The 72089-nt window shown below is 42.6% G+C and overlaps 3 protein-coding genes across 7 annotated transcripts in view; all 3 read right to left on the bottom strand.

Moving 5' to 3' along the window:
• Positions 1-7711, bottom strand: part of LOC121301938 (116 kDa U5 small nuclear ribonucleoprotein component) — a 23973-nt gene extending 16262 nt beyond the window's left edge. Inside the window, exons 1-10 of one of the 2 annotated variants that reach the window (XM_041231664.1) lie at positions 7542-7711; positions 6732-6844; positions 5710-5872; positions 5301-5379; positions 3427-3502; positions 2753-2818; positions 2306-2341; positions 1475-1565; positions 1276-1358; positions 7-173 (exon numbers count right to left, since the gene is read on the bottom strand). In XM_041231664.1, the coding sequence (XP_041087598.1) occupies positions 7-173; positions 1276-1358; positions 1475-1565; positions 2306-2341; positions 2753-2818; positions 3427-3502; positions 5301-5379; positions 5710-5872; positions 6732-6833 (863 nt within the window). In that variant the 5' untranslated portion in view covers positions 6834-6844; positions 7542-7711. The remainder of the gene's footprint in view (positions 1-6; positions 174-1275; positions 1359-1474; positions 1566-2305; positions 2342-2752; positions 2819-3426; positions 3503-5300; positions 5380-5709; positions 5873-6731; positions 6845-7541) is intronic. The other variant, XM_041231663.1, reaches the window with a different exon arrangement.
• A 7111-nt stretch (positions 7712-14822) lies between these two features.
• On the bottom strand, positions 14823-19923 carry phospho1 (phosphoethanolamine/phosphocholine phosphatase 1). 4 transcript variants are annotated; one of them, XM_041231839.1, is made up of 2 exons: positions 19590-19923; positions 14823-15699 (listed from the first exon to the last, which is right to left on the bottom strand). In XM_041231839.1, exon 2 carries the CDS (start codon positions 15668-15670, stop codon positions 14846-14848), a length of 825 nt encoding a protein of 274 aa, XP_041087773.1. In that variant the 5' UTR covers positions 15671-15699; positions 19590-19923; the 3' UTR covers positions 14823-14845. The 4 variants fall into 4 exon arrangements, with proteins under 4 accessions (XP_041087773.1, XP_041087774.1, XP_041087775.1 ...); XM_041231840.1 differs by having other exon boundaries at positions 19599-19923; XM_041231841.1 differs by having other exon boundaries at positions 14823-15621; positions 19590-19922.
• A 13986-nt stretch (positions 19924-33909) lies between these two features.
• LOC121301916 (zinc finger protein 652-like) lies at positions 33910-70769 on the bottom strand. The gene is given in 7 exon segments (XM_041231635.1): positions 33910-35267; positions 35269-35518; positions 37707-37851; positions 38195-38310; positions 39226-39373; positions 46660-48104; positions 70132-70769. Coding segments are annotated over 6 exon segments (1962 nt in total). The 5' UTR covers positions 47731-48104; positions 70132-70769; the 3' UTR covers positions 33910-35035.
• Between the last annotated feature and the right edge of the window lie 1320 nt (positions 70770-72089).

The following is a 72089-nucleotide window of genomic DNA, read 5'->3' as shown; positions in this document are numbered from 1 at the left end:
GGGTACCTGAGCAGGCTGTTGACCTCGTCCACGATGTGCCGCAGTTTGTAGTAGGCGTCGGTAGGCGGCAGCTTCAGCTCCACCATGAGCCGGTCGATCTTGTTGATGCAGATGGTGACGGCCAGACGCTCCTGCACAGCGTGCTTAATCAGCCGCTCTGTGTTCAGCATCACCTGAAGCAGGGGAGGGGGAGGGGGAGGGAGGATAAATTCATCTGAGCATCATAGTTACCCCAACCATTACTTTAAACACAGTACAAAAACAAGGACACAAGGACGCATACTGGTAAAATAAACGGAGACAGACTTAGGACAGAGGGAAGGAGACACTTCACACAGAGAGTGGTGAGGGGATGGAATGGGCTGCCTAGTCATGTTGCTGAAGCAGACTCTTCTTCACACAAAGTGGGGAGGGGATGGAATGGGTTATCTAGTCATGGTGCTGAAGGACACTTCACACAGAGAGTGGTGGGGGGATGGAATGGGCTGCCTAGTCACGTTGCTGAAGGATACTTCTTCACACTGCACAGCGTTTAATACCAGACTCGAGAACTGGACTCCAAACCTCCTCAGGGGGCAGTCTCGAGTCCGGTTCTGTTAGATCGCATCAGGTAGTGTGGAAGCTGTAATGCCCAGCTACATTTTTTGTGTATCCTCCAATATCCAAAAATGCTCAGATACGTTTTGCCGCGTGGGCATTACAAATACAGGACTCCAGAGGGAGCTGAGAACGACTATCAATCCTGCTGTACCATACACATTTTCTGAGGCTTGTTGTGAAACGATGGATCGTGGAGTGATGTGATCAGATGCTGAGATCAAGGCACATTGATATCTGGAGCGATGAAATCAGTCAAGGAGAACTTCAGGAGTTCAAAACGAAACGCACGCGTACCGTGTGTTTTTAAAAAACAAAAGCATAACGCTCATGCTAAGAAGCGCCATGTCTTCGGTGGGCACAGGCTCTATATTTACAAAATCCAGTGCATGCTGGGATCATGTTATATTAAGTCCCACAGTCCATTGCGCTGCTAGCAACTGTAAGCGGACTATTTGAATAGTGTTTGGACACATTAAGCCTGACTAAACGTGAAATGGTACTTCAGTGTGGACGCTTTGAGCTGGATTCATTAAACCATTTTTTGAGCACAGGCAAATGTTCTGAGATCAATCAGCTACTAGGAACCGGACGAGCTTCTATGTGACGAATGGCCTCCTCGCGTTTGTAAATGTTCTTGTGCTCTTATGTAATGAGAAGGCTGCTGAGCAAACTCACCCCCTCGGCCGCATCAATAAAGAGCACGATGCCATCGGAGATCCTGATCCCTGAGGTCACCTCATCAGAGAAGTTCACATGGCCTGAAAACAAGCAAGAGAACAGTCACACACTGCACAGGGCACCAGGGCAAGAACACCAACCACAGCTGGAAAAGCCACTACCCACCACTCCCTCCCCCGTCAGCAGAAGGCAGTACCTGGCGTGTCCATGATGTTGAACAGGTAGGACTTGTCTCTGGAGTCCGGCAGCACCATTGTCACCGGGGTGCTCTTGATCCCAACACCCCTCTGAGGAGACATAACCACAGGGAACATACCTTCAGCACAGCTCCTAGCTTCCTCCTCACTTCTTAAGGAATCTAATGCTGCATTTCCCATGCCCAATGAAACCACACTCAGCTGTGTGCTCAGATTTTGCTGAGCGCTGCGCTCAGACTAGTTATCATTTGGAATTAATATGCAACACTGACGGGTCATAGCAAGTTGAAGTTTCTTCTTGGATGTGTGCAGACTCTGCTGCTCTCTCAAAAGCACTCGGCTTTTATTGACCTCCACGAGGAGCAGCTATCAGCATGTATTCAAGCAACTATCAGCACGTATTCAAGCAGCTGTTTCATCAATAGCTTTTTTTTTTCTCTTTTTGCCCAATCCATTGTATTTTTTTTTGTTTTCGTGCAAGACGCCTCACAAGAAAATATACTGAAAGACTGTTAACCAGACTGGTCCTACAAGGCTTTCAGCACACAGTTGCATGCTGGCAGACAGGACAGTGGCAGAGCCTGATTAAGTGGCTTTGGCAGTCCTTGCTTGAAATGACCTTACTGCTGTAAAGATACAGCAATAGATGCCAACAGTATTATTGCATGCATGTCCCTCAGGCAGCCTTGCTGAAATACATTTCAGGTCTTGCCTTCCCTCTAGTCCTGCTGCAATACAGGAGCATTTACTTTAGAAAGCCATGACGAATGGTTAGAAGCACCAAATGAGGATTCAATAAGCTGGAGATGAAGAGGTGTCTGTCTGCTTACCTCCTGCTCTGTGAAGAGAATGTCAGTGTAGCGGAGCTGCAACACACGAGAAAGATGTTAGCTGCTGTAACCTTCAGATCTCAACTGTTCATCCTTCATGACTGAAGGAGTAACTGTTCATACAGTCAACAAAAAATAATAATCTTGCCTACAAAATACAAGAGCTGAATCAATAGTAGCAACTTCGCACAAGACCATTATTCAGCAATTCTCTGCTTCTAGAACATGCTGCATTTTTAAAACATTTTGACTGTACATGCTGCTACTGAAAACTACAGCACCCATTGAAACCTTAATGGGACACTTGTGGAGATCCATCAGTCGGACAGTCCTCCTTTAAGGAATTCAATAGAATCATCCCTCTTCCCAACCCCCCTCATCCCCACACCTTCCCCCTTTATCTCCCCATCCCCTCCCCCTTCTTATCCCCACCCCTTCCCCACTCACATCCTGGTCGTCCCTCTTCCTGATTTCAGGGTGGGTCTGCTCGATCAGGCAATCCACGAAGCACGTCTGCACAGGGAACAATAGGAACAGTTCAAAACTGACCGGAGCCATGTGCAAAACCCCGGGGTTTCCAGAACATTACCTCACACCCTTTTACAAACTCTCGAAGCATCGCGGTGCCCTACACACTGGATACGTGTCACATCTACGCGCGTTATAATCCACAGCCTACATGAATGCCTACCCGCTTTCCTTGCAGCTGTCAGCAAAGACTGATGTTACAGTCAAGCCTTTATTTATGTTAGAGAAAAATACAACTAAAACCAGAGTTCATATTGAGATTGCCTGATTTTATAAACAGTGTGGTGTTCATACTTGAATGAATGCTACTAACACAAAGTATTATTGTTTGCTCTACCCCTCTGCTTTAAGCCTACCAGAGCAGCCTGTTTTACAGGAGGTGTTTAATGAAAGGGCTCAGTCAGGCACACAACGCACACGGTGTGCGAGAGACTGCACACTACAGTTCATACGCCAGGGGTTTAAGCAGCTGAAGAAAGATAGAGCAACGGACAACAGAGGAAAGTATTTCATCATTGAGATCAAATTTACATGATTAATAATGTAAAAGCAGCAGGCAGTCAGGAAGCCCGTGGACACATCTCCTCACTCACCTTGCCGTGGTGCAGGTGTCCACAGAGGGTGACGTTTCTGATCAGCTCCGGACTGTCCATCAGATCAGCCAGAAACCTGCAGGCCAACGAGGAAACAATCAGCGTGCAATCACACAGAGCCAGCTTCACTATCATACACACACACAGAGCCAGCTTCACTATCATACACACACACAGCCAGCTTCACTATCATACACACACACACACACATACACACAGAGCCAGCTTCACTATCATACACACACACACACAGCCAGCTTCACTATCATACACACACACAGCCAGCTTCACTATCATACACACACACAGCCAGCTTCACTATCATACACATACGCACACACACACAGCCAGCTTCACTATCACAAACACACACACAAACAGCCAGTTTCACTATTACACATATACACAGCCAGCTTCACTATCATACACATAGCCAGCTTCACTATCATACACACAGCCAGCTTCACTATTACAAACACACACAGCCAGCTTCACTATTACACACACACACAGCCAGCTTCACTATTACACACACACACACAGAGCCAGCTTCACTATTACACACACACACAGCCAGCTTCACTATTACACACACACACAGCCAGCTTCACTATTACACACACACACACAGCCAGCTTCACTATTACACACACACACAGAGCCAGCTTCACTATTACACACACACACACACACTCGGTCGAAGTGATAATGTGTGTGTGTGTGTCGGTCGGACAGCCAGCTTCACTATCATACACACACACACACACACACACACACCACACACACACACACACACACACCACACACAACACACACACACACACACACACACAGCCAGCTTCACTAACACACACACACACAGCCAGTTTCACTATTACACATATACACAGCCAGCTTCACTATTACACACACACACACATAGCCAGCTTCACTATTACACACACACACACAGCCAGCTTCACTATTACACACACACACAGCCAGCTTCACTATTATTACACACACACACAGCCAGCTTCACTATTACACACACACACAGCCAGCTTCACTATCATACACACACACAGAGCCAGCTTCACTAACACACACACACACAGAGCCAGCTTCACTATTACACACACACACAGAGCCAGCTTCACTATTACACACACACACAGAGCCAGCTTCACTATTACACACACACACAGAGCCAGCTTCACTATTACACACACACACACAGAGCCAGCTTCACTATTACACACACACACAGAGCCAGCTTCACTATCACACACACACACACAGCCAGCTTCACTATTACACACACACACAGAGCCAGCTTCACTATTACACACACACACAGAGCCAGCTTCACTATTACACACACACACACAGAGCCAGCTTCAGTGCACACACACACACACACACAGAGCCAGCTTCAGTGCACACACACACACAGAGCCAGCTTCACTATCACACACACACACAGAGCCAGCTTCAGTGCATACACACACACAGAGCCAGCTTCACTATTCACACACACACACAGAGCCAGCTTCAGTATTACACACACACACAGAGCCAGCTTCAGTGCATACACACACACAGAGCCAGCTTCACTATCACACACACACACACAGAGCCAGCTTCAGTGCATACACACACACAGAGCCAGCTTCACTATCACACACACACACAGAGCCAGCTTCAGTGCATACACACACAGCCAGCTTCACCGCTTGAAAATATGTATGGAAATGCATATCACTCAAAGGATAAAATGGTTACACCACAGCGCACACACACACAGCAGCCAGCTTCACCTCGCACCACACGCAAATATCTCAGCAATGCCGTTTAGCATTCTTGTCTTTTTTTTTTTTTAGTAGCTCACTCACTCCATGTCGTAGACAGTGCTGGGCAGCTCCTGCTCCATCAGTGTAAACTTCTTTGTCTTGACTGGTTTGATGATGGGCTCTGTGGAAGACAGTGCAGCAGGACACTGATCATGGCACTGCTATTAAAGAACACGCTGCTGAAACACACAGCGAAACAGACACAGGGAGGGAAGCCGGCTGCACTGCCCCCGCTACACACCCACGTGTGCAGAATAATAATACAGGACGACGTCCACTATCTGAAGAGAGAAATCTTCTATAGAGGGGGGCGAGTTTTAACGCTGGGACTTGAAGTACAAGAAAGGAAAATGCATTCCTTTGCAGGCAGTGATAGTGTTGCGGGTGCTGATAAGAGGCAGGAGATGCAGTTGAAAGCCCTGGCGAGCAGTGCTGTGCTGTGGGGAGGTACCTGTGAGAGGCTGGGTGTCCTCCTCCTGGACTATGGTCTCCACCTCTGGCCCGTACACCTCCTCCGCAGTGGGGTAGTACTTCTTATCCTCATGCAGCACCACCTCCATCCCAGGGTGCTCCTCATCTGGATCAGCCGGCTCCTCCTCATCATCCTCGTCCTCCTGCAGGGGGCGACAGACACCACCCATCAAACCTGCTGCACCCAGCCCCGGCAAGCAGGGGCAAATCAACCAGGACACACAGGCATAGACAGACAGACAGACAGAGACATTCAGAGACAGAGACACAGATAGAGAGACACAGACACAGAGAGAGAGAAAGACAGACAGACAGACACACACACACACAGACATAGCGAGAAACACAGATAGAAATAAGACTCCTATTACATAGCAGTTTCATCCATTCCTAGGTTTAACTACAAGCTTGCTTAGCCACAGTGTATCGGTAACAAGGCTAGGGGTATCTTATAACCCTATTTAGTAAAACCAACAGTGACTCAAATTGCTATACAATGGGAGCCTTATTTCCATCCCTGGACAGACACACACAAACACACATACAGACAGACAGACAGACAGACAGAGAAATGTCCTGGAACGAACTGAATGAGTCACCCGCGAGTACCACTAGCTTAGGCAATGGAAGAGATAACAACGACACAACACACTGAACTCAGCAGTCACCCTGGGACGCAAGGACTGGCAGTCACGCAGTCGAACTGCACAAACCGATCGCTCCGATCAAGCTCTCCACAGAGGGGGCGCTGGTGTGGATCGGGCTGATTTACCACTCAGAGTGAAGCAAGAAACAGCTGCTTGGGTTTGTGTGGATTGCTGTTCTCCATGGAGTCTCAGCAGCGATCCAGGCAAACCCAAGCAGCTGTTTTGTTTCACTTTGAATAGTACATTAACCCAGAGGAGAGCTCAACCTGCCACAGTCACTGTGCAGGTAGCCTTGACCTGCGAGTGGGCAGAGCCGGGTCCGGACCGGCGGTACCATAGCAGTCAGCCTTGTTACCTCGTCTACATCACGGGCGTCCCGGTCCAGGTCATCCTCCTCGTCCGAGTCCAGCTCCGGCCCGATGTAGTTCCCGAACTCGTCGTACAGATCTGTTTCCATGGCGGAGCGCTCTGAGGACAGAGTCGGGCTGGATTAGACTGGGACTCACAAATCTACATCCGCAGCACATTGAACTCACTTCACAGGGCGGCTGAGGGGCTGGATCTACTTCCCAAAAAAACGAGTTTTACATGGAAGACAATAAGAAACCTGTTGCATAGCAGCTCGGCCCATTTGATCAGATTTGTTTTTAGTATCATATAGAAAACTACAGAAGCCACTACACTAATTATCCAGGCGTTGTTTTTTTTAAACTCGTTGCTGTCTGACGGAGTTACACTGAGCGATTTGTTTTTCATGCACTACCCTAACCAGTTGACTATCACTGTGCAAAGCAGCATGTGCTATTTGCAACACGTGATTTTTGGCATATACTCTGTCCAGTGTTTTAAGGAAGAGTAACAGAGTCTGGAGGGCAAATCAGATGCTTAAAACAAAACTAGACATACGTGACAGCTGTTCCCAGTGAGCACCAGTTCAGCATCACCCGGATAGCGAGGTTAATAACACACTCCTTCCCAATTGATATTGCCTGGTTACGTCTCGGACAAGCCCCTAGCTTTACACACACATCAGCAAGACTCATACAGCACACTGCTACTGTTTTATCATCACCACTACCCGGCAATACCAGATTATCATGTGCAAAAACTATTCTGAGAAAGCTTAGTAGCCAGTACTGCATAACGATGCACACGCTAATGTTACCGGGTGTTTAAATTCTCTCGGCAGCGGTTTCTGCTTTCAAGTTGAATTGAGAGAGCCTCTCTCGGTGTGTGATGCTTTCTTGCACTTGTAGTTTTTTTGACTGTGTTTTCTCCGGTTAAACCGCCTGGCGCGACGCGCTCTCTCTCCGCACTCGATGAGCCAGCCCTGTGGACGGACCCCGCAGAAACGATTCAGACTGCTGGGCCGGTGCCTGCTTTAAAACACATCCCTACACACACACACACGCACGCATTATTCTTTCATTTCACGTTTGCGAGTTTTCAGCCCTGCTTTTAGACTGTTAAAGATGTGGTGTAAAAACAGCTTTAAAATCTTTTCATTCTATGCAGGCGAGATGGTAAAATACCCTCCCCCCCCCCCAAGGCCCTGTGTGTGTAATGCGGCGGTGTGGCCGCTAGGAGGCTGTACAGAGCTGCACGTTCGCACTGGCGTTGAAGTAGAAACAGTTTGATGCTGTAAAAATACTGCAATGTATAGAAAACATACCATTGCAAGGATTTACACACACACACACACACACAAAATCAAGTGTTGAAAATAGCGCATGCTGCTTGCTCAATTATACCCGTTGCAACTGGTTCATCAAAACCAACACTCATGTAACAGTCAGGCAGCACCGGAGTTAGAGAATAACTCCCCTTGATAGCTCGCCTGTCTGCCAGGGGACTGAACCCTACCCCCTTCTAAAAGTTTATCTTGGCGAGTGCTAATTCAGCCCCCACACCCCTGCTCTCCCCGTGTTTATGCTACGCACGGATCATAGTTTACCGTGGTTTGTCGTGGTATTTCATTTTCCAGACCGCTGGGCTCTCCAATGCACACCTTTGCTGTGTTTTCACTGTTGAATCAGAGCCTCGCTAATGTGTGGGGCGCTAGGACCCAGTCCGGCTCGACAGAGTGGCCTCTGTAATTGAGTATACAATGCTGAACATGGCGCTTACAAGCCTGTGGCTGTAACTAGGCGATGGGGCGGGATGCGCCTCAAGTTAGCCGATTCTAATAAAAAAAACTGGACGTTTTACAAAACAACCATGAACCTTGAACTTGCAGCTTATTATTATTCTACGACTTCCCAAGCCTCGTCTGAATGTGACCCGAGGCACGGCGCATTATTCACTGCGCAAATAATGCTTTTAAGGCCTTTCTTGAAGAGTGTTTTATAAACAAACAAAACAAAACAAATAAAAACTCTACAAATCAAATTAAGGACACCTTAAAAAAATGTTCCCCTGGTGGCTTGTAGTCTTCTTGGTTAAAGTGCGATATACTAGTAGCGTCGTTTGGACTCGCCGTGCAGTTACAGCCTGAACCCGTTAGATGTAAAGCCAGACCCTGTATCAGCACTCAAAGACACGTCAGCCCAGGTCGCGGAGAAAGGCAGCGCTGTCACGCCGTGTCGCTGAGTTTGAAGATGCAGAAGCCTGGGCAGGTAGATGTTCAGTCCTGTGAGTGTGAGCGGCAGGGCTGGGGTTACTGAGTTCACAGCGCTGGACCTCGCTGGCTCATCGGCCTGTCACACAGATCAGTGCTGAGGGCATCTACGAGTTTCTCATGCATTTTAAACGAAGTGTCCGATTGATCATTTTGAGGGTTGTGGGTGTATCACCGCGTCACTGCAGCACTGCGCACACAAGCGTTCAGATTGTGTTATTATTAACATTGTTATCATTTTTAAAGTAACAGACGGTTCCCAAACCCAAGTGTATCTGTCTGAAAAATAAGTTTATTATAAATAAAGTTCGAAGATAAGACTTGCAATCTCAGTCCACATCACTTCCTCCTCTCCTCTGTGCCAAACACTGTCTCCAGCACACATGTAATAACAAGGTAAGAACATGCAATATATTGTATAAGCGTATTGATTTGATAATATAATTCATTCTTCGTTGTTGAAGATCAGAAATCAGTGTGCTGATAATTATTGCATTTACATAAACTGTGGCGGAGCCCGACAGCTTCTCCATTCACCTTGTAATGTGTGGATTCACGGAAACCCGCAGACTGTTTGTGATATCCCAGTGTTCCCCGGAGCGCACTGGTGCGCCAGGCTTGAGCTTTCCAAGGTTAAGACACGTCCTTGTCTCTCCGCTAGTCTGCGTGTCTCCCGCAGGGTTATCAAAGCAACCCAAGGAGTTTGCCTTCTGTCAGCGCCTTATCAAAGTCTATTTATACACGGGGAACATGTCAAATCAATAGTCCCTTTTATACTGAACGCGTAGGAGACAGGTGAAATGGTAAACAGCCGATTTCGCAGAAACTTTGTTTTACTCTGCAGACTTGATCACTAGCCCTGCCCAGCAGCGATTTTAGGCTCACGCAGACCGTGGGCAGCAAGGGGGGGGTCTGCTGTCGTGGCTCAGCAACTAATCCCCCCCCACAAACAAACAAACAAAAAACCTTATATGCACCTCAAGTCTGCACCAGAATGAATGAACAGCCACTGTACCGTTATTTTTTAGTTTTTGTGTATCTATATGCCTCAAGTCATAAACAGAAAAAACACAATGGTAAGACAATTAATTGAAGGTTTGCTTCCCTCAGCTTGAAATTAACAAAACACTATTTACTTTCTACAGCGTCGCAGGAGCCTTTGACTGGCTGACCATCCTAAGAGGCAACAGAGGCTAAGCCTGCGTGTCATTTTGTAAAAGTGAAAAAAAAGCTTACCTTTGGCCATGCTTTCCGAGGTTCCAAGGTCACTGTATTACTGTTGGCTACAGCCTCAAAATGGGTGGGATTCGGTGTGTCTTCCACCTGCAATCAGCCTTTGTCTGTCAAGTTTTTACTGTATTAGTATTGGCTACACAGTGCAAGTTTTGAGGCTAGCCTCTACCACTCATAATTAGACTTAATCTTGACGTGTCTGTTGCCAGGTAGGTTATGGGTCACGTGTGGCTATTACGTTTCTATATGCCTGTACAGTGTGTAGTGTATTTTTTATAACCTTGTAGATTTAGTTTTTTAATTCATACGTTGAAAGCCTGAATTGGACCTTCTTCAACAGGGAGGTCCAAAACAAAATTGCCTTTTTAATTGCACAGGGTACCAATTTCGACCCAGGGGTCTTTTTTGACCTGAAAAAAGAAACAAGGACCAGGGGTCACAAATGGAGATTAGACAAAGGGGCATTCAGAACAGAAAATAGGAGGCACTTTTTCACACAGAGAATTGTGGGAGTCTGGAACCAACTCCCCAGTAATGTTGTTGAAGCTGACACCCTGGGATCCTTCAACAAGCTGCTTGATGAGATTCTGGGATCAATAAGCTAATGACAACCAAACGAGCAAGATGGGCCGAATGGCCTCCTCTTGTTTGTAACCTTTCTTATGTTCTTTGAAATAGAGGTCTTCAATTTATATAGTTTTTTTTTGAGACACTCTTCAAAACCTTAATTTAAAAAAATGAACAACAGGCAATGCTGTGGATGAGTTAGCTATGAGTATGCATCTCCTTATTCCTCATTTTTCTCTGCTTCTACCGAATAATAACATATCACGGGCTTGTGCTTTTTGTCATGTTTAAATACTCCCCTTTTAAAATGAGCCTAAGCACCGTTTAATACGCTGTGGTTTCTGAATTAAAACAGAAAATTAATTTGTAAAGGAGAGGCGTCTGTCTGTCTGTCTGTCTGTCTGTCTGTGTGTGTGTGTGTGTGGACACCGAGTGGACAGTTTCTTGGAGAAAAAAATCGAGATAGTCCGTTTTTATGTATTTATTTATTTTTAAAGAAAAAAACCCTTTCAAATGAACATTTAAAAAAAACGGTAAAGCAGCACAGATCTAAAGATCAGTCCATTCCACCCTGAAAAAACCTGCTGATACTGCCTCCCCTGTTCTTCCGCTTCCCACATACGGGGAGGCACCACTGGTTACACACCGGCTCTTCATCTTCCAGTGGAACTCTGTGGGCAACAGTAATTAAAAAAAAAAATCTTCCAGGAGCTGTGAAAAGGTTTTTTTTTTTTTGCTGCATTCCCCTCATAGGGCTGGAGTCGGAATCACAAGGGACTGCGCTACTGGCCTTCAGCCGTAAGAGCAGAATGAAAGAGCTTGTGCACTGGCATAGTGAGGACAGTCGTGCACTGGCATAGTGAGGTCAGCCATGCACTGGCATAGTGAGGACAGCCGTGGACTGGCATAGTAGGGAGAGCCGTGGACTGGCATAGTGGGGACAGTTGTGCACTGGCATAGTGAGGACAGCCGTGCACTGGCATAGTGAGGTCAGCCGTGCACTGGCATAGTGAGGACAGCCGTGGACTGGCATAGTGGGGACAGTCGTGGACTGGCATAGTGAGGACAGTCGTGCACTGGCATAGTGAGGACAGCCGTGCACTGGCATAGTGAGGACAGTCGTGGACTGGCATAGTGAGGACAGTCGTGCACTGGCATAGTGAGGGCAGCCGTGGACTGGCATAGTGAGGACAGCCGTGGAATGGCATAGTGGGGACAGCCGTGGACTGGCACAGTGGAGAGAGTTGTGGACTGGCATAGTGGGGACAGCCGTGGACTGGCATAGTGGGGACAGTCGTGGACTGGCATAGTGAGGACAGCCGTGGACTGGCATAGTGAGGACAGTCGTGGACTGGCATAGTGGGGACAGTCGTGGACTGGCATAGTGAGGACAGTCGTGCACTGGCATAGTGGGGACAGCCGTGGACTGGCATAGCGGAGAGTCGTGTGTTTACTTGCTTGACATTTTTATAAGCCATTATTAATACCAACCCTAAAAACACAAGAAGCTCTGCAGCTCCGCCAGGTCTTTGCATATTTTTCCACCACGCTTCATGCCCTCCTCGCTGTGTCTTTCTTCTCACTGTTAGCCAGAATATCAGAATATTAAAAGTGCCTTCCAGATGTGAGCGTACATCTGCATATAAACCTCTTCCATAACAGAGAGCTTTGTATTTCAAAATACATTATTCTACTCCTAGAACAATTTACAATACTTTTATTTAGAACTTTTTATTTAGTGTGCACATTTATTGGAATGCCATGTGTCATTGATATCCTTTATATACATACCCACCTGCATGAAAACCTCTGGGGGGGGGGGGGGGGAGAATTGCAATTTGCAGTCAGTAATCAGTGATACAATTGTGTGAGAATGTTAGACCACTTTGTGCTTTAATTAGGCATTTTAAACAACTTCTAAAAAGTCTCACGTATTTTGCCATTTGCGGCTCTGTTCCCCTTCTCTTACCATTTTAAATTAATTACATGTGTAGCCTATTAAAGTCATCCAATAAATACAGACAATCACTAATTTGCCTGTTTTGAAAATTTCCGAGATTTTCAGTTCCAGCAGTTTGATTTAATATGCACAACAAATTAACGCTACAGACACAATGAGGTGTTCTAACCCATGCACACCACTGTGACATGTATATTTATATATATATATATATATATATATATATATATATAGAATATATATACATTCAATACACACTTATATTATATATATATATATATATATATATATATATATATATATACTTCACGCCGAACTACATAATCTAATGTGTGTGTGTGTTAACTATATAATATACAAATATAATATATATTATATGATATTATACATATATATATATATGAACTGAAAAGTCACTATTTTAATAATTATAATATTGTTAATCTCTCTATATATATTGCAAGTTAAACCATGAGCAATAATGGAGGTACGCCAGACAGGCCAGCATTCAAGCAGTGCTTTCTCATCATGATGAAGTAGGTTGGAAGTTTTCAATGCATTGGTAGAATATATTAGATGAATGTTCACTTAGTAACCTTGGGGGCATGCATGGAGACACATGCTGAGGGCGGTTGTTATAATGTGTGCTATCATTTGTTCATCTTGAATTGCAATGCACACCTGGTTTATTCCTGTATATCAAGACTATAAAACAGGGACTGTAGTAATTTTGTGTAGTACAGCCCTGAGGAACCATTCACTCAAATGTAAAAGCTGCTCCTAAATCATACAACTCCTGCAGCACAGTTCAATCACGCCTTGTTTCCACCTGCCATGCTCCGGGACCGAATTGAAAGTGGTCTGAAACCAATCCTGCGCATTTCTATTGGCAGCCAGTAGGGTTAGGTCAACCCTCTTTGAACTGGGACTCCAGCAGTCAGTTCCAGGATTGCAGCCCTCTGACAGACTCCGACCTCTCCACTGAATTCTGAGATTTCACAATCCCACAAGGAGAGCCTGCTGTCTCTTCTAATCAACCAACTTTTCTTGGGAAAGACAAGCATTGAAAGAACGTGGGAAAACAGTCCAATACGGTTTAAGGACGCTTCATAAAACAAGGAAGAACACAGAGGCTTCATTTCGTGAGCAAAATGCCCCGTCTCTGTTCCCAGCTTTTAAACATGCTGAAGAGTGGCATTTCTTCGTAATATCTAGCAGACCCCAATATTCATGTGATACAGCGACCCGAAATTTTATTTACATCAGATGAAAATAACGTCCCATTAAAATGAGCTATATTGCTTTGTTCCTGTTTAACTATATATGATGAAGAATATAGCACACGATGCAGAGTAAGATACCGATTTTCACTCACTCGCGATCAGAGGCCAGTAAGTGCACTCTTTGCAAAGCCAGTCTGATCTCTCAGTAGTGGAGTGGGTATCACTGTGTATCACACTGCACCCTGTACCATATTACAGTTTTTAAAAACATTTCTATAGTGTTTAAATGGCACTGGTTGCATTTGTTGCTGGTCACTAGATGCCTTATGTTTGTTTGGACCTTTTTGAATCCCCCCCCCCCGTCAGGTTCACTAACTTCATTACCCCCCAACAGACAGCTGTAAGGCAGACCAATGATGATTTAACCCAGGGGTCCTGAATGTTGCTTCAGCCTCTGAGACTCTATATAGTGTGTGTTCGTTCTAACTACTCTACTAGTTTACAGGTTCAAATACAGATTCTATAAAAAAAGAGGTTTTGAGAAACCCCAGGTTAAAACAAAAGGACTGCTTCCCATTCAAGGTGACATGGTTTATCGTGCTTTTTAATGTGTCTCACCATGCTTTATTGCATTTTGCAATGGGGGGAATCTTTTATAAAGGGGCTGGAGTGAAACAAATGAAGGCTGTGTGTTTATAGGGGCGCCTCTCACAATAGAACGGTCTCTAAGATCACAGTGCTGGTTTCACTCCCTGTCACTAATGCCCTGTGCTAGTTCTCTTGAGCACAGCTCTCAGTTCTTGACTCCGGGGGGGGGGGGGGGGGGGGGGGGGGGGGGTTTGGGATGGGTGGGGGTGTTGTTGCTGCGGTTACCTGCCCAGCAGCTTCCTCAGATAGTGCAGGATGTCGTCTCCGCTGTGCCAGGGCACCACATTGGCTCCGTAGGCGGTGGGCGAGCTCTGTTGCATCTCCCTGACCAGCCGGTGCATGGGGTAGTCGTGGCGGGGGAAGGCCGTGTCCGCAGGACCCAGCAGCACCGAGGGGCAGAAATCATTGGCCCCATCGCCCGCGTAGAACAGCCTGTCGAAGGGCCGGCCGCCGCGCTCCTCCACCCGCTGTGCCAGGTACTCCCCCAGGAGCTTGCGCTTGCACATGTTGGCGGGGCAGCGCGGGCAGGCGTGCGAGTGGCAGGGCTGCAGGGAGAGGTAGCCGCGGGAGTTGAAGGAGGCGGGGTTGGTGAGGATGCAGTGGAACAGCGGGCGCAGCCCGGCCGCGCTCAGCCAGGTCTCGATCACGTAGGAGTTGGCGTCGGAGATCAAGACCATCTCAAACAGGTCCTGGTTGGCCTTCAGGAACTGGAAGAGGCTCATGATACCCGGGGAGGCGGGAATCTTCTCGATAACAGCGCGGAAACCTTCCTCCCGCACGCCCTGCTCCCCCATGTAGGTCAGCACGCGCCCCATGTACTCGGTGTAGTGCCCCTCACGCCGCGTCTCCCGCAGCCAGGCGGGCAGAGTCTGTCCTGGTGCCGCACGCACCACAGAGTCATCGCTATTCTCGTTCACGATGGTCTCGTCGAAGTCGAAGAAGAAGAGGTGCTTCTTCAGGGGGGCTTCCATGTTGGGGGGGGCACGCTCCTCGTCTCCTGAGGGAGGGGGGGGGACAAAACAGCACGTCAGCATGGAGTTCCGCATTGCCAGCGCCTCTCCAGAACACTCGGGACCTGTCAGGAGGGAAGAGAAAACAGAAGAGAGAGAGAGAGAGAGAGCAAGCAGGAAAAAAACAGGAGGAAAGGGGGAAAAACGAGAACGGGTGTAATTTACAACACAAATGATGACAAAGCAAAACAACAGAAAACAAAAACTAAAATGAATAAATAAAAAAAAAAAGCAAATCAATAAACAAATATAAATGTAATCAATAAAAAAGCATGGCCATGTTGTTGATAAAGGGTCAGGGAGTCCTGATGTTTCACTTTGTGTCCAGAGAGGGTTCAGGAGCATCCTGAATTCTAGGAATCTGCAGCAGCTTGCAGAGATGCTTGTGGGTTTTGTGCTTTATTTTATCATGACCTTTAGGTCTGGCCAGTGTCAGGGGATGGCTGACTGATCGGATGAACAGGAGTGACGTGTGGTAGTTTTTGGTGTTTCCACGTTTGGAGGATAGACAAACAAGTCATTGTCCTACACATAGATGTGGCATTCTAAAATATCTGCTTTAAATGTAACCCAGCAAGACTCACAGAGTGCTAAACCAGGGGTTCCAAACATTCTTACCTGCGGCACCACTGTCAGCACCCCTTGGGAAAATGGCAAATTAAAAACATTTGATATGTTTAAACCTGTAACATTATGAATAAACCTAATCTAAACTGCCCTTTATTCATTTGAATAAATATTTTCAATGATGGAATAGAATATGCACTAAGTGAAAATATATATATTTTTTAAACACTTTAATTTTAAGTAAATAAAATACATTGCAAAAACTAAAACAGACGTTTTTAATCTAACCTTTAAATAAGACACCTATGTATAATTACAATTTTGAAAAATGCAGTTTATTTTTCTTGCTCAAACAAGAATGAAGTGCATGTCTCTTATCATTACCATTCATAAATACCTGAACAGGAATCACTTTGCGTAAAACCAGTACAACGTGCACAAAAACCTAACTTAAATCCTAACTTCTGAACACTGTGTAACTAAATCGCCCACCCTTTACCTCTTACGCTGAACTGCCATGCACAAAAAAAAAAAAAACGAATGATGCAGAAGAAACGAGAGCCTTGCAAAAGTTACTTTTTTCGTCACTACTCTGTGCAACTAATTCAACTTGCAACATCACGTTTTTGTGTAAGTTGTGTTGAACGTTGTGACCACTTTAAACTTTGGGGGGGGTCGTCGGACATCTTTAAACTTTGAATCTTAATAATAATAATAATAATAATAATAATAATAATAATAATAATAATAACTTTATTATTATAATAATATTATTACTTATAAATTAATATTATTATTATTATTATTATTATTATTATTATTAATAATAATAATATTTACAAAACAATATTATTCTAGCGTTATTTTAAGACGACTGTGAACGATGCTAGTAATGCTCTAAACATTACAGTATATCCAAACCAGGTTTTAATATTACAAGTTCTTTATGACTTTTGATTAATAACTTGATTTAGTTACTATTGAATAAATGTTAATCACAAAAACGGGCATCAATTGCATTTTTAAATGAATGTTATCAAGTATAAACGTTGGTTTGAAAACGTTTCTACAAAAGAACAAACCCTTTCCAGCAGCTCAGAGCTGATGCACTGAAACTCCTGTAGCTGCCTGTCGTGTTCTTTATAGTTTGCAAACCCTATTCTTTCATAGCGGATTCGACATGTTGTAATTTTATATAATACTGAACACACTTTTCACATCTGCCAGCAGAGCGATCACATGACCTCAACACTGCCCTGCTGTCAGAGCCCTCGCTACATCCCGCCTCCAGGTAACCAATCTGTTAGCTCTGATTTGTGGATTTCTGCTTTGATTGACAGTCTGCCAACACTGTCTTGCTCCGCTTTATTTCTCTGCAGTTGCACCTGCTGCCGGCGCCTGCCTTTCACTATCAATACAAAATAATACATAGAATGGCATTGCACCTGCGATCCACCCGGGACTGTGTCGCGGTCCACCCGTGACTGTGTCGCGGTCCACCTGACTTGTCAGGGCACGGATGTCTGCTTCCCATTTCCACACTGTGATCCATCGCTTACTACCTACCCAGCTTCAAAAGCACGCTATTAATCAAGAGCAAATGAGCTAAGCGCTGCCGCTCGGACGCTGGTTAACCCAGATGGGTTTATCCCTGGGGTTTGTTTTTGACCAACTTCTTAAGATTACAACATACAAGAAAAAAAAACAAAAAAAAAACTGCAAGATGAGGTTTGCAGAAAATCCGGTTTATAAAGAAAGGTAAGGCGGTGGAATTGAGACCCGCTGGTGAGATTATTAAAATACACCCCATTGTGTAAGGGCTATTGCGATTGCACCGGAGCGCTGCAGAAAGCTCTCACCCTATTGCTTTGTTAACAATCTCTACAGGTGCTTTTAAAATCCATTCGTTTATTGTGCAGTCCCCGAAGCTTGCAGCTACATTAATGTTCATTTATGTTAGCGAAAGTTCAGAAAAGGGTTACCACTAGCCAGTGTAACTCCCCCACGCACAGTTAGCAATTAATACAGCGCGCACCGAGGAAGCAGGGAGTGTGCCGCGGGATGCTGTCACAGCTGAGCCCGCTGCGATTGCTACTCCACGGAGCCAAACATTTCTGGACCAGCATCCATACTGCCTGAACATGAACCGGTTCCGCGAACACGGACCTTTTTTTTTTAAGGAAGCACAAACGTTTTTATATTTCAATTTCCCCGAATTTAAGGACAGTGAAATACAGTTGTGCTCTAAGTACAAACCATTCCCAAACTACTTGCTTGGCTACTAATCTTAATCTAGCTGCTGCCCGAACTAGCCGTATAATTTTAATCTTGACCTCTAATGATTAAATGTTTGAAGAAAAACAAAACAAAACAAAACAAACCGCAGACGTGTATACAGTTTGATCGATGAATGCGGGTCTGGGTTTAATATCCACCCCGGTAAAAAGCTTGTTTGTGGCATGCGGTGTTACATCACCAGAGTCTAATACTGGAGATGCCTGCAGTGCTGCATCGCGCACACTGACTGCCGCGGCAACGCGTCCCACGGTGCAGCTCAGCGGGGTTGCTGTAGCCTGACCTTGGGAAATATGCATTGTATGAATGCAATGTACAAGAACAGCACTTAACACCCCCCCCCCCCCCACCCCACTCCCCACTCCCACTCCCACTCCCACTCCCACGCCTCACCAAGAAACAAACAAGCTGCTGGGACAATACCGCCCAGATAGACACTGCGTGCCAGATCTCACCCGTCAATTTCTGACTGGACAGTACTGAGGTATCTCACTTTCAACCCCTTCGCGATAGAAATAAATAAGTAAATACACAAATATGCCATTTGACGTTCTCCTTCAACACGAACGCGTACGCTTATAGGGGGAATCTAAATGGAACAACGGCGCCAGGCAGCATCACAGCCCGTTAAACTATCCGCAAAGCATTCGCGTAGCTTTGTCAGTTTCGCTCGCCGAACCAGATACATATTGTTTGCTACTCGGTCTGTATCTGAGAGGAAACGGAGAAGCTGCAGGGCAAGCGGCGTGTCAAGGACACTGCAGTTGGTTAAACGGGGACGCTGGCGAGCTAGCCATCAAAAAAGGATCCTGAAAGTCCGCAGTTCTCCAGCGCAGCCTTTCTGCAATGTAATTCATCCTCAGCCTTTCATTACACAGATAGGACTACAAATCAAATGCAAACTGCCATTGAAAATGTCAAGGACAAACAAGCGAAAGAGACCGACAGCATTACCCTGACACAGTATAACAAAGCGCTGAATGCTCTATGTAAGCGTTGCAATTTATTTCATTTTAATGTTCACCTGCACAAAATACAATAATAAATCAATAACGGTTGTTATTTCAATACAAATATTGTAGTTAGAGCCTACCGTGCTTGCCTAGGGTCTAAATGAAGTCCTGCCTTGTCACCTAATGATATGCTTTCAGACGGCAGAGCAGTGTCAGGACAGCGTATGAAGTCCGCAGAGACAGAATGAATCCTGTCCGGTCCTGTCCGGTCGCGTTCTGCCCTCAGGTTGCGGTTTTTGCCGACAGAATCCAGCCCTGCTTGCCCGCTGTTTTATTGTCGTGATTGTAAGGGTTGCTCCGGAGTCGTGTTCTCCCAGTGTCGGTCTCGCCATGCCACGGCACGGTTCTCCTCGATGCCCATTTAAAGGGCTGCCCGGCAGCTGTCAAGGAGAGAAGGCATCCTTGTGACGCCACACAGCCTTTTGCTACTGGGCACCGCCCATTTGCGGTCTCCAGTTTAAAGGGACCGCGGCAGATAATCGAGACAAATGATGACAGGGTAGCTTGCAGAAAACCGCACTTAACCTTTAATTTATTTTAAAAATTGGCAGACCCTGTACTTGTTTTAAATGGGTAAAGATCAAAACTGCTAGTTAAAATGCAACTACAGTACAGAGGGGGAGGGAGAGAGAGAGAGAGAGAGAGAGAGAGAGAGAGAGAGAGAGAGAGAGAGAGAGAGAGAGAGAGAGAGAGAGAGAGAGAGAAATAACATTTTAAATTGCAATTCTGTCCTATTTATAAATACACCCACTACCAAGTGTCCCCTCTACCTTGGGGCCCAACACCTTCAGCAGAGGCAACACAAAACCACTTTTTCAGGAACAGGGGCTTGAAACTTGTTTCCAGGAGACCACTGGGAGACCTAGTTTGAGGTCACCGTCTCTCCCCTGGAGTGCCACTCAGCAGCTTGAACCCACGTTCCAAGCACAAAGTAATAATAGTAACATGACAATCTTGAAATGACAAGTTAGGGAGATCCGTTTCTCCTGTCAGTACAATAAGCAATGCATTACAGGAGTCAGTGCCAAGCAAGAATATAGAGGACCTGCTTCCATCGTCTGCTGAATACAATCTTACAACACAGGCTGATTCGCTAGCTTTCCCATGAATTTTCAAATCTGGATTTGAATCTGGTTAAAGCCACAAGTCAAGCGAGTTGATCACAAAACCCCTGTGCATTTTGATGCAATTTGCTCACCTGTGCTTGAGAGAGGCCCAGGACTGAATGACAGACAGGGAGCGCTCAGTCAGTGCTTTGTGTGGGGTTTTGTGACGGGGGTTCTTTGGGAGCTATATCTTTGTTTGCTGCCACTAAACTTGTCATTTTATTAAAGATTTTTTTTATATATAAAAACACTTAAGCACATCACTGTTGGGACTAACTTTCCAAAAGAAGCTCAGAGGTAGCCCTTATTGGGTCTTCTTATTGACTTGGGCAAACGTTGCTGGCAAAAGAGTTTTAGCAGGTTCCTAAAATGTTTTTTTTTTTTTTTTTTTAACTGCTTTCCATCCCAAAGTTCACAGCGAGTTCACTGCCATCTTGAGAACGCATCATTTAATATGCTTCACTTTGCCTACCTAATGCCACCTAGGTCTTAAATACCAATTACCACCAATTTCCATTAAACTGCTCAGTCATTTGTTCTTTACTTTACTGTTCTGTACATTCTGTTGATATATCATGGTCATCGTCTTTCATCACACTGATAGCTCCAATTCTGTATCTGCAGCCTCCAAACTCACATCCCCAAATGCAATACAAGCATGGTGGATAGAGCTTGTATGAGAGCAAAGGTGGTTTTGATATAGAGACCTGGTGTGTTTAGATCCTCATTAAAAAGGAGACAGAGTCTGAGAGTTGAAATGCTAGACACAACCCTCCAGCCTTGCAGGGGCTCGACCCTCAAACCCTGGAAGAGAATCAAAGACATGAGCTCAGTGTTTCTGTGTGGCTTTTCCACTGCAGGGCTCCTCGCCACTTCACTGTAATTAGAGACTGCGCACTGCTATTTCAAGCTAGCTGGCAATCAGCTGTGTGCATTTGAAGACATGGCACAGGCAGGGTAGCCCAGGCTTATTTTCCTCCCTGTATTTAAGCAGTAAAAATAGAGCCCTGTGTGATTATAGATAGACTGCCACTCCCAGCCTGCCCACCACAGAAGGGCTACTTTCAGGCTACGTGGCGGACAGGAGGAAGCCACGCTCTTCATTGCTGATTATGTGATGAACATCCCTCAATGTAAAAATATACCATGTGCTTCTACAACATCTGCTCTTACTCTTAGTCTGTCATCTTCACGGTTTACTTCATCCCAGCACGCACCACAAACCGACTGCAGCTGGTTCAGAATGCTGCTGCCAGGATTCTTACCAGATGTAAAAAATGTGATCAACCTCCCCCCCCAACCTGCTGAGCTGCTATGTCCCTGCCCACAAGCTGAGGTCCTCCGACTCTGACCTGATTCTTATCCCCAAGCAAAAGTGCACCACACTTGGACAACGCTCGTTTAGCTTCTTGGCTCTGACTCTTTGGAACTCTCTTCCAGCTTTGGTGCGTGATGCTCCCACTGTCGCTCGCTTTAAATCAACTCTCAAGACCCACCTGTTCTCTCTTGCTCTCCATGCTCTTTAAGCCTGATATCTGTTGTGTTGCTGTTACAATTTCATGGTTTATGCTACTATCATGTATTATGTATTGTCCACTGTATTTAACATATTATGTGTTTTTTTTTTACTGTATATCATGTATTATGCATTTCTCAGTATTTGAAGCATTATGGATTTTCTTGTATTTACTGCATCTTGTAAAGCGCTTTGTGATGGTGCTCCCCTATGAAAGGCGCTATAGAAAATAAAGATTGATTCCAGCGTGTGTTTGTTAGGTTTGCTAATATGATCCCCCTCCCCTCCTAGACTGAGAATTCATCTGTGAAGATGTCGAGGTCCATAAGGTAACAGCACTTGCTGGCAATCAGCAGGCATTGTGGTTGGAAACAAGCCAGCAGGACTATAAAAAGACTATAGCTGCGGTGGCCACCCCCAGTCCTGGAGGGCCATTCCACTCCGCGTTCAGAATGAACTATTTCAGAGGAACAATGACCAGGAATAGAAAGGACAACTCTGGCCACCTCGGCTCTCCAGCATGTCTTCAAACGAGTGAACTGAAAACCAGACCAGGCTTTTATCACAGTGATTCTGTTTCTGTCTCTGTGTCGCTGGAATATAATATGCTTGTGATTTATGGATTTTCTTCAGCACCAGGACTGTGGAACATGCAATGGTTTCACACATGGACTCCACTAGCTCTTGATCAGAGTAGTTGGATATGTGTTATCGCATCAGGAGTTCCCACACTTTTTTTTTTACCTGAGGCTTACCTGTTCAGCATCATTATGCACTGTGGCCCACTACTAACTCTCCTGCTCACCTTTTATATGTTTAAACCTGTAACATTATAAACAAACCTAATCTATTTTAATAAATATTGTGAATGGAAATCACATAGAATAAAACACTTTAATTTCAGTAAATAAAATTAATTGTAAAAGCTAAGCCTTTAAATTTGGCACCTTTGTGTAATTGAACATTTTAGAAATGCAGTTATTTTTCTTGGTCATCAAACAACAAGCGCATGTCTCTTATTATTCCCATTCCTAAATACCTGAACAGGAATCACTTTGAGTAAAACCAGTACAACGTGCACAAAAACATAACTTAAATTCTAATTTCTGAACACTGTGTAACTAAACCGTCCAGCCGTTACCTCTCACGCTGAACTACCATGCACAAAAAACAAACACAAAAAAACCAAAAAAACAAATGTGCACAATAGAGAAGGAAACGAGAGCCTTGCATAAGTTACTTTGCACCACTACTCCCTGCAACCAAGCATAACTTGCAAAATCACATTCAGATGGCTTGCAACATCCCCCACTTAACCAACAAAAATAAATCCATCTGCAGCGAAATCTGAATCAGTTAAAAAACACTTTTTTGTATTATTATTTTCCAATAAAACTTTAATCACCAATAATCAATAAAACAGCAGTATATCCAAACATTTTAATAAATCAAGTACTGGTATGTAACAAGATTTATGAGTTTGATTAATAACTTGATTTAGTTACTATTGAAACATATATCAAAGTACTCCATATTGTAAATTTTAATAGCTAATTAGTCACAAAAACGTATTCATCACGGGCATCAATTGCATTTTTAAATGAATGTTATCAAGTACAAAAGTTAGTAAGAAAATGTTTCTACAAAAGAACAAACCCTTTCCAGCAGCTCAGAGCTGATGCATTGAAACTCCTGTAGCTGCCTGTCGTGTTCTTTATACTTTGCAAAACCTATCATAGCGGATTCGACATGTTATAATTTTATAAAATACTGAACACACTTTTCACATCTGCCAGCAGAGCGATCACATGACCTCAACACTGCCCTGCTGTCAGAGCCCTCGCTCTACATCCCGCCTCCAGGTAACCAATCTGTTAGCTCTGATTTGTGGATTTCTGCTTTGATTGACAGTCTGCCAACACTGTCTTGCTCCACTTTATTTCTCTACAGTTACAGCTGCCGCCGGCGCCTGCCTTTCACTATCAATACAAAATGATCAGTCTTCAGCATCTGCACGAAAGTCTATTGTTTCCCATAGGGGGTACAGAATACAGGCAGCATTCTTATTTCCCCCACCCCCATGTGCATCAAATACTATGCAGGTCCCCTTGTCAATGTGAGCATATGTATCACATCCCACAGTGCTAACAGCATAGTGAAGCTGCTTGAAGAGATGTTTTTGCATAAAAATGGATGCAAAGCAGGAAAAATGAATACAAATGGCAGTAGAATCCAACACACATGGAATCCGAATACAGCATTGCACAAGGAACTTTCTACAGCTGATTCTAACTGCATATGTGTGAGAATGGTCTAACAGCACTGGGGAGAGCATGAGATTGTGTTATCACACACCAAATCCCCACGCAGCATTGTGTAAGACAAGCCACTGCAACTAAGAGCACACATGCACACAGTTATCCCCTAGGCAGGACTGCAGCTAGTCTATTACATCTGTATTGTTTTATTCAGAGCTGCTGGCTATTGGATACATATCTAAAAACAGTCTCAGGCCGACATACTTTACCCAACAATGAACAAAAAAGAATGACTCGTTTGGTTAGCGGAAGGCACTGTGGTTTTTAATTTGTTTGTCCTCTTAGAGAATCAGCATGTTTGTAGTTAATGGTGAATTTGCAATAGACTGCCAGGACAAAAAAAAAAACAGTAACACCCCATTCCTTCTCACAAACACACGCCATACAGACTAACTCCCTCAAGTTATTAACACATAAAAAAAAAAATAAAGATTTAAAAAAAAAAAGAAAAAAAACCTGTTTCAGAAGTGGACGTATGTGTGGTACCGACAGCTGACAAACTGGAGCCAAGTTGATATAACTGAGCCTTCAGTCTGATATAAAATAAAAATGGATTGATTGATTGATTGATCTGGGGCTCTGAGGTGACAGTCTATGCCAAGTCCCTCTAGTCTGATATGAAATAAAGATTGATTGATTGATCTGGGGCTCAGAGGTGAGATGGTACATATTTGACATGCTGTGTCAGGTGTCCTTGCCCGACCTCTGAATGTGTTTAATGGGTTTGATGCTGCTGCTGTGAGGCTGGCATCTTCACTGCCAACTCTGTCAGCAGCATTACAGCTATGAGCCAGGACTGAGTGGGACTGGAGTTCAGAGCTTCACTGAGGGATATCAGGGCCAGTTCAATTGCTGCTCCGGACTTAACTTAAGAAACATCATCACAGAATCAAACTATTTTTTGTAAGGGATTTGTTTTAAAGTGGATTCATTCATGTTTGACACCCCCACCCTCCCCCTCCTCATATGTGTGACATCAACAGTTCTATCCAGCTTGTTCTGGTATTATAAACATTTCTTAGAACAGGAAATGCATCACTGTCCTCATAACATGACGTGTGGATGTTGCTCCTGTCAGGTTCAGGACAGTGCTAGGAAATGCAACATTGCACATTCTCACGTTCCATCGTTGCAATCTGGGTTAACCCTTTATTGCTTGACTGCAAATTAAGTTTTAAGTTTTGATCTAAACAGTGGCGGATCTTAATTCTGACACCCTAATATGCAGTAATAAACGGGTCTATACATTGCAACTCTGCACCAACTTCCATTTATCTTTAATGGAGGGGTTTGTAATACTCGCCACCCTGTAGGGCTGTACCTTCGGAGAGGTTTTAAATGTTAAGAACATTTTGACCTTTAAACAATTTTGAAAGCTTAATTTAAATGTGAATGTGATTTAATGCAGGAAGGCTGAAGGTACGCAGTTGTAAAAAAAAATAAAAATGGATGAAAAAAGTGACGCATTAAAAAAAAGATAAAATAGGCACCAAATAAAGACAGCAAACAAGCGATCAGTATGGCTGATTCTTTTACTCTGAAAGTTAGCATAAAGTCTGTTAACGTACATTATCAAAAAAGGCCCAGCATTATTCCACCCCTGTCACATTATAAAGCCACAGTGTGTAGCAGACACTCACGAGAATAAAACGCACAACGCTACACTGAGTGGTTAAAAATACATAAAGTAGTGTAATCGTCTTTAACTAATAAAAATCTCCTTTCATCTAGCAACGATTTAGTAGAAAGTGCTTTCTAAATACCAATAGAAGAAATGAATGGTACATCAACTAAAAGGTGAGAGAGTGAGATCATAGTCAGAGAGAGAAATATATGCTGTGGTCCTCATTAAGAACAGAGTAATACCACAGAAGGGGGATGAACAGGGCAATAGGAAACTGTAATACACCTTTAGAACAGGTAGCGCAGGCAGGGTATACCCACCAACATTTCGTGTCCCATACATGTCACTGTTATGCTACAAAACCTGAACAAACAAAAGAACCTTCAAGACTGAAACACACAGAAAAAAGTGTAACATTTAAATGCTCTACTTCAGCTTGTTACTTTATTTTAAATAGCCCTTTAACCCATCGAATTAAATGTTTCTTTTTCAAATATAATCGTCTGCAACACCACTGTGTACAGTCACACCCAATTCTTTACCCCCCCCCCCCCTCCAGATTAACTTGATTCATTTTGGCTGACAGATTTATAAACAGGATCAAACACACAATTATAAAATGTAATACAAAACAAAACGAAACGAACAAAAAACAATCCAGGTTTATTCAGCTATCATAAAACATTATCATGGATAAATATACCTGAAGCTGGTTGCTTTCATTGCTCAAGCATGTGTGTACAGGGAGGTTGCTATGCTTTACAGGTTAACTGGGCTCCAAGTAACATTACTGAAATCTTCCCGTCGACGAGGCAAGATATTTGTGCTTGCAAGCAGTTCTGTTTTAACCACGGTTTGCATTGTGTTGCCTGAATTGTAGCGCAACCTGCTTTACAGTGGTCTTTCTCAGTATCAGTGTAAGGAACCTGCCAGAGGTTTGCTCCATGGAGCCAGCAAAGCAGTTTACCAGAGCGCGGAAAGGCAAGATCCTATTCTCTTTCTAACAGCTTTTGGCAAATAATCATCCAGGATGAGAGAGGGCTGAGAAAATGAAATTCAGTCACATCTGCTGTAACCAGGAGGAGCACTACCCTGATCAGGGGCAATCAGGTCACCTCCCTGGCTCGAGCAGGCCAGGTCAAGAGGTACAGCCAGGTCTGAACCCTCAGAGCACTCAAACCTGACATCTCACTGCCTGCTAGGTCGTCATGACTCGAGAACAACAAAGAGCAAACAAAGCATACCAGCTACAGCCATATACTCCACCACCACTGCATAACATGACATAGAAACAAAGTCTCATTGAAGACCACACACAAAATAACAAAACGTTTCTAAACTTTATTTGAGCAAGAACATGGCCATCCTTGTTAAACATTCACACCCCCGGGGCAAGATGAAAATCCCTCAACAGTGTTGAGAACCGGTCAGTAAGGTCCCTGCGAGGAAGTTTCTAGGAACGGGCAAAGTTACAAGTTTTAAAAGAAATTTCCGCAAGTTGTTTCCAATCGTGTATCAAACCCTTTAAATATGACCAAGTCGCCATAAGGAATCGAGGCTGAGTGCATTCCAAGCCTAGGGGTGTTAAGCAGAGGATGGCACAAAAACAAAACCACAAACCCAGCAAAAGAATAAAACTGGTCCGTAATAGGCTTAGTACAAGTATTGAATGTTTATTAAATATGTTTCTACATATTGAAAAAAAACAAACACACACACACACACACAACGTGGCTCGTATGTTCTCGTGTAGTTATTCTATCAATAAGTTTCTTCTCTCCAAGACCACCACTACTCCTTGGTGAGGTAAAGGTACCATTTCCTGATTTCTGCGGGGGGGGGGTGGGGTGGGGGGGGGGGCACAACTAAAGTGTTTTGGGTCCATTAATAATCCTTATCAAAGCTTTAAATATATTGTGAAGAAAAGTCACTTTCAATCAAGTAACAGCTTGGCTGTAGAGGGGAGGGGTGGGGGGCTTCAATACAAAGAAAAAAAAAACAAAATATGACTTCTGAGTTCCTGACCCTCGCTGTGCTTCAGGGCTTGGGGCTGGGGGGACGCGGGGGAGTTAAGCACACCTGGTACTTGTAATTCTGGGGTTGGGTGTCCTCTTAATTAAATGACACTGGAATATCAGAGGCTGGAACCTGGCCTTGCAAACCTGAGACATCATCTAGTGCTCTGTGCCCTGACACATGTGACATATACTTCATATTAATATGAAAAGTGTGTGTGTATACACACACACACAGACATACACTAGTCCCATATTTCATGAGCTGAAATAAAAGATCCCAGAAATGGCACAACAAACTTATTTTGCTCAAATTTTGTGCACATATTTGTTTACATCCCTGTTAGTCAGCATTTCTCCTTTGTCAAGATAATCCATCCACCTGACAGGTGTGGCATATCAAAAAGCTGATTAAACAGCATGATCATTACACAGGTGCACCTTGTGCTGGGGACAATAAAATGTGCAGCTTTGTAACACAACACAATGCCACAGATGTCTCAAGTTTTGAGGGAGCGTGCAATTGGCATGCTGACTGCAGGAATGTCCACCAGAGCTGTTGCCAGAGAATTGAATGTTCATTTTTCTACCATAAGCTGCCTCCACGTCGTTTTAGAGAATCTGGCAGTACATTCAACCGGCCTCACAACCGCAGACCACGTGCAATCACGCCAGCCCAGGACCTCCACATCCGGCTTCTTCACCTGCAGGATCGTCCGAGACCAGCCACCTGGACAGCTGATGAAACTGTGGGTTTGCACAACCGAAGAATTTCTACACAAACTGGCAGAAACCGTCTCAGGGAAGCTCATCTGCGTGCTCGTCATCCTCACCAGGGTCTTGACCTGACTGCAGTTCGGCATCGTATCTGACTTCAGTGGGCAAATGCTCACCTTCGATGGCCACTGGTACGCTGGAGAAGTGTGCTCTTCACGGATGAATCCCAGTTTCAACTGTACCGGGCAGATGGCAGACAGCGTGTATGGCGTCATGTGGGCGAGTGGTTTGCTGATGTCAACGTTGTTAACAGAGTGCCCCATGGTGGCAGTGGTGTTATGGTATGGGCAGGCATAAGCTATGGACAACTCACACAATTGCATTTTATCAATAGCAATTTGAATGCACAGAGATACCGTGACGAGATCCTGAGGCCCATTGTCGTGCCCTTCATCCGCAGCCATCACCTCATGTTGCAGCATGATAATGCACGGCCCCGTGTCGCAAGGATCTGTACACAATTCCTGGAAGCTGAAAATGTCCCAGTTCTTCCATGGCCTGCATACTCACCAGACATGTCACCCATTGAGCATGTTTGGGATGCTCTGGATCGAAGTGTACGACAGCGTGTTCCAGTTCCCACCAATATTCAGCAACTTCACACAGCCATTGAAGAGCAGTGGGACAACATTCCACAGGCCACAATCAACAGCCTGATCAACTCTATGCGAAGGAGATGTGTTGCGCTGCATGAGGCAAATGGTGGTCACACCAGATACTGACTGGTTTTCTGATCCACGCCCCTACCTTTTATTTATTTATTTATTTATACCAACAGATGCATATCTGTATTCCCAGTCATGTGAAATCCATAGATTAGGGTCTAATGAATTTATTTCAATTGACTGATTTATTTTCCTTATATGAACTGTAACTCAGTAAAATCTTTGAAATTGTTGCATGTTGCGTTTATATTTTTGTTCAGTGTGTGTGTATATATATATATATATATATATATATATATATATATATATATATATATACACACACACACACACACTCCCTTGAACTTTTTTCATTTTGTTGCATCAGTACCTGAGTTTCATACACTTACATGAGGATTTTTTTCCAATTATCTACACCCCACACTCCATCCACACTGTTAAGGGGGAAAAAATTTTTTATTGAGAAAAAAATATTAAAAATACAAAACTGAAAGATTATAATTGGATAAGTCTCCACCCCCTTGAGTTAATACTTGGTGAAAGCACTTTTGACAGTAATTACATCTGTGAGTCTGTTAGGATAGGTCTACCAAGATTTGGCAATATTTGACCATTCTTCTTTACAAAACTGTTCAAGCTGTCAAGTTCCTTGGGGAGCGTTGATGGACAACAATCTTCAAGTCACGCCACAAATTTTCGATTGGATTTAGGTCCAGGTTCTGACTGGGCCACTCAAGGACATTTATCATTTTGTTCCTTAGCCACTCCAGTGTAGCTTTGGCTGTGTGCTTTGGGTTGTTGTCATGCTAAAAGGTGAACTTCTGTCCCAGTTTCAGCATTCATGCAGAGGGCAGCAGGTTTTCCTCAAGGACTTCTCTGTACTTTACTCCATTCATTTTCCCTTCTATCCTGACAAGTGCCCTTCTCCCTGCTGATGAGAAACATCTCCATAACATGATGCTGCCACCACCATGCTTCACAGTAGGGATGGTGTTCTTTGGGTGATGCGCTGTGTTGGGTTTGCACCAAACATAACGCTTTGCATTTAGTCCAAAAAGTTGCATTTTAGTTTCGTCAGACCAGAAACCGTTTTGCCACATGGCTACAGAATCTCCTGGGTGTTTTTTTGTATACTTCAAAACAGGATTCAAGGTGGGCTTTCTTGAGTAATGGCTTCCTTCTTGCAACCCTACCATACAGGCCAGATTTCTGGAGTGCTTGTTGTCACATGAACAATTTGACCAGTCTTGTCCATCTTGTCTCCTTATTGCTCAGTCATCCAGTTTGGAGGTACAGCTTGATCTAGGCAGGGTCTTGGTGGTGTCATACACCTTACACTTCTTAATAATCGTATTGACTGTGCTCCAAGGAATAGTAAAGGTCTTTGATATTTTTTTATACCCATCCCCCGATTTGTGCCTTTCAACAACTTTGTCCCGGAGTTCTTTTGAAAGCGCCTTGGTGCTCATGGTTAAGTCTTTGCTTTGAAATGCACTACCCAGCAGAGGGAACCTGCAGGAACTTTATCCTGAAATCATGTGAATCACTACAGTTTAACACAGGTGAAGGCCACTTAACTTTGTGTGTGATTTTGAAGGCGATTGGTTACACCTGAGCTAATTTAGGATTGCTATTACACGGGGGGGGGGAGGGGGGGGGGCAGTTATCCAACCAACCTATTTCAGTTTTTATTTTTAACTAATTTTCTACAATATTTTTTTCATCTGGAAGTTGTGGGGGATGTGTAGATAAATGAAAAGAAAAAAACCAAAAACTATTTTAATGCATTTTAATTCCAGGCTATAAGGCAACAAAAGGTGAAAATTTTGAAAGGGGGTGTAGACTTTCTATAGACACTGTGTGTGTGTGTGTGTGTGTGTGTGTGTATGTATATATATATATATATATATATATATATATATATATATATATATATATATATATATATATATATATATATACCCACACACACACACACACACACACACACACAGAGGTTGGTAAATACTAGAGCTTATGGGAAAATAGGGGGTTAGGTTCTCCATGGCAGCGGTTACACTTATCAAAGCCTATCTAAGTTGCATTTTCCTTCACTAAACACAAATTAAAAACACAGTAACATAAAAACAATGCAAAAACTATAACTGGGTAATACAACATGTAAAAAGTAATTATTATATAACAATTATATAACATACAATTATAACGTAATAAAAAGTAATGTTTTATTTACCTTGAATCCTTAGAGTTGAAGCCCAGTGTGTTGTTGACTGGTGACAGTTATGCCAAGTTAACACGGAGCAACGAGACTGCATGCGCACACTACTATGACTAGTACACGAGATTAAGCGAGAGACGATGTTGGTATTGGCAGTGGGAGATGCTGGCGAGATGGGATCGCGCAAGAATACACAAGATGCCACGGAAGCAAATGCGGATGCGCCATATGTTTCTGTGCAAAACCACGTATACACAAATCTATATGCCACGGCTGGCAAATTGGTATACAAAAGAAAAACCATGATATGTACTTAAGGGGCGAGGGATTACCGCTAAAATGATAATTAATATAATTATATATATATATATATATATAGATATATATATATTATATATATATATCATAGATTAATCAGTCATACGAAAGTATGCTTTTTTGAAAAGACACAACAAAAAAGGAGATTAAAGTTGAATAACCGTTAGGCAGGTATCAATTCAAATTCATTACGATTTTTCAAGATGTGTTCTTATGACACTATACACACTTTCCTATTAAATAAGACAGTCCTTGTTTTAAAGAATTCTTCGCTGACAGTTTATTGGCCACGGTGTACACCGTGCATCACTCAGCACTGAGGTTGCTCAACAGTGTTCCAGTAAAAAAAAAAAAAAAAAAAAAAAAAAAAAAAAAAAGCAATTTTAGTTCAGTAGCCCGGCCCCCCTCCTCCTACACATACACTCACAGCTACAACAATTAACAGAGACCTGCAGTGGCAGAGGGACACATCTCCTATGCAATAATGTTACTGGCCACTCCACAGCAAAGTGCTACCAAACGGCACAATCAATAATGTGGTTGTCCAAGACGCATGTGAGCAATTGCAGTCACTAAACCAACAAGCGCTTTGTAACACCACCTCGCAACAGAAGCCACTGGCCAGTAATGAGGTTCCTTGAACTGTGACCTGTCGACTACTCAGTTAACAGGGGAGATACAGAGGTACCTATTCCGCACGGGCAGGTCCTGCAATCGGACAATCCAATGGCCTGGACCCAAATTTAACTCTCTGAAGGTCCTCACCCCGTACAGGGCAGGCGAGAGGGCAGCATGTTAACCTCTTAATCACTGCAACAGCAGCCACGTAACTGACAGTACAGTGGCACCTGGACTGGGGACCATTCACTATGGAGTGACCAATAAAGAAGATACTGTAGAGCAATATACACATATGCAGTCCTTCCTTGTTACTTTACTATATGACCAAAAAATAAAACACACAAATTTCAAAAACAGTGAATAAGAGATTATACTTTATACTGTACAGCTACGGCCAAAATGTTTGCATCACCCTATAGAATCAAAAAACTTTGCTTTGTAAAGTGAAATGAAAAAATGTTACGCTAACATGTTGAACTACACACCACTTTGTAGTTTTCCATATACTTAAAAACTGACAAACTGAAAATGCGACATTTCGAACTCAAGAAATACTGTATTACTATTATGGCTTTCCGGTAGACTTTTACAATATCATTTTTTGTATTACATGATGTTAAAATATCTAGAATTAGGTTCATATTTTTTTATTGTCTCAATCCTAAGTTCTAGGTGATGCAACGCTTTTAGCGAAAGCTGTACAGTATCGTATTTGATCATTTACAGTTGACATGGTCTAACCATTTCCTCTTATAACGAGGGTGCACAGCATATACGGCAGATTTAAAAATTCACAAAAAAACTGTATTAATTTCCAACAAGTGCTACAGAGAGGTCTCCTAATGTTTTGTCTCAGGTTCACAGGTTGGGGACAGCAGCTTTCCGTGCAAGATTCAGGGATGGGATTGATCAGGCTAGCACTGCAGCAGTTCAGGGTCACTTTTCTGAAATCGCATTTAATAAAAAAATAAAAAAAATATATATATATATATATATATATATATATATATATATATATATATATATATATATATATTTTAAAATCTATTATACATTGGGTCCAGCTACACACAAAAAAAAAAAATTACACCGTTTGAAATACTTTTTTTTTTTATAAACATACTACATAATATGTCTATCCAAAACCTCTAAAATAATTGTTTTGTAGGTAAAATTAAAAAGTGTTAGACAGTTATATAAATGAGTACACGTTTTTTTTTTCTTTTTGTATAATGCAGGATACTAAGAAGTCCAGCTAGGACAAGTGATTGGAGTCTAGCTGGTGTCAAAAAGCTTGGTATTTTTTTTTTTTTTTTTTTTTTTTTTTTTTTTAGAAATGTCAAAAGCTTTGTTACGATACACAGTGGTACACTTAATGCTTTAGACCATTCTTGCACATTCAGAGGAGAGCACTCTGTTTTTCCATCAGCTTGAAAACCGTTTCCTCAAACATGTTAAAAGGTGTCCTTCTGATGACTTCTGAAGTCTGTGGTACAAAAAACAAAACAACGAGTAAAGCATACCTCATCTGCGGATGTGAAACATTTTCCAAAAAAAATAAAAATGCATAAATCATCCCATAAACTGAGATTGGTTTACATTGTCAACATTTATATTGTCAGGTTCAAATTAATGCTATTTTTTTTTTCTTTTCCTTAAAACTTTATATAAAGTGTACATGGAGTAGAAGAAAATGGGCAAAAAAAGTGCCTTTACTCAAAAGAAGCCTGTTTCCTATGCCAGGTTTAGCAAGTCTTCTCCACCGCTGAAGAGTTTTAATACTAGTAGCGACACTACAGGCACGCATGTATGTATATACACTGGCATGTACTGAACACACACACACACACACACACAGGGTGAAGGGATTTCAAAGGAATACTGCATCTACAAGGTAAGGAGGAGTAAGCAATAATATTTCATTCTGGATTAAAAAAAAAAAAAAAAAAAAAAAAAACCAAACATGCATTCACTTAAAGTTGTGTGTGTGTGTGTGTGTGTGTGCGTGTGTGCGTGCGTGCGTGTGTGTCTGCATAGCGTGATGTCAGTCGTTCACTTTGCGCTGCTGAGGTAAAACCGTTCACCGCAGAGCAGTGGGGGAAAAGCATGATCAAGACTCTGCTGCTCATATAAAAGGGCTCTGCAACAAACACCCACAAGTGTTATTCCATTAGAGCTCAGCAGGGCGCCGCTCATCTCGCTGAACGCAGCATTTTCACAGGAACACAGTATCCGTTCGGAATGCCCCCTCTCCATTAGCTTCGCCAAGTGGGCAAAAGACTTTATAAAGCCCCTTGCATATACACAAATCTCTCTCTCTCTCTATCTATATATACACACGTTGCATTTTAATGGTGCTGCTGCGCTCCTGTGTTCTTGTCGCCCATGTGCCGCAGGTATCCATCCTCCCCGTGGCCTCTGTGGTTCAAGGGCTCGCTTTTGAATAGTGCTGGCGGCGGGGGGAGGTGAGACACGGGGGGCACGGCCAGGTGGTGGTGGTGAGGGTGCAGGTGGAGGTGTGAGAAGGGGTGTGGGATGGGCCGTGGGGGCAGGGCCTCGCCCCACCCCGCCGGGGTGGACCACCCCCTCTCCCTCCGGCCCTCGAGGGGGGGCCGCGGCAGGGATGGCCAGTGGTGGGAGCACATTGACTGGGCTGGTGACCCGGAAGCACTTCTCCTTGTGTGCCTTGAGCATGTTGGAGAAGCGGAAGCGCTGTCCGCACACGTCGCAGGGGTACGGCTTCTCCCCTGTGTGCGTGCGCCGGTGACGCTTCATGTTGGGCCGGCTGGTGAAGCTCTTCCCACAGATCTCACAGATGAACGGCTTCTCTCCTGTAGGGAAGGGGGAGCAGTCACGGCTTGGGTTTTGTTAAGTTTACAGATCAACATTTATTACACCGTTAAACCTTTTGCGCTTAAACGGTCATGCACAATTTTCAATGAAAGATTCTTGGTATTTTTACTTTTTGTTTTATTTTCAAATTTCACATGGACTCGCGTAGTATTTGCTATCTAATTGCAACAGTTTACAATGCATCAAGATGTTTTACAGTTTATAGCATTACTTTTGTTTTAACTAAATTGAAAACCAATGCATGACCTTCATTAAAACGCAGAGCGGTTAAACGTTAAATTCAATGCTGTTTAGATTTCTTGGTTTTGTTTTGTCTATCGTTTAAACATTTACAGCCTTAGTTTTGATAAACAAACGCTTACCCATTAACCCAGGTACAAAAAATAAAATAACTCTGGAGATCTGTGTGTTTAAACTGTTATTAATAACTCTGGAGATCTGTGTGTTATAACTCCCCAGTGTTGGACCTTCAAGTCTGATAAATTTTGTGGTTTTAAGAGGTGGGAAAAAGAATCAAACATTTCAGGATCACTGACATTTCATACTTCAGGTTCTACTGTACTTGTTACTTTAAGGCCTGGTGGAGACTTACTTACATAATTCAGACTGAAAATGGTTGAAACAAAGACCCGGACTGCAATCCCCAACTTTGCCCATGCAAATCGTATACCAGGAGGTTCTTTTCGGGCTACCATACCAAATCCAAGACTTTGATCCAACCAGGTCATAAATAATCAGGAACAAACTAGGGCTGATTTATTAACCCCTTAAGGCACACAAGGAATTGAATGCTTGCTCAAAACATGTTCTTCTTAAAATACTTTTGAGAGGGTCTCCGAGTATCATGAGGAGGAAACTGACAATTTGGATGAGCAGATCCAACCTGTTTCGTGCACCTCATTGCAAAATTAAGAAAGTTACCATCATTTTAATTCGTCCCCTGTACCTTACAGGGTTATAGTGGTTTGAACATGCCTGTTTATCTGTCTCACAATCTGGATAAATTACAAAACAGAGATTCATTTAGACTAACCACTGTATCCAAAAAGCTCTAAATGCACCAAATGCATCCGTTTGACAAGTACCACACAGCTAGTAATTCAAACCAGCAGTCAAGCAAATGTATACACTTGTTTTGGTTGGTTGGAAAATATAGCTTTACCTATTTTGTATTTTTTATTTTTAAGCGCAGTACACAAACCAGGCCTAGGAACACACAGCATGGAAATTAAGTGAAGACAGACTTCAGACAGAGCAAAGGAGACACTTCTTCACACAGAGAGTAGTAAGGGTACGGAATGGGTTACCAAGTAGTGCTGTTGAGGCAGAAACACTTGGATACTTTAAAATGACCCAACTTAACCCAGCTATGCCTGAGTTGTATTTCCAAGTGACCTATATTACAGGACAACAGGCAGATCTGGGTTCAAGTCCTGAGATGAACCGGACGGGCTCAGATGGGGTGAATAGCTTTGTCACAGGGACAGCCGAAGTGGGTGACGACAGACCAGAAACAGGAACTGACTCTGCACACAGCTGTTGAAATGGTGAAGACACCTGTTGGCGCCGGTTTATTACAAAATAAAACAGGTTTAACAAACACGAAAACACAGGACACGGCACTCTACGCCAAAATAAACAGACAAACAAAAACAGACTAACACTTAACAAAATGGTGCACGGACAGACACACTGACAAACACGGTGAGATGATAAATTAACAAGTATCATGCTGGTCCCACCAGCACGCAATAGCAATTGTAATTCTCCTACTCTCTCTCCCGTTCTCCACTCACCGAACACCCAACTGCGAGTATGTGACAACGTGCATCTATATATACTGTTGTGCTGGGATTCAATTACCTATTAAATATTCACTTGAATCCCAGCACGTGAATTAATAAAGTGCGATTCCCCGTGCTCACATATTACTACATTTTACTTGCACGTGAAGTGCTGTGCAATCCTCGTGCCTAAATACACATATACATTTTTAAACACTTGTGTTACACAGACCCGTTTATATCCCGTGTACCAATGTCTATACACCAACATTTAAACACACCACACGCAACACATAACAGATAATATACACAGGGGCGGGCACTTTGTCACAAGCCTTCTCTAGCTAGTAAATGTTCTTGTGTTTATGTCTCATGTACTCACCGGTGTGTGTCTTCATGTGCTCGTCGAAGTACTGCTTCATGTTGAAGTCCTTCCCGCACCACTGGCACATGAATTGCTTGTGCCCGATGTGGATGCTCATGTGGGAGCGCAGCTGGTACTTGTACTGGAAGCGCTCGTCACAGTTCTCAGAGAGAGAGAGAGAGAGAGAGAGAGAGAGAGAGAGAGAGAGAGAGGAAGGAAGTAGCGTTAGCCCCACCTGTCGCATTTCTTACACAGCTCTGCAAGTGCAGCTGGAAAGGGGAAGGCTTTGCGGTAAAAGGTCACACAGCGTAGTTCTGAGTTGTCAAAGCAAACATTCAACTGAATTAACAATTCTTAGGCGTGACTGGGTGGACGCATGAGGATGGTGCTTTATAACCAGCTGACAACAGAAAAAAAGGAAACTCCTGCACCGTGCAGCTCTCTCAAGTTCATTCTGATCTTCTCACACTCTCCTCGCTGCCCCACACCCTATTTCTCGTTCTTACCTCGCACCTGAAAGGCTTCTCTCCAGAGTGCTGCAGTGAGTGCACTTTCAGCGACATGCTGCGCTTGAATGACTTCCCACAGGTCTCACAGGTGAAGGGCATGTCCTTGGTGTGCGCTGGGAAGAGAAGGCAAGACGTTTATCCACACAAAAACAAACACCAACACACACATACGCCCAGAAACAGCATTGAACAGGACTGGCCATGAGATAACTGATCCTGTCATCTTCGAGTTTAACGCTTTCACATCTTTTCAAAAAGCAGAGACCTCATCAGTGTCTAGGGCAGCCTGCCAAAGACATTTGTCTTCCTAAACTGACAACACTAAGTTTTGATTTCCATTAACTCATAATGCAGCAGTCTGTCTTCCGTGTGCTTCAACGCACACAGAAATCACTGCCTGTGTTCGAGGCAGTACAGGCAAGGATGCTGCAGCTGGATCTTGTTGTGTAAAGCTGAGGATCCACATATTTTTAGCTATGAGTGGGTGTATTCAGCTTCTATCTCTAGTTCAATCTGGAAGTAAAGAAATACATGTGAACACAGGTGGATGGTGTATACTTTATTAACTACTGACAACAGGGCACTTTGGCACCATGCAGCTTTCTCAAGTTCACTTCCCTGGTGTCAGCAGACACTCACTGTTTTTTACTCTGAAAAGTTAACGAGGAGTCTTGAAGTGAGGCTGCAATAAGCAGAGCTGTTTTTAAATTTGCATATCGCTTGCTGAAATATCAAGGCTTGTAATAATACAGTTTTGCACTATGATGAATTTGGGGAGTAAATCATGCTCTTGCAACTGTATCTGTTGTATGTGATCTCAATTACAGAATACATAGGCCTGTGCATACCCTGTACAGTTTTATGAAGTCTAAAACGATTGTTTTGAAATTGCGCATTCATTCAGCAGGATCAGTTATCAGTTACAGAGTTGTCCACTATAGTAGGCTTTTTGCCTTACCATTTACAATGAAGTATGTTTATAAGTGTTCCTGTTTTGCACAGGTAACTCTCCCAGTCCCTGAACTCACCAACCATGTGCTTCCGAACATGAGCCATGGTATAGAACTTCTTCTCGCAGATCTCGCAGGCAAACTTCTTCTCTGCATAACCGTGGACAATCTTGATATGCTCATGCAAGGACCACAGCTTCTTGAAGGACTTATTACAGGAGACGCACTGTGAACAAAATGCCAGTGTACGTTACTTGGAAATACAGCACCCTACCACTTCCTTAAATTGGTGGTGCACCCCACCTCTCCGCTCTAGCAGAGGAGCTCCGGCTCACAATGTTGACCACAGTCACTCAAGCAGACGGTAAAACTTACAAGAAACCAATCAGACAAACATGAAGGCAGCACATACAGAAACGTTCACCTGCTCGACTAGTTTATAATGCCTTTTTTCCCCCACTGTCCAACAGAGCCGCGCCAGGCCGTACCAAGCCCTCACGGGGCGGTTAAGGGGAGCCTGGGTTGTTTTTCCACTGCAGAGCCGAGCCGCGCTACTGACTCAAAGTTTGCTAAAAGATGCACATACAAATGGTGTTCGAAAATTCACAGACCCATGCTACAGCTGTATCTTGTGTCGCTCTAGTTTGTAAATATATTTAGGAATTTCTTTATAATCCACACACTTCGCAGATTATAAATCGACTTCATGAAGTTCAATTTCTGTTGAAGGGGAAAAAAAAAAAAAAAAAAAAAAAAAAAGGTTTTAAAAATATGATTTGCCAAAGATTAAAGGCTAGTTGTTTTGTATTGGGTTCTTAAGCTGAGGGCCGTAGTGACCTTCTGGTTACAAGCCCGGGACTTTAATCACCAGATGACACTGCCTCCATTTCGGAATTTCTAGAATGCATGATGTTATGTAATATATCGAAATTATGGTTTGTTTTGTTTTTTTTTTAAATTATGTCTACATCCTAATATTTTACTAGGTGATGCTAAACTTTCGGCCAGATATGTAAATTATATTCGAGTACATAGCCTACAGCGTGGTTCTGATAACTACTGTACCACACAGTGGATACCGCTCCTACGTGTCCGGGTGCAGACTGGCGGTACCGCACCGTGAAAATGTCCAGCGGTGCCGCGCCGTACCCCTCTGTCTGTCTCGGGCTTTACTCTTCCATCAAGGCAGTGGGAAACTGTTTTGCAGTATTGAGCGATCTCAAGGATACAAAGGTTGCAGAGTTTGAAAAAGAGACGCCAACTAAACAGTACCCAATATCAGCCTCCACGCAAACAGTTATAGGGGAAGAAAACATACACACACATACATACATACATGCATACCATAGATAGAGAGATAGATAGATAGTAAAATGTGTGTGCGTGTGTGTTTTAAACATAAACATAATTAAGAGAATAGCTATAACTGTTGAAACAAGGGATCAAAACTGAATTACTGGGACTGATAGCTACAACAATACAGATAAATATTTTTTTCCAAATTCTCGGACCCTGCGTCCACCACTTTTCCCCCATTTGTTTTGTTGTAGGTTAAAATCAGACTGAAACCGTACACAGCTCTACTGCCATCTACTGGTACAAACCGCTGTATATCCTTTACAAAGGGTTTTTTTTTTGCCAACATGCCTTTACACAACTTGCGAAAGACCCTCGGTTTTGAACTGTTGAAGTCACACGTTTGTAAGTAAAAACCTGAAGGAGACATTTCTTTGTTTCTTTTAATAAATCTTGCCTCATTTTCACTAGTTTGTTAAGTTTCAAAAGTGCTTTGGGATTCCCTTTTAGAATCAACTCACTTTGCTTCATAAAGTCTAATGAAACCTGCTGAATGTTAAGATAACATATTGAATTACACACTGCTTTTAAACGGAAAACTGACAAGTTGAAAAATACTGTACTGCTATTATGGCTTGTGGTAGACTTTTGCAATATCATTTTGTAGATCACAATATGATCACTCATGTCAAGATCATCGCTACACCAGTAGTCAAAGACGCCATTTGCATAGAAGCCCATTGACTCTGAAGAAGTGTGCACTACAGGTGTGAGATGCTGCTAATTTGTGACTGCAATGTATTCAGTGCCTTGCATGCTTGCTGTCTGGCTGTGGAGAACGTGGCCATTGCTGCAGGTGATACACCCTGCAAGTCTTGGCTCTCAAACAGTGCCCTTCACAGAGATGAAACAGTAAATCACTTTATTACTGAGTGTGAACGTCAGGAGGACAGGGCCGTGTTTAGAGAGCAGGTGGCGAGCCGACTGGAGTTTGCACGCTTTCTCTACCTTTCACCTCCAGACAACAGCAGTGCTGGGGAGAGGCCACTGAGTTTGAGGGGATGCAACTTACATCTCTGGTGTTTTTGCACAGTATTTTGGACAATGTGTTTTTTTACTGTGAAGCCCCTGCTGCATACAGACTGCTGAAATGATCTGAAGGTTAAGCCCTGGCGGTGTCAGGGAATTTGACAGTCATGCAGTAGAAGTCTGAAACCACTGTCCACACCTGTCACTGTGGCTGACTTTATGGTTTACAGTGCAGAATTATTTTTTGCTGTTGTTGTTGTTGTTGTATTACCAAAATATACATCTAAGACAGTTCAAAAGCAGAATTTGCACCCAAAACATTCGGCCAAGGATGTTCCTTCTGTCACGCTGGGTTCAAAGGGACGAGATCTGCAGTGTTTAGCCTTTCATGCATGAAATACGGACAATAACGGGAGGGGGAGGGGATAGATTTGGACACAAAAATATTTCCACTGACATTTAATTTTCAATTTCCCTGTATAAAGACTAGAACTTTTTTTTTTGTTAAATCTGCCATATGAGATCAGCATGCCTGAAAGTGTTAAAGAACAGTTTCAGACTCCTAGCAATCCCCTCAATGAAATCTCAGAGTGGTTTATTTCTGGCTTGGAAACATTACGGGGTCCTCGTGATGAACTGGAGTAAAAGAGCATGGAGAATTTACAACTATGGTTTATTTATTTTCTGACCATGTTTTTGTTAAATTCGGTTTATCTAATATTTTAATTATAAGGCGCATCCAAAATGCATGTTCTAGTATTCTCAGTGTTCCCGGTTTATTCCGAATTTTATCAAAAACTTACAGGATTTTTTTTTATTTTTTATCTGGGCGTTGGTTTTTACTGATGTATACACGATTTTTGTCTACTATTCAATATTTTCCCTGTACTATTTTCTAAGAAATGAACAATATTATGATTAAAATGCTTTTTTATTTTGACTCCGACATTGTAATAGGCAGCCCTACACTGTACAGCAGGTACGTTTAGACGACAGAAGATCAAATAACATTCAAACGTAGTTCTCTGTCACTTCAAACACGCTATCATCTGATTATGTTAGCCAATCAAAGTCTGATAAAAAACTAAACTGAAACATATTTTTAGTGGATGAGGAATGGGGAGAAGACGTAAATCAGTTTATGAGTATTCAAAAGACAAAAGATATTTTTGACGCAGCCCAGTTCTGTCAATTCTTTTCTTTTTACGATTTCAAGGTGAATAAACCTGGCTTGTTTTGTGCTGATGCCATGTTCATACCTTCTGCAGATACTAACTCTATCAGCATAGCGCCTGCTCAAACGTTCACAAAGTACCAGCTAACTTGGGATGTGGCTTCGACTTGCACAGATTCTGCTTCATCATACATGCCAGGGACATTAAACTTAATCAGAAACCAGAACTGTCACGCATCACATCCCACATGTAAAGTGTGCATACTAAGATCCTCCCCCCACCGATGTTTCAATTAAAAACGATTTACTACCAATTTTATCCCTATTTTATTATATGTAAAATAAACTCCGAAAAATTCACAGAATTATTATTTTTTTTTTTTTTTTAAGATAAAAATCGAAAATAAAGAACACTATGTATTCTACAGCCTTGACTGCTCTTCAAAACTATCAAATGAAGTCAAAAGTCAGTTCAGTGTTCAAAAATGGAGTATGGGGGTGTCCGAGTGGCTCATCCAGTCAAAACGCTGCCACTGTGGCAGGATGCAGGATGAGTCACACAGTTCGGACGTTGCCAGTTTGCATCCAGGCTGTGCAAAAGGGGCCGAACTTTGAGGAACCGCTTCTCCTCAACGCTCAACAGCGAACATTCAGAGTGGATAAGAAGCAGGGCTGGTCTCTGTTCCCCGGGACCAGTAGCCCGCGAAAAGAAAAAAAACATAATTGGACATTCCAAATTGGGAGGAAAATAAATACAAATAATAATTGGTCACAAAAAAAAAAAAAAAAAGAAAAAAATGTGAGTATGGGCCACCAGGGGGAACTGTTCATCTAATCAGCGCAAGACAGCAATTGAAAATGCTCTATTCTACATTCGCTACTTCTCAAATGCCCTGGCATCAAAACTGATGGCAACTGCGGCAACCAAACAAACTGTGGTTAAGTTTGCATTTACTCTATTAATGCATTTCCTTTATTTTTTTTAAACCAGTTCTCTACATGCGATTATGGATTTAAACTCTTGGTTCTGCATTCTATAACTGATGTAAACAACTTTTGTGTCACTGGTGAACATAGACCGATGTACAATGCTGGGTGTACAGAAAGTGGCGTTGATGTTACTTGCTTTTTCACTACATTCTTTCTCTCTCGCTCTCTCTTTAATTGAGACACATAGCCAGCTGTCTGGATTTCAACCCCATGAAAATCCTGTAGGTTTCCAAGGCATGCACAATATGGTACGTGTGAGCGTGTGCGTGCCTGGGCTCAGTTTGCCTGGAGAGGGAGGCACAAACTCAGCTCCTGTCACATTTGATTGAACCAAGACTCAAGACCCCGGGTCAACTGGCAGCAAACCCAGCCCACTTCCTTCCACACCACAGCCAAGGTCTCCAAGCACCGAGCAACACAAAGTAGGGCTCACACTGAAGCTGAATGCTGGATTTGTATTTGAACCAATATGCTACGTGCTGGCTAATTCAGTCTCGGCTGTCTCACACTACCTGAAGAGAGGACGAAAGGTCATTTGAGAAAACACGCACAGGAGTACCTCTCTTCCCCAGCTTGCTGATCAGAGAGAATCTACATGCAGGCTGCACAAGGAGAAATATTGTATTAGTGGCAGCTTGGCCCCAGTGCACAAGTAATTCTGCTTTTTAGCAGCTCAACAATCATCACAAAGTCTAATTGTTTCCAAGCCTGCACCATAAAAGAAACAAAACAAACAATACTAGCGGCATATCAATTCCAAACCAAGTTAACAATCTCCAATTTAAATTGCAGCTGCTCTGATTAACATGCAGGGACCGCAGTGGCGCAAGCGTCAGCAGACAAATGGGAAAGTTGAGGAACTGGAATGACAACCTCAATTCATTTTACAGTATGGCTGAGGCTGTGAACAAACTGCAAGGCCACAATGAAGTTTGAAATGAACCCTGTGCTGCAGCCTGGTTTTGTCAGCTTCATTCCAAGTGTATACCAAACAGCAGCCACTGAAGAACTATTAAGAACTCATGTAGAAAAAATGACTAGTTATGGTGAAAGGAGACTTATATTTGTACATGCCTTGGGCACTGTAGGTTGAAGCAGCCAGCTATGCTCACTGTAACACACCTTGAAATCTGTAATGCCTGCAGTAATGTGCAAGTAGAAATTTGCAAAAAATAAAGTACACAGCACTGTGACTGTGTGCACGTTCAATGACTATATGATTGGCTGCTTCTTCCAAAAAAATGTTTTATTAAAAATTTAACTGCAAATGACGTTTAATATATTACTTAGTCAGATTTTATATATATATATATATATATATATATATATATATATATATATATATATATATATATATATATATATATATATATATATACATACATATACACATACATACAAGTATACCATACTGTTAGGAAAACGTCACAAGGACAATCGCAAAACGGCATTTGAATGATGAATATGAGTTCTGATCAAAGGTTCTGTGGAGTGATGAAACAAAAAATGAGCTATTTAGTCACACCGATAGTTGTTACGTTTGGAGGAAGTCTTGTGAGGCGTACCAAGAAAAGAACACCCTACTACTGTCAAGCACGGAGGTGGTAATACCCTTCAGTGGGGATGTTTTTCCTCTAATGGCGCAGGAAATCTAGTTCCAGTACACGGTAAAATAGATTCCATAGCATACCAAAAGATAATGGCCAATCACCTGAAACCCTCTGCTACAAAACTTGGTTTAAATTGCAACTGGACTTTTCAACACAACAACGATGCAAAAGCACACATCAAAATCTACTTCAGGTTAAGAGAGAATAAAATCAAGGCTCTGGAATGGACTAGTCAAAGTCCCGATCTAAGCTGACGATTAGTGCTGTATGCTGAAGTCCTTTCTCAGGCTTAAAATGCATGACTGATCAAACAGACAACTGAAACCAATACGTATTTGGCACAGAACTCCAAAAGCCAGTAGGCTTTAAAAGTCGTTCTTCCAGCTGGATACCCGGCGGGTGAACTTTTCAATAAAAATGATCTTCTCAGATACTGCCTACCAACCAGGATAAAGGCATTCCACACTTGCTGCAGTGACCTATACAGCAGCTATAAGGAAGCAGTCCTCCTTCTGCTCAATGCCTGCAGTACCACTACAGTCACTAGAGGGTTGTAAAATAACAGTTTGTTTCTCTGCCAAGTCAACTAGCTGGTACAGTCGGGGAAGTTCATTACAGCTATTTGTGGTACCAGTATATATAAAAAAAAAAAAAAAAAAAAAACAACAATCCCAGTCCTGATCTGTATTTTTCATTTTCCTTATTTCACCAAGCCTACAGAAACAAACAAAAAAAAATAATCATGCATATTATCATCTCTGTGAAATGTGTGTGTCTTCTATTGCCTGGGCACCAGGAACGGCAGTAGAAGAGAATCAGATATACACTACTGCACTGTCATTAGTTCTGTAACCTCTTGCCACCCAGTATATACCGAACATCACAACTGGATGAAAAGCCCTGTTTGTGTTGGCACTACTGCAATAAGTTCTTTTGCCAGTCTGGTCTGCTGATGCATTACAAAATGCATTCTGCAGCAAGTCGCACAAGTACATTAAACAATGAATGATTTAATGAACACAAGCCTTGACCCTCCCCACCGCCCCTCTAGTAAGTGTGAGTACAGTAGAAGACCGCCCGAGTGCACTGCAGGTTTCCAAGTGTCGGCTGGCTAGCTCTCATCAAGTTGAGTGTTTTTCTCGCGCACTGTGTCAGGGAGCCTGTCAGACAAAGAGTGCAAGAGAAAATACATTCAACTTGAGGTAACCGCAGAACATTTAAACATATTTGAAGTCATTCAACTAAAAAGTAGACCGATGTGAGCGTACTGAATCTGTTTAAATAGAAACTGTGGTGGTTTTAAATGTTCAGAATGCTTTGTGTTGGAGTGCGGGATCGAAGTGTAGCTGCTAGCAGGTTCCAGTGGGGAGCTGGTTTCTAACCCTCCCTGTCCCCGACCCTCTGCCTCCTCACCTGGATATTTTTCTCGCAGTCGGTCTGCTGGTGCAGCGCCAGCTCGCTCTCCAGCACAAACTTCTTCCCACATTTGTCGCAGATCTGCATGCGTCGGTGGGTGACGTTCATGTGCTTCTCCAGGTACCAGCGTGTGTTGAAGACCCGCGGGCACTTCTCGCAGGTCAGCGGCTCCTTCTCCTCGCCCCCCACCCCACTCTTGGCTTTCTGAGAGGCAGAGGCAGCGTTGGCACTAGTGGGGTAGGAGGAGGAGGAGGAGGAAGAGGAGGAGGGGGAGGGGGGTGTGGCAGGGGAGCCCTTGCTCTCGCGGGGCGTAGCCCTGCGTTTCCTCTTGGGGAGCTCCGAGCTCTTCCTGCGGCCCCTCCTGTTCATGCAGGACGCCACCGCGCTGGCAGCTGCCATGGCCGCCCTTCTGATCCTGCGTGGGGGGTGGGCACTGCTTCTCTTCGCCTTTTTGGCTCTCCCCTTCTGCCTCCCATTCTCCTCTGCCTCCTCCTCCTCCTCCTCCTCCTCCTGGCTCTCGTTGATCCCCTCTTCCTCCTCCTCATCATCACTACACTTCATCACGCACTGCGAGGGCAGGCCCTTCTCGCCCTTGGAGACGTTCAGAGTCTGGTTATTGAGGTTCACCTCCACGATGATCTGCTCCCTCTTGAAAGACTGCTGCTGCTCCTCCTGCTGCTGCTGCTGCTCCACTTCTTCCTCATCATCTTCCTCCTCCTCTGTCTCCTCCGAGCCTTCCCTGTCCCCAGTTAAGGGCTGCCCTGCTCCTTCTCTTCCTTCTTCCGCCTGTGTCCCCTTGCCCCCTTCCCTGTAGTAGGGTTGCTGCTGCTGCTGCTGCTGCTGGGGCAGCACCTCTACCAGGGAGCTCTTGCTCATCTTGTTGTCCACCAGCACAGAATACGGCTTCCCGCCGCACTCCCTCTTGTAGAGCTTGGTGGACAGGTCAAGCTCCTGGGCTGCATCGTGATAGTAAGGTGGTGGGACTTGGGTTCGACGGCTCTCCTCCTGGGCCATCCCAGCAGCACCCTGTATCGTGTGCCCGTCCTTCGGCTTTTGGCAAGATTTCATTAGCAGTGGAGGTCTGGGTGGGGGAGGGGGGTAGGGGTGGAAAGGGATGGTTAGGTGCAAACCCGTAGATGGCTCGTTCTAACAGCGCAAAAGAAAAAAGTTTTGGAAAAGCGGGTTTACATGGGCTTTGCCAGTTATATATATATGTTTATATATACATTTATCTAGTCATCTTGTTCTTTCAGGTGAAAGCAATTCCTTATTTATTTCTCTCCTCCAGTTATACAGTACTCCTTTATCATGTGTTAGCAGCAGCAGCAGCAAGGGCTAATCATCTTGTAGCAGAATTTGGTGTTTTTAGCTTAATTGCTGGATGTGACTTGAGAAAACAGTCCTTGAGTTAGCAGCCATAGGCGACACTTCGCAAACATTATCTGAAAAAAACAAACAAAAAAACAAATGCAAATTAAAAACAGTGTTAAATGGACACTACAGCATTATCCTCACTCCCACACAGGGGATCTCTCTTTAAAAAGAACTGTTTTTTAAAACCGAGTAACAGGCAGAGTCAGTTGCTTTCTATGCTGTTATTGCCACAATGTACTCATTTCTATCTATAAAACCACATGTATACAGAAGTTAATTAGGCCCATGTGCAACTAGATATATCAAATGCATAAACATACATACAGACAGACATACCTCTCCAAAACCCCCCCACCCCATCCACAAATTATAATATGCTCAATACTGTTGCAGAAGAATGCTATTAAAGTTTGAATCCCAATTTGCTGAGCGGTTCTACTGTCTATGAAGCACTGTGCAGTGCAGAGCATGAACGGAAGCTCGCCTCCCCTCCATGGCTGCCACAAGGGACCCTAGAGCAGCCTGAGCGAACGCTCACACTCAGGCGAGACTTTCTTCATGCTGGAATACGTGTGATAGAGCAGATTTAGCAGGGTCCCACGGCTCACATTGCTGGCTCTTGGTCTGCTGTATGTTTTACAAGTAGTCAAGTGCAAGAGATATTTGAATGAATAGTATAATCTGAACAACAAATAGCTTACTAAAGCCGCACTCACACAGGTGTGGTCACAGTTTGCTGATTCAATGGTAAACATAAACAGCACAATGGTAAGCACAATGTCAAGCAGAATACAGCAACTCTTCACATGCCAGGTGCTTATTTATTTTGCACAGAATTATGCCAGTACATTTTATACAATGTTACACAGATATTTTAGAAATGTGATCAATGCAAAAAGTATGCACAGCCAACCCTTTTAGATAAAGCTCAAATTACATTGAACTTTACATTTGTTATCCAGACGGAAAGGCATAACTTACAACATGCAATTTTAAGATTTAAAATCTAAAGAAAAAAATTGAATTACACAAATAATTGTTTGATAGTGTACTGTAGGCAACATATTATGGAATAAAATCAAAACATTTGTTTGTTCTCATAAAAATAAAGTTTTATCGTCATTATCAAGAAAGTAACATGTAATTAACTTCTACTTCCTTTTTTCTCAAATATTTCATTAACCACTTGCATTTTTGTTTACAGATTTGCATTTTGTAAGAAATGTATTCACTCACTAATATGACCTGAGACTCGCAACACACCAATACTTTAAGAAACCAGAGCTCTGGTGTGACCAACTAGATTCACTTTGTGAAGAAAGGAATGGCTCAAACAGTTCTATAAAACAGGAGTCTTACTTCCAACCCTACACAAAGTCAAGTCTGGTCTGCCCCACTTCTAGCACCTCACAGAAACAGAATCACTGAGGAGGAGCCAGTAGAAACAGAATCACTGAGAAGAGGAGGAGCCAGAAGAAAGAATCGTTGAGAAGAGGAGGCGCCAGAAGAATCGTTGAGAAAAGGAGGAGCCAGAAGAAAGAATTGTGAGAAAAGGAGGAGCCAGGAGAAACAGAATCATTGAGAAGCCAGTAGAAACAGAATCACTGAGAAGGAGGAGGAGCCAGGAGAAACAGAATCATTGAGAAACCAGTAGAAACAGAATCACTGAGAAGAGGAGGAGCCAGGAGAAACAGAATCATTGAGAAGAGGAGGAGCCAGGAGAAACCAGTGTCTCCCTGTACCTACTCAACCTGCCGTACTCCTAGCTTCCTCCCTCGCCTTCCGCCCTATGCCTGCACTGCACAGCATAGCTTGCGATTCCACTCTCTAAACCATTCGGACCTATACACACAGACACACATCAACAGACAGGCACATGCACACATACTGTAAAAGCTTAAGAGGCTGTGTGATCCAGTGGTTAAAGAAACTGGCTTATAACCATGGAACTGGCTTATAACCGGTTCAAATCCCAGCGCAGCCACTGACTCGGTCCTGTCTTCACAAGTCACTAAACCTCCTTGTGCTCCTTCCATCCATACATCCATCCAGTACCAGTCAATAGTCTGAGTACACTTGCTGGAAACTAGGTTTTTTTCATAATTGACAATGTTTTACGCCGTATACATTTCTGTAAATACTTGAAAATGAAAACACATGTTACAATATACAAAACAAAAGGAGTATCAAAGCAATGTTCACAAATTGAAAATTGTCTCTAAATCTTGGATTCCTCAAAATAGCCACCCTTTGCCTTAATAACAGCCTCACAAACTAGAGGCATTCAGTTAACAAGTTTCAGCAGGAAATCACCAGACATGTCTTCCCAGCTCTTCTGCAGCAATTCAGAAAACTTGTAGATAGCTTTACTTTGACTCTTCTGTCCAGTTCGTCCCATACAAGTTCTATGGTATTGAGGTCTGGAGACTGGACAGGCCAGGTCATTAGATTGAGTTGTCCTTCACTTTCCTTCTTCGCCAGATAGTTCTTGCACAACTTTGAGGTGTGTTTCGGGTCATTATCTTGCTGAAGAACGAAGGACTGCCCAACTAGCCGTAATCCTGATGGAATGGCATGCCTCTGAAGTATGCTATGATAGCCATGCTGGTTGAGCTTGCCATGGACTTGGTAAAGATCACTAACTCTGTCACCAGCAAGGCAACCCCAGACCATGACACTGCCTCCTCCATGCTTGACAGTGGGAACCACACATTCAGAAGTCATGCGCTCACCCTCTCTGCGTCTTACAAATACTCTGCGGTTGGACCCAAATATTTCAAATTTTAACTCAACAGTCCATAAGACCGACTTCCACTCCACAAACGTTCAGATTCTGTGTTTTTTGGCCCAGGCAAGTCTATTCCTCTTATTCTGCACTCTTAACAATGGTTTCTTTGCAGCAATTCTTCCAGTTAGGCCAGCTTCACGCAATCTCCTCTGAACAGTTGATGTTGAAACATCTGTACTTCGAGTAGCATTTAGCTGAGCTTGTATTTGACACTTTTATACTTAGGCCAGTGTTCTAACACCGTATTATACATTTCAGACTTTTAACTGACGGGCATCAGACTGAAATCCCCTTGCTTTGGGAGAACATTTCATTGAAACTGACAAGATTTACATTTTCATTTAAAAATTTAATTTTTGAATGCAATTCACTTATGATTATCAACTTATATAAGTACACGTATCATATAATAAAATATTAAGTGTTTATAGACAAGTTTATACAGTTAAAATAATAGATAATAAATCATGAAAAACCTGGTTTCAAGCAGGTATACTAAAACTTGACAGGTACTGTACATACCACACACACAGTGTTTGTGTGTATAAGAGAGAGAGAGAGAGAGAGAGAGAGAGAGAGAGAGAGAGAGAGAGAGAGAGAGAGAGAGAGAGAGAGAGAGAGAGAGAGAAAATCACCAAGATATTCAGTGCTACTGAAGAGGAGCACAATAGTTAAAGACCTGCAGACACCACAGTTTGGTACCTGATGAAGTAAAGCATGCATCACTGACTTTAGAAAATGTATATTTAAAATGTATTTTACCTTACCCTACCACATACTTCTCTATTTCTCTAAAGGGGGTTCCCATGCAGCAGAGACGAGAGAGAAAATATGACAGGGCTGCCTTTATATTTATGTAGAAGTGGTCAGGTGGACCTGGGTAGGCAGCAACATGCAATGGAAAATTTATTCCTTACCGATCAATGAAACACAGCCTAGCATTGCGAAAGCTCCCCCACCCTCGCCCTTGAGGATTTCCACCGCAGATTTACTACGACTCCTCCAGTATCACACAGTGGAGCAACAGCAGCCCTGCAAACTGGCTGAGCAGCTCACCGCAAAGCGAGTCACTCCACAGACCTCGCTGCTTTAGCAAGTAAAATGACATCACAAAGTGATAATCTTATGAGCAAGCTCAATAGCATAGACAGGCCCGGCATCATGTTTACAACAGGAGCCCAAGTCAGCAAACAGGAATCAGACAGCAGCGTATTTTTTAAAAGCAATACATTTGCAAGAGACAACTGCTAGACTGTGCTGGCTGTGCATCTCCAGCCAATATCAGGCAAGCAGGAGTGCAACTACACTGTACATTCATGACAATGGTGTAAAGCATGTGGATGTGAGAGAAAGAAAGAGAGAGCAAGAGACAGAGAGAGAGACATCATGCCAAGAAAAAATAAAAACCCTTCAACTGCACAATGCTTAAAAAATAAATGAATGAATAAATAAATAAATAAATAAATAGATAGATACAAATTTACAAAAAAAACAAAAGGCACACATTTTCCCATAATCTAATTAACCTCCAGACACTAACGGCAGGATATTTATTAAATATATACTCAGGAAACAGATTTCCCTTCTTTTGCTTTGTTTAGAGCAGTAACTGTTGCCAATGAAAGCCAATGCATTTTATTAAAGAGAGATGCTGTCATTGTTTAGAACACGAGAGGAGGCCATTCTGCCCACCAGTGCTCGCCCGGTTCCTAGTGGCTGATTGATCTGAAAATGTGGTCCAGTTGGGTCTGGCAGGACCCCAGTGATTCTGCCCTCAACAACTAGGTAACCCATTCCATACCCTCACACTCTGTCAAGTGTCTCCTTCACTTTTCCCAAAGGTTTTTCATTTGAGTCTTAAAGACTTCAACACTTCAGTGGAACCTGCTTCCTCTTTATACTGTTAAATGGGTACAAACACACAGCAACCAGATAGTAAAAGAGCAGGAAATGTTTCTTCCTGAACAGTGGCCTTTGTTTGCGGACATAGGTAGCAGCAGTCTTAAAACACCAGTAACTCACAATCAACCCATACAGAGCCATATCAGTACTAGACAACGATTTAAACTTTACTGCTTCAACGGTACAGGCGCTCATAGTGCTACATCTGTACACTGCCCCTGTACAGTTACATCCATGTACTGCAGAATGCAAACACATACAGCGCTCCCTCCCTCAATATTTCTCCACTTTGTTAATTCACTGTTAGGCAAGCATGCTGAGAGTACATTTTCCTGTAGGCCCTTTCACTAAATCACTGATTTCAATACTTCACCCTTTTCCTTTCATAAAGTCCCACAGGGAAACGAGCAGGGAGTGCTGTGGCTGCGAGTGTTTATTCTGACACACTGAGCTTTTTTTGCCATTTATTCATATCGAGCAGAGATAAAGAACATTAGTTCATAGCACAGAGCCATCGTTATCAGGTGATATTGCACAAGCAATACTCCGTCGAAATATACAAAGAAAGAAACCTAACATATTCCATTACAAACGTTTTGACCAAGTTTTTTTTCCAATTTCTTGTCATTGAATTTAATGAAGCTCACTCCATGATTCCTACATTTCTCAGACGTAGTACTTGTGTATGTACAGGGTTAACGATTCAACAATGAAGTTCTTTTTCAATCCGGTTTTCCACATTGACACAGAGCTGACAGTTTTGCAAACAGGTAAGCAGAGAGACAAAGGCAGCACTCAAAGCTGATTGGTATACGAATGCAAAAATCCCTGGTGTCCAGCCTCATGCCCTGTTAGTGAGGGTCTAAACGGACAAGTTTGGAACTCTAGTAATTACAATCAGGTTTGCATCGGCCACTGAGATTGACTGGAAAGAGATTTGAAATCAACTTCCATCAGCAGATCAGGATCAAACCGATTTATAGCTGGGACTTCCTTCCTGAGCGCCACAGGATTGCTGCGGGCAAGCAGAAATCGATCTCTCCAACTACGCCAATGGTGAAAGTTACCCAATGTGGGTCCAATGCCCTGGACAAGAGAGGCAGGTTTTTAATCTCCAAATTAATATAATATTCAATAAATAGCAGTTAATACAAAAAAAATTATACACTGGATCACAGTACAGATGGAAATCTGGCAACGAAGCAGCTCTCGCTGCCTGACTCCTAGTTGTTGTTTCTGTTGTTGGCTTCTCTGCTTTTTACATGTTTTTACATGTTTTTTGGGACAATTTTTTATCCCAGCTCCCACTGCAGTAGCTAAACATTTTAGAATTTTTCTTAAACATTTGACCAGTGTCAAACATGTGCAAAGAGAAGCCAGCTGCAGTGTCTGTACAGCAGGATGCGTGCAGCGTCAGGTATTCTGTTTTTGTATTTTCCACGCACATTTCCTACACGTTAATGTAGTAAGAAACACTGGCGAGGAAATTTTTTTTTTTTTTAAAAATCAGAAAATCTGTTAATTTACAGTAAACATGTTTAATCCTAAAGTTTAAACATTAAAATTAAGAAGAATCCGACACCCGCCTCCTCAATTGTTTTTCTAACTAAACAAACAAAACCTGGCAGTGAACATAAAGCCACTATATGATTGATAAATTAAGAATTCAAATAATAACTCAACCCTGACGCACACAAAAAACGTTTTTGGCAAGTTATTTATTTTTTTTTAAATCTCTGCCTGTGGCTTGTAACCGCTATCATCCAATTAAGGTTTTTTATTTTCCCCAACTCAAGATTAATTGCATGTTGTTGGCAGAGCTTCCCTTGGCTCATCCCGAAGGTTTTGGGTGTACACCTCGCTGTTTTCTTCTGATTTTTTTTTTTCTACTGCTTATTTACTTGGCGATTTGCTCTTATGATGTGGCTTGCCTCTTTGAAAAGTGCATTTTGCAGAATTAAATTAAAACCCATTAAACTAGAGCGTTTGTCATTGCTCAAGGCTTTAGGTGCGTCTCCCAGTCACAGCAGTAGAAGTGTCAAAAACTACTTCAACGCGTGTTACCTGTGTCTAACAGTTTTCTGGGTCCTCCTGCAAAACTCTTATGTTCTGATCGTGTCTGTCCGTCACATTCTACATGGTGAACACGAGAACTGCCTTGACTTTCCACAGAACCTCACCAAGCCTTTATCATACAATCCTAGCCTCTTTAGACGTTTCGAACGGGATACAGTCAAGAGCTTATCAGATTATATCTGTCCAACATCTATTTGTTCAATAGGAGAATTTCTCAGTTTACGTTCGGTGTCCCTTAAAACATAAAATTCCTTAACTTCGCTAGCTAACGTAGATTGGATGCATCTTGAACCATCACAGTGTCTACCGCTGCAAAGCAGAAAACTATTACTTTTCGTAAGTGGGGAGATACAGCAAGGCAAAGGCAGCAGCTACCAACAGGCTATACATTACAACAAGCATTTGGTATGAAGTACAGCTAGATGCATATTTTCTACACAGTATTACCGAGTAACCCAGCAGCAGAAGCAAGCAGTTTTGACGCTGCATGAGGTGCAGCGCTGGTGTCTACTTGAACCTTCTTTCACAGCTGGAAGGACCAGGCTGGGATGTGACCCACAGATACACCCAGCTCGTCACCAGCAGACCTGTCAGTCTTCTTGTAATTTACTACTTATCCTTTGATTTGAGCCTGTGATCTTGACAGCTGAGGGACAGAGGCACTAAGAAGTAAAACAACCGCCCCTCCTCTAGGCTCACACTGATTGGAGCAGAGATCTGTAACCAGGATCACTTGGCCTCTAGCTCTGACCGCCAGACCACAATGTTTTTTTGCAACACTTGCAAAACCAACCCCAGTCACGTGCGTCACTCTTTTTTCCATGCGTTTTCAATTGAAGCTGCTTTCCTTCAGAATGGCAAGTTTGTCCACTTTTGGTTTTGTGAACACTTTTACAGCCGATCATGGTTTCCTGTATTTAACTTTGATTACTAACCCCAAAATCTGTTTCACATATCTGAGTAAAACTCAAAGCCAAGGCACATAACATTTTGGCTCTTGCACTAAAACAGGCTTTCACTAGAAGTATTAACCACATATGATAAATCTTTAACGTACCTATGTTCCCGTTAGCCACTTGCCACAAGTGAAACGTTTCCCTGTGTGGCTCAATCAATTATCAACAAGTTCGCCACTGTGGCAAAGGCTTTGAAAAATGTACTTATGTAAGACTATGCCAGCATGCTTACTTCAAACATGTGCTGGTAGATGAATCAATACAGACTTAGCTTGATTACAAAACATACACACCAACACTGCGTTTGGCGGGACAGAAGTTCTAATTAGAAACAAAATATGACTGTGATAATCAGTCGCAGCTTGTTACCTCTTTAAAATATGCTGAATAATAGTTTGGAAATAGTAACAGAATGGTCCCAAGAAGATTTGGAAGAGGAGCAATTAATAAAAGAATAAACACATTTATTATTTTAAAAAGAAGGATTCGTCTCACTATGGATTTATAACATCTCTTTTTATATAGCGCCTTTCATAACGGACCACCATCACAAAGCGCTTTACAGAAGTAGGCTGTGATCTGTGAACTATATGCAGAGTCTCCAATAGGACATTGATTTAACATCTCATCCGCAGGATGGAGCACAAGGAGGTGAAGTGACTTGCTCAGGGTCACACAGTGAGTCTGTCAGTGGCAGAGGTGGGATTTGAACCTTCTGGTTACAAGCTCTGGACTTTAACCACTAGACCACACTGCCTCCTAAGTGTCCTAAGTTTTATTGAGTATTAATGTCAGAATCGGTGCAACATTACTGTCAGTAGTCCCAGGTGAAAAACAGGTTTCAACAGTCGTGGCTGTACAATCCTACTTAATATCACAAGCTTGGGAGGCATTTATATTAACATACACTATAGCACTGTCTACTGGCAGTTTCGCTTTACCGTTCTGCAGTGGAATGAAAACCGTGACACCGTCAAAAATAATGTGAAGGTACAGCGCATGAATATCTGCAAACCAATCGACAGTTTAGGAAATCTGCAATCTGCAAGCTCGTTTCTTCACGTGGGCCTAGGTTCGGCACTGATTAAATGGGAATAGTGCACTTGAAATATCTTTAAATATACGGTTTGTGTGTAGGGCAGGGTCTGGCACTTAAATATCTATGTGTTTTCAACTACAATACACTTTCTTGCTTAAATAGTATGTTTATAACCAGGTTATACAAAATGTTTACACTGAACACAATGTAAACAAATGTCTACAAAAATCATGCAGTAGAATGTTATTATTTCAGCTTTGTGAAGTTGTAAAAGGCAGACATTACCTGTATTATGAATTCTACCAATGTCAGTGTGCTGTTTGTCATTCAGACTTGCACTGGAAGCTGAAAAGCTCACCTATATTATTTGTGTTTAGGGAAGCCTGTGTGAGTGTGGTGTTCAGGGGAGAGGGTTGCTGGATACAGTTCTAGTCAATGTTTATTGTATTGTGTACAATAAAACAGTTTTACGTTTTTCTTTAATATTCTTTGGTGTGGCTTAAGTTTATCCAGTGTGGCTAAAAAATGCCAAGTTATTTTAGCCACAGTGGCTAACTAAGAAAGTCTTAAATGGCATGCAACATACTGAAAGCAGTATTCCCACTGCATGAATACAAACTCTGCATACAGGCATCTTACTCCAATAACCACCTACAGTAGATAGAAGAAGAATCTCACTCGCTCCAGGTCAGAGCAGTCAGTAAACCCACTTACCGCCAAGCTGCTGTGACCTGTGAACTGGATATCGGCATCGGATACCATATTCTATAATGCATTTCTGAACAGATTCATGCTATAACATAAACTTGATCTGTATTTTCTTTTTGTCAGCACACCAGAAAAACTAGAAGCACCATCCAGATGGCACTGTGTAGTTCAAACCCAATGCTCTGACCCTCACTGTTAAAAAAAAAAATGTCTGCAGGTTTAAGACACACTTTAACCATTTTTTGCTTCTCAAAAATAACCTGCGTCTTAAATTCTAGTACAGTTGTGATGGGTGTATTAAGATTGCCAACAAAAGACGTGACTACAACTTACCACCGAGAAAACAAGCCAAAAAGTTACTGCCTGACCTCGAACCATCCATGACATGCAGGCAACCACTTTCAAAGACTCGTCATTCGCTTCCTGAGGAATTCACTGAGAAGCTTTTACAATTTCAGCGTTTCTAACAAACAGCATCAGCTTGGACAGATCAGAAATGCCGATCAAACCCCTGTATTTTTCGACATATCAAGCAATACCACACTTCACAAATTGGGAGGAAAACAGAGTAATCACGACTGGAAATGAGAAGCAGCGCAGGACTGCAATGCTCTGTGCGATAGCGATATACGTAATTGAGGTTGTATATCTATGTAATTGCATATTTATTTGATCTTTTATTTTTTCCTCAAATTGAGGGTGGAAAATTTGGTCTGCGTCTTAAATTTACTCACAAAGATTCATTAAAGTACTGTGGCCTTTTTTAATAGAGAAATTTCGGAGAATCGCTCAGCCTTCCATTGCTTCTCTGTCTAGAACAAATTCAAATAGCTAACCCAATTATCAACCTAGATACACAACGTGTGGAGACATGCAAACAGAACAGAATCTACTATCTACGGGTTGGTGTAAAAGATGTTTTTTTTGTTGCATGCTATGCAACACAAGTAATCATATTCAAAGTGTTCACCTGTCCAAATCCATGCACTCACTCAAAGACTCTGCCAAGGCTCACTTCTCTAACTATAGTAGTTGTCCTACATAAAAGGCAGAATGACTGAAACACACACACACTGGAGCCACTGCAGAGTTGAAGCAAAATACTGAAAGATAAACCTTCAGATTTACACTAAACAGAACCAGGCTCACTTGGATTTGCAGTAGAGATACAAAAATTAATCAATTATTAAATCGCCATGGCTTTTATTTTTCCAAGCTCAATTAAACATTTGCCCTGGTGCCCTACTTGGAGCCACACTAACTGAATATATCTTACACAGCCCAGCACATGTTTTTAATAGCTTTTGAAGGCTACATTTTTTAATGCATAAGGTTTTCTTAATGCATAATTCATATTACAATGTATAATGATATGCACATGCATGTTTTCGTTTGCTTTTGTGTCTCCAAGCTTCTTGCTTTTGAATAATAAAGTGTTCTTAATTAAATCGATTCCCATCTCCGTCTGGTTTTTGATTAGAATATTCCACATGCTGATTGCATTTCTAATTTGCAGTTTGTTTATATTTGCTAAAAGTAGTTTAAGCTGCAGGCACACAAGTTTTCTCCTGCCCTGAAGCCTTCAAGGCACTCTGAAAGACGCAGGCACACTCTGGCTCCTACCAGCAGCTCAAAGTTAGGTCTCCCCTGGAGCAAGGGTGCTCTCCTTTTGTGCCGCTAACATCTTACAGGAAAGCACTACAGAGCCGACACCTTCAACAGGGGCTAAAAGATTCCAACGTCAAATGTAAAGCAGCTCCAGGTTCCTGCACTGGACCTTTAAAAGGACTGTGCAAGGCACCATAGACAGACTGGACCTGCAAAGCGCTTTAAACTGCTGGCTGTTGGCTGATTCAGAGACTGTTCGTTTGCTACCTCCAGTAGTGATGAAGGAGGAAGGGACTTCAGTGAATTGAACATATTGTTGAGGTTGTTAAGGAAAGGACAAAGCATGAACATGACACGTTTAGCAAGGCCAGTCCACACAGACCCCCTGCAGGATTAAGTTAGCACACCAATGCTGCACAAACATTCAAATACTCGAAAAAACGCTGCATGAAATGTATTCTGCAGCAGAAAATGACCTTGTTTGTACTCGTTCACATAACAGAACTTACAAATAAGACTATCAAAAAGATGCAAAGGAAACCAATGCAGACACAGTACCTGAAACAAATGACAAATGTGCAGAAGAGTGCTTCTCTCCTTTCTGTAATCTGATAGGGTATCGGATTGATCTAACTCCCAGGAGGCTTTTTCATACACTGTAATACGTTATGGATTATACTTTCCAGCTAAATCTAAACTGAATATTCAAATATTAGTTTATGTTTTGAATGAATATTCTAACAAGAGAAACCCATGTTCCTCCCCTCACTAAGAATAAGCTCCCTTTTCTAGGCTCTCACTGTCTTGACAGGCTGCCCACACCACAAACAGCATGCGAAAGCAGATATGAAACTAACGCACGAGTAATTCAAAGCTCTCTGTGCATCTATTTCCTTTGTAAAAGAAAAAAAACACAGTTACCTGGAACAGAAGCAGTGAGGGTAAATATAATGCAGAGGTGTTGGGTTAGGCTGATATACTGTACATTATAAAACGATATAAAAAAAAAAAACAACAAAATACTTGCTCTGATAAAAACACTGCAAGCTTTTGAGGTTTTTTACTACATTGTGTAGCAGATGAAAAATAAAAATCAATAGTTTATTTTGTGTGCTTATTTTTGGTACAGAAATAACTCATTCCAGGTAACAATATTATTATTATTATTATTATTATTATTATTATTAAATAATAATCACAAGAAAGAACACAGCACTCTATACTAGTTTTCTCACTGTAGATCTCACGGCACTTTAAACGGATCACTGGGGAACATTTGCTGGTACTTTTCCCTAGATGACAGGGGAAAGTATTTGGCAGTGGTGGTTAGTCTTTGTTTTCTGAATGCTTTTAGAATCAGAGGAAACCGTGAACAGCATGCGTGCGTGGTCAGAGTAACCTCCTGCAAGCATGAGTCGTACACCCACGGGAGGAACCGAGGAAAGTTTCATTAACACGACTGGAATGACGGCCTTTCCTCTGTATTCAACAACACACTGAAGCAGCTGGCTGGTGTGTGAGCGAGTCCAGCCAGGGTAGCGAGCAAGTTTGATGCAGATCCCACTCCTCACACATGTACCAGCTTGCAAGAGTATGCATGCTTACAGCAAGCCACAACATGAAAAATCCACATTTATATATCTATTTATATATTGATAATGTTTAACAGGAAACAAAGAGCTATTGCTTGAGGGGCTTTCTGAATATAGCAACATGCTTGAACAGATCTAGAAAACTATAAGCTTACAATACACAATGCATTTAAATAATCAGCAGAGTTCGTGCCTAGAAAAGCCTGCACTTTAAAGCTCACGTTGCATAACTGATATGTTTTGCAAAAAAAACCCATACAAAACAGGCACCTGGAAATGGCACACAACGACAAAAACCTGAATTTGGATGCAGTCTGGGGACAGAACTGAAAGCTTTAAGCAGACAGCTGTGGGGAATGGAGCATCATTTACTCATGTTACTACCACTGTTGTACAACATTTTGGGCTAAAAGAGACAAATCTATAACCAGACCACACACTGCTACAGCATTTCTGTGACATAAATAACTTGTTTGAACCAAAAACGGAACAGCCATTGTTAATGAGTTATTTTAAAACCATGACAACAGAAAAAAAAAGGAATTAATTTATTTAAGTCAAAATGTTTTCTACCTGGGGCCCCCAAGTGGTGCATCTGGTGAAGGCGCTCCGCGAGGAGTGCAGGATGCGCCCTATAGCCTGGACGTCGGCAGTTTGAATCCAGGCTATTCCACTGCCAACTGTGTACGGGGGGGGGGGCTTAGATGGGCCACGGTGTCCTCGGCTCACCGCACATCAGCGACCCCTGTGGTCTGGCCGGGCCCCTGCGGGCTTGCCTGTTAGCTGCCCAGAGCTGCGTTGTCCTCCAACACAGTAGCTCTGAGATGGCTGCATGGTGGGCCTGCAGTGTGAAAAGAAGCAATGGGCTGACGACACACACTTCGGAGGACAGCGCGTGTTCGTCTTCGCTGCTCCCGAGTCAGCGCAGGGGTGCAGCGGTGACCTGAGCCTAAAAATAACTGGCTTGTTCCAAATTGGGGAGAAAATTATCAAAAAGTTGGCGACTACTAAATTAAAAAAAATTAAAAACTAAATTTAAGAAAAGTTCTCTATCGAATATTAATGCTTATCCATCTATCTAAACATGCAGTATGATCCACTGTGCAGCAAGAAATATATACAATCAATTCTCATTAACATGCATTTCAAGGAACCAGTATTACCAATAATAATTATTATCAGGAGTCTATGCCAAACGCATGCTGTCAGTAACACTGAAATAAAATTTCAACTACAGAACAATGAAAAGTACTATACATTTACAAGTACTGTACATTGTTTTGAAAACACAGCCGTAAACAAGCTTTTATAAAGTACACATATTTCACGTGAACTGCACTCGAAACCTGTCCTATTCTGATCATGAAAGCAACGTATCCTCACCATCAGATACTGAGCAAATCGGAAACGCTGAAGATTTGCACCCACACTTGGCTGTGCTTAGGCCTGTATTATTGAAGCACAGTTTTTCAGAATTACCAAAAACAATCATTTAGAAATCATCTTTAGTCTGTGTAGATTTTATACATACTGTCTTTCCTGTCTCCGTTCTGCTGTGAATGGCCAGGGGTCGCTGTCAGTCAACTCAGTGGTACAGTGGCCTTGCTGCCAGTGACTGAATGCAGGAGCGGGGTGGAGCTCTGAATAACAAGTGCAAGGTAGCTCTGTTCACCTGTCGAATGTTTTGTTCTGTGCATGTTATTTTTACTTGTAAATGTATGCTATAGAAGTCTGTGTAATACACTTTACGCTGTGTTTTCTACAGTTTATTTGAGACAATTTTAATTTGTATGTTTGCTTTACAAGGTATAGCTTCGCAGTGACCAAACGTTATTTCCATTAGAACGTTGGTAACCATGGTTTTGTTGCGCGAGCCATTTCTCAATGGCATATATGTCAATTTCACCCATGCTCTGCTTGAATTGAAAAATAAAGATTAAAAAAGGTAAGTTCTTTCAAAAACAAATGACGATATTAATCATCGATTTGGCAAGAAAATAAAAATGGAATAGTAGCAAGCCTAGCTACATGATATCTGCAGACCGAGGGACACACTGATGACGTTTCTCACTTTTTTATATGGCATAAACGCAGCTCCACAATTGGGAGAAGATATTTCATTATGGAGGGAAAAATATATAAAGTGCAACGCCAATCACACTGAATATAAAAGAAAAAAAAAAAAAACCAAAAAAGTTTTTAAAAAAATGCAATTCTCAAGTCTGCAAACATAAAAGTGCCTAATATTTTGGTTTGAAACTGGAAAGCATGGTTACCACGCAGAGGCATGTAGGAAAATACCATAAAGCGACTGTATCTGTATTTGTCACCAAACTCTTCTGTGCAAACTCCATGTCCAAACATGTATTTTAGAAAAATGAAACCGTGCTCAGTTTTTCTCAATGGTGTAAAGAAGTGGGCTGGAAATGTCCGCTCTGCACTCCGCTCCATATACAATTGGCACTCTCTGCTCCATATACAATTTCCACTCTCCACTGAATTGTTACCTGTGTTTGTTGGGTCTTTTTTTGCATTAAAAGACTGGAGCAACATTGTCCAAAACAATGTTACCCCATGCTATACAGTAAGTAAGAAAATCAGGAACGCTGAAGAAAAAAAATCTACAGGCTGGACAGACCCCCACCCCCAAGCTTTGTCACTACAGGATAATAAACAAAATAATTCAAAAAGACTGCCCTTTGCCCTACCCAAAATATACAATGTTGACACTATCCCTTCACCATCCCAGGGCAACTGACACCTTGAAAATAAGCATGCATACTCATTTTCTCCAATGCTTTCATATTTTTCAAAATGTAAAACACACTGTACAGATCTTTCACAGGCTCACACTTACCTGCTAAGAGTGCTGTGGAACCCACTGGGATGTTAAATATCCCCCCAACTTGTAGCAGAAACGCTCCAATCTCAGTCAAACATAACTAGCGCTAGTTTGAATTTCTGAACTTACATTTCTGTTTTTGTTCGTTAGACAAACAAACAACAGCGGGGGCGCACGAGCAGAGACAGGAAGCACTGCAACCATCAGCCTCACCTGCAGCCACCGAATGCATGTTGTTGTTTTGTTCAAATTTTTCACCTTCAGAATTGTAATACAGCACCGGATTATTACTTTATGTAATTGCAGGAACCTGTCAGCTCCCCCTTTTTGACGCTGCAAATGCACCAAATGAATACAGATTTTATAATAAGATAAAACCCACACAAACAGACTGATTTATACCTTTGTTTTACATTTGCTGAAACCACACTCACTGCTCACCGGGTGGGGTGCAAATCAACCAACCACCCCCCCAGCAAGACTATAGATCCCTAATTAGAATCCTCAAATTATCTTGAACAACCATTTCAACATGACCTACATCCACTACACGCAGCGCATGTAGCAATGTTTGACAGGCAGGGTCCTCCACACATCCAGATACTCCCAAACACATGTGTTAAAGAATGTGCTCACCAAGCCAAAACCGAATAAGCAAGTTCAGGGATGGAAATAAGAGTCCCATTGCACAGCTGGTTTTACTAAGAATTTAATAAGACACACCTGAGCTTGTTACCTATTCACTGTGGCTAAACAAGCCTGTAGCAAAATCTGTGAAATTGCTGTGCAACAGGAGTCTTATTTCCATGCCTTAAAAGCGCTTTGTGATGGTGGTCACTATGAAAGGCGCTATATAAAATAAAGACTGATTGATTGAATAATACGGGAGGAAAGGCCTTTTCTTGTAAAGCTTCTAAATTTTGGAATGCTCTGCCTTCCTGTGTCAGGAAAGCTGATTTTTTTTTATATCTCTTGTTCAAACTTTTATTACATTTGTTTTTAAATGGTTTTATTGCTAACTTTTTTTGGGGTGGGGGGGGATCCTTGTTATGAAAGGCACTATAGAAATGTGAATTGTTGTTGAAGTTCATTAGACGTCATGCATCTCTAAAGCGTAGCGTTGTTAAATACTGCATGGACTCACAGCTGCAGGGGTTAGGACTGCTTGGTGTGGAGTTCTGAAAAGACCGAGCCCAGTGAATAAAACCACCTGTACCGCTGGGGAGCTGCGGCTCTCCAGAGCCTTTACAAAACAGCAAGATCACACAATAATAATATTAGTCACAATTTTGATTTCGTTTCAGTAGTACGAGGTGTTAGCTTTGAAGTAGATAGAAGAGCTAGCTTTCATGTGGCAAGTCAGTAATCAAGTTATTCATCCTCAACGGCCATATGGATGTGCTGCTGGCCGGCGCTGTCATGTTGTTCAGGCTGAGTCATGAGGAAGCACCCTAGCTATGATCCCTCAGGTACCATTTACACAGCGCTGCCGCTCTGTTTTGCGGACTTGCAAATGAAAAACAGTGTCAAACATTGAACAGTGAATCAGTAAACTGACCCTTCTACAGTAAATAATAATGCTTGTACAGTCTTTTGTCAGCATGGCCTAACCGTGAAGTAACCGAACCAGCAAATTATTGCATCATGAAATAGAGGCACCACTGTATTTATAGCCAAACCACTGTTAAAAAAAAAATGTCTCGAGCACTGAACATAAGAGTTTTTTCACACTACTGTATTAGTATTTTTAGTCTCTGTTATAACAAATAACATATTGGGGGTTCGCAGAAGACCCAAGTCTAGATACTGGGAAACACACATGAAAAGGTGAAAGGGTGGTCCTGTATGGCACGCCACAGGTCTGCTGGTCAGCCCAGTACACTGAACTGCAATCAGACAGGACGGTGCGGGAAGCGCGTAGAGCCATGACAAGAGAGGGATTTCACTGTGACCCTGGTAACGGTGCAGCTTTAGTTAGTCCCCAAAGAGAGCTGCAGAAAAAAGAAATCTTAGGAAAATCTATTCATTGCAAAAAAACTTGCAAAATACTGCACTCATTTTTAAATGATATTTTTTTACTTTATTTTATATATAAAATCATTTGTTTCAGTATTTACAATCAAGAAAATGTAAGGCATGTGTTAAACATAACAGATTATTACTAAATGAATACAGATATCAGACATTTTCATGCCACTCTCGATTTACATGTTGAGGTCGACTGCAGTTTCACAAACACCCCCAACCTACTCCCACTTCACTTCGACTCGGGGGCGGAAATAAGACTCCTACAGTTTCACCCACTTCAGGCTTTACTGTAGTAGTCTCTGCGTATAGGAATACCCCATGAGAGAACACCCTTGTGATGAAACAGATTTTTCCCCATTGTAAATGCTCCGCTAAAGAGAAATTCCTGATCCTTAAGATCACATTTTTGGCACCGACAGTGACTCGTTCACAACTGACACAGGACTGTTTTGTAATCTGCTAACTCGTCATCAGACTAAAACTAAAATGGTTCTCTCAATCTTTTCAAAACGGACTTATTGCAAGAGTGTCTTGAGGAGCACTGGTTGGTTTATTCAAATGGCCTTGTTGTGTATTCCAATTTTCACGAGTGCACCTCACTGCTACAAAACGGCATGAAAACAAACAGCAAACCGCGACGCTGTTTCTCTTTCTGCAAAATGTTGGAAATTGTTCAAGCTCTTGAAAAAAACCTGAATCATATACAAGTCTCCAAGCAATTTGGTGTTTCCCTTTCTGGTGAGATGCTTCACCATTTTGTTCAATAATTTTGTGCGTGTCTTGAATATTGCTCCTGTAAATGTATTCATAATTAATCCAGAGCTGCTGCTACATTTCTGAACACATAGGGATACTGTGTTAATATAGTTTGACAGTTTATTACTTTATTAATATAGTTTATTAACATACACTAGTCTATTGCCTTTATCGTCTGCATTATGCTCATTTCATATGTTGATGCACGCGCGGCATGACAAATAATACATATTTATTTATTGATTGATTCATATTGTGCCTGGTGGTCAACTCTTGGAGAACACTTGCTTGCCGAGGGATGTTCTCTTAGCCAGAGACTACTGCATGAGCTTGGTTAGCCCCACGCTATAGGTAACAAGCACACTGCAGTGGGAACCTTGTTTCCATCCCTGAGATGTGTTGCAGAGGCGCAAACTGGAACACATACACTTCCCTGAATTACACCCAACAGCCAAGCCAGATTCACTATAAGGGAAACCACATTACTGAACCATGGGCACTTGGTACATCAGGGAGCCTCGCGGATCAATGTTCTGTAACCCACCTATTCATAAACCTGGCGCTCTCACACACACGTAAACTCATTTCAGCAATCTGCATTTCAACACATGCTTAATTACAAAATGGATTTGATATCTTGCAGAGTCCTGACCTTACTGCATGCACCCTGCCTTCAATTTCACACCAACGACAGAGAGGAGAAGGCTACACTAACGGAGAGAGGGAGGGAACCACAGAGAGGGGGCTCCAAGAAGAAGGGTACACTAATAGAATAAGGGAGTTATCACACAACCCCCATCCGGAAGAGATTCTAGATACACCTTAATATCTGAACTTTAAGAATAAAGTCAGTAACTGCAATGTCTACTTTCTTATACAGTTTGATCTTGTAATTCTGACTGAGCATTTTGAAGTTACAGAGCATGTGAAATACTTTAACATGTTTGAAATATCAGATTTAATTTTTATTTTTTTTTTCAGACATGTTAACGTTATATAAATAGATTTCAGCAAGACATGACTGAAAAGCAGAATAAAGTCCTTGTTGGTGAATATCATCCAGACTGTGTGCAGGGTATCAGAGGACATTTTGCTTTGAAACAAACAAGCCTACACAAACATAAACACCTGTCATTGACTTTCATTGTTGTTGTTGTTGTTTTGTTTTTTTTTTAATAAAATTTGCTGTAACTGAAAAACGCTAACATACCAAACACCCCATTATGCTGCAAGCAATATTGCCTGATGCAGTTCAGTTGCTTTTATGCATAATTTGCACAAATAATAATAATAACAACAATAATAATAAACAACAGCAAGACAAATGACCAAATAACTTGTCTAAATGTACCATCTGTATGTGTATCCTATTGCAGGAAACCCTGGTATTCTCAGTCACTAGAGTAAAAAGTGGGTGTCTCCCCCGGACCAGCTATTCTTCCTGACAGACAGGTGTCAGCAATCCCCAGCAATGACTTTACTGTATGGTGGGAGTAACAGGACCTGCTCAATCACTGACAGCTAAGGAAGCATCAAGCTTCAAGCTTGGGGACTATATTAAATTCACATAGACTCAGTCTGACAAGAGGTCTTTATCCATAAAACCTGATACATTCATAAAACTGTAACACATTAAGTAAAAAAAAAAAAAAAACATAAAACTTGACACCACTTTGCAAATCATAAAATAAGTAAATAAATAAATAAATAAAAACAAACCCACACATTTACATCAGCAGCAGGTTGCTAGGGTTGGAGCACATGCAGTGTGCACAGACATGAAGGTTCAGGTATTCACAAGTGGGGCTGAGTTCAAGGTTTGACAATTACTGTAGTCCAAATCTGCAGCAACCCTCCAATTCACTGTGCAGCCCATTGGTACGAATCAGTTTTCTGCAGGCAGTGTCACTGTGATTCAGTGAGTGAGTAACCAAGTTGGTTCACGGACCTGTTCAACAGTACTGTGATTTTGTTTGGACTGCTACTTTTTCCTTAAAAAACAAACAAACAAACCAACAAAACTGCTAACTTTTGCATTACAAATGCAATACTGGCGTCCTGGCTTCAGGAGACAAGACTGTAAATCAGGAAACCACTCTTACCCCAATACCTTTGCAAACAGTCAATAAACAAACACAGTAAGAAAAGCAGGTTTTACTTTTTTCTGTAAGGTAAACAAGAAGCTTGCCGTTAAACCGCATGAGTGATAATATCACAGGGGTGTCAAACAGCATACACTTTGCAAAGAAGTGCCAAGAAGTATTGTCAACAAATACAACTGTACAGGAGACCCATGGTTTACTTGTGTACATCTGAACACATTTTAATAAGGCTTTGGATTGGTTTTTGCTACAACATGCGATCCATTATTGACTCCTTCCACAAACTGCGCACGCATTCCAACTTGCATGACCACAACACGAATAGATCGGACCATGCAATAAATAAATAATAAACAATTAAACGAGTGGAAATGCGTTTAATGTAGTCCTTTGTGCAAAAGTACAAAATAACTAAACCCCGGTTTTTAGAGAAGTAATCGCGGAGGCCTAGCTTGCAATCAAAAACCTCAAGTCCAACCTTGTGTATGGCTACACACATTAGCTTACAATTAAACTGTACACAAACTGTGTAATATCCACTTTCATGCAGATGATCCCTTATTAAATTATGCGTTCTCTGCCCCATGGGCTGCAGGCTAACGCATTTATTGTTCTGTACTGCACGGCCACTAGCCCGGGCTGACGAGGGAATCAGCGGGCGGGCGGCGAGGGAAAGGGGCCGTGCCATTACACCAACTGCAGACTGTGCTGCACACTCGCAAAAAAACAACCAAGACCCCTAGCAAGTGAATTAAGACAGCCGTTCCTTATGGCGGATCAGATCACACACTCGAAGCGAAAAGAATGCGGAATAAAATCCTTCTGTTTTATGCACCGCACGGCACACTTACAGGCTATTGCGTGGCCTAGCGCCCTGTGCAGCAGCCGTCGCTGGACATTCCCAGCGTTCACTGATCCCGACTGGGCAAGAAAACGAGGCCTGAAACCAAACCTAATCGGGTTTTAACACTGGATCGGGACGCAAAATAAATGCACACTGCTACCCGCGTACGAGGAAATACAACCACGCATTACACTATAGCAAACCACCCACTGCTGGCAAGCGAGGAAGGCTGGAATGTCGCTGCAGAGAAAGGGATACAGCAGCTAATGCAGGCCGATTAACTGCAGGAGCGAAAACGCAGAAATAGTGGATTATAATTCAAATGAACTACAGCAGCTCTGCCCAACCAGGTGCCCACCAGCTTCCAGTTAAAACGTCATTTTAATAACTAATAATGCACTATAGAATTCTACTTGCTTTGGGGTATTTTAATCTCCCCCCCCCCCAGATTATTAAATTATAATCTGGACTTCCACTTTTTATATTTCTCAAAAGCAACCAGGCGGTTGTTATTAACAGCTTGTCAGCAACAGTCACGGTTCTGTGCCTCTTATTGAAGGACGTCCTTATGATCTAACCTGATCTTACAGTCATATCTTATATATATATATATATATATATATATATATATATATATATATATATATATATATATATATATATATATAATAATAATAAGAAGAAGAAGAAGAAGATTTTGCAAACAAGCCTCAAGCCTCCAGATCTGTAATTGAGAATGACTCGCATTAACACCTTTCCAAGAGAACCCGCTGGCACCTCCTTCTTCGCGGTGTATTTGTTTTTGTGCCATTTTCGTAAAATTTGAAAATAAACTAAACTTGCAGCTTACTCACCCACGACAAACCCGGCGAGAGCGCTCTCTCCCCCCATCCTCTGACACTCACACTGCGCTCTCCGGCGAACACGAAGGCGCAATACGCTTCTTGCAACGACCAGCGCGGTGTTATTTTGTGTATGTTGACAGGAATCTCTGTGTCCGTTTTGCTGTTTTATTATGTTTTAGCCTCCCCGTCTCTGTCTCTGTCTCTCTCCCCGTCTCTGTCTCTCTCTCTCTCGGCTGCAGCGCTACGTGGCCGGCCCGGTTTCGCGCACCTCCTCGCTCGCGCGCGCCTGATTGCCCGGGCCGCTGTCTGGAGCGCGGGAGCGCGCATTCTTTGATTATTTATTTATTTATTTACAGGCGGCGAATAAGGGAGTGCGTGCTCGCTCCCGCGAAGAGAGCACCACAAACAGCGGAGAAAGGCACAGGAAACAGATAGCAGGCGCATCTTGCTAAAGTGTGAAAATTAAATAAACAAGGGGGAAAAAAAAAAAACAACTTCACAAACAGGGGCCCGTTGTACGACAGTTACATGTGCCAAGCCTCTGAGTTTTGGAGGGAAGTGCGCTGTTTTTTGGCTGTGCGTTTACTATTTGCACAGTTCTTCTGTTTTTTGTGTGTTATTTTATTATTTTCAATAAATCAAGCCCCGCGGTTCGTAGCACGCACCGTTAATACGGCCATTATAATAATATGCTTTCATATTTGAGAAGTACATTATTGACTATTACCCCAACGCTGCATTCTTGACTTCGTGCCAGTTTGTATGATGTGTTAAATGTTATGGATGAACAACATTATACGTCAATCTTGTTGTTTGAGATGTCACAGAATTACTTCTATGGGTGTGCTGCAGCTAATATTATGTCATTATATACCTGTTTTATTTATTACGGTTTTTTTGCAACAGTCCAGCCTGCAATGGACACGCAGATACTAGTAATAACATTTTCACTTAGTAATAACATTTTCACAAGTTTACTAAAATGTCAGATGTCGTCGTTTTTGCGCTAGCAATGCAGTCCTGGCTGTGTCAACTTCAGACATATTTTTGGTGACAAGAATTACATTTAATTAATCATTTGCTCTTTAAAATATTAAATTCCCAAGAGAGAGAGAGAGAGAGAGAGAGAGAGAGAGAGAGAGAGATAAACAAGGGTGAGAGAATTCAAAAGCAGCACACAGCTCTCTATATAAGAACAGGATACTTGTCAATTACTATAAACCTTTTGAAGTATAAAAGTAATTGTTAACCCCTTGTTAACCTCTTCAGGTAGGCAAGGGGTTGAGCGCTTGTTCAAACGGTTTCCCTATCACCCTCTGCAACCCCTACTATTCTACCCCCCTTCTCGCCCCTCTCGGACTCCGATCTCTGCTCCCCGCTCCAAAGTCATAAGCCCACCACGTGTGCTCTGGACCCCCAACTCACTCACCTCTTAAAGCCTGCTGCCCCTGCTTTACTTCCTTTCATCTCCTCTCTTGTCAACACCTCTCTGTTCTATGTTTCCCCTCTGCCTTCAAACAGGCCTGCTTTACCTCCATCTTTAAAAAAACCTCCCTCATCACTCCAGAACTACCGTCTTGTCTCCCTTCTCTCTTTCCTCTTTAAAACCCTCGACAAAGTGGTATATTGTCAGCTCGCTGCTTTCCTGTCAACACACTCGCTGCTCAACCCCCTCCAATCTGGTTTTCGCCAGCACAGTCCACTGCTTTTCTCTCCGTCACTAACCCTCTACTCTCTGCCCGTGCATTCTCCCTTTCCTCTGTTCTAATTCTCCTCGACCTCTCTGCAGCCTTTACCACAGTTGACCACTCTATTCTTCTGTCCTCCCTCGCTGACCTGGGACTCTCCCGCACTGCTCTTGTCTGGTTCTCCTCCTACCTCTCTGTTCGCACGTACCAGGTGTCCTGGCATTGCTCACCCTCTGCCTCTTGTTCTCTTTCGACAGGCTCAGTCCTGGGATCTCCTCC

This window comes from Polyodon spathula, chromosome 28 (assembly GCF_017654505.1).
Source record: "Polyodon spathula isolate WHYD16114869_AA chromosome 28, ASM1765450v1, whole genome shotgun sequence".
In the NCBI taxonomy this organism is placed as follows: Eukaryota; Metazoa; Chordata; class Actinopteri; order Acipenseriformes; family Polyodontidae; genus Polyodon; species Polyodon spathula.
The sequence above is the reverse complement of the archived record's forward strand: the minus strand, read 5'-3'. Positions and strand labels throughout refer to the sequence as shown.

Excerpts from the sequence above, each read along its gene's own strand:
- phospho1 (XM_041231839.1), bottom strand. The coding sequence starts at position 15,670 with ATGCGGAACTCCATGCTGACGTGCTGTTTTGTCCCCCCCCCTCCCTCA.